Raw genomic sequence first — 72,089 nt, 5'->3', positions numbered from 1 at the left:
AGTGGCAAGGGGTGGTGGATTAGTTCTTTATTGGAAAGCATCAATTAATTAACGGTGGAAGGTTCAAATAGATACAATATAAATGCAGTGATTGATAAAAATACGAAGAATGAGTGGAGATTAACGGGTTTCTATGGTGAACCCGATACAGCAAGAAGACATGAAGTTTGGAATAAGCTAAGGGCTTTAAACTCGCAATCGAAGAAGCCATGGCTTTGTTACGGGGATTTTAATGAAATTATCAAAAAAGATGAGAAACTTGGGGGTGTAAGAAGGCCTCATAATCAGATGCAGCAATTTAGGGAGGTGATTGATGAATGTGGTTTCATGGACTTGGGATTCAAGGGCTCAAAATATACTTGGAGCAAGCACTTCGAAAATGGAATTTCAATTTGGGAGAGGCTTGATAGGTGCTTGGTCACAAACAACTAGTTCATGAAGTTTGCAGGTTCAAGAGTGTACCATTTGACATGTACTTCATCTGATCATGTTCCAGTTCTCATCTCACTCTCGGGTTTGATTCCACCTATTCAGAAAAAAAACAAATTTCGTTTCAAACAAATGTGGCTTTCAAATTCGAGCTGTGAGGAAGTGGTATATTCGACCTAGTGTGGTAGGAGTGGTGTCGGGGTTGAGGGAGATATTTTGAGTAAGGTGGAAATGTGTGGGAAGGAGTTAGGTCGATGGGAAAAAAAATGTTTTTGGTAATGTAAGGTTGGAATTGAATCATTTAAAAAAGGTTCTAGCTAAAGAAGAGAATGCAGCCATGGTTAGTGGGAAAAATTTTCTGGTTAGACAAATTAAAAAAGAGATTGAGGTTTTGCAGGATAAGGAAGCAACGATATGGGCTCAACGTTCGAGAGTACTATGGGCAAATCAAGGGGACAAAAATACAATATATTTCCATTGTTGTGCCACAAAAAGATTCAAGAAAAATTCAATGGAAGGAATTAGAGATGAGGATGGGGTATGGAGAACTAAACAAGATGAGATAGGTGAGGTCATGGTACACTATTACAAGTCTCTCTTTGCTTCAACAGAGGGTAATGTCTCCACAAGCATTTTAGATTGTGTGCCCACAGTGATAGATGAGAAGTTGAATGCAAGTCTATGCCGAAAGTTTTGAGGCATGTGAACTCAAGTACCAGCCTATGCTTTTTTATCAACATTTTTGGAGCACGGTAAATCATGATGTCACTTCATCCATATTGTCATGGTTGAACTCAAGTACCATAACAACTCCCTTAAACCATACTTTTATTACACTTATTTCAAAAATAAACTCTCCTGAATATGCACACCAATCTCGTCCCATCAGCCTATGTAATGTGCTTTACAAAATAACTCTAAAATCCTTGCAAATCGCCTTAAAAAATTACTTCCATCCATTATCACAGAACACCAATCAGCCTTCACTAAGGAAAGATTAATTAAGGACAATATTTTGGTGGCTTTTGAAACCTTACATAGTATACAAAAGTATAAGGTGGGTACTTATGGATATATGGCACTAAAATTGGATATGAGTAAAACTTATGACCAGGTGGAGTGGTATTATTTAGAGGGGATAATGAGGAAGATGAAATTTAGAGAGAGGTGGATAAATCTTGTAATGGGTTGTGTGAAAACAGTCTCATATTCTGTTTTGATAAATGGAGACCCACATGGGATGATTTTTCCTACAAGGGGGATTAGGCAAGGAGACCCACTTTCCCCTTTCCTTTTCCTTCTTTGTACTAAAAGGCTGAATGGTTTAATTAAAAAGGCTGAATTACAAGGTGATATCCATGGCTACTCCCTTTGTAGGAAGGCCCAAAACTAATGCATCTACTTTTTGCAGATGATAGTCTTATTTCTTGTAGGGCAACAATGGTTGAATGTGATAAGGTGATGGACATACTAAATAAGTATGAGGAAGCCTCAAGACAAAAAGTAAACAAGAGTAAAACCTCTTTGTTCTTTAGCAAGTCTATACCAGAGGAAGTAAAGCACGGGATCAAGGTGACCTTGGGTGTTCTAGAAATCATGCAATATGAAAAATATCTTGGGCTGCCCTCTCTAGTTGGGAAAGGAAAAAAAAAAGTTTTAACTACATAAAAGAGAACGTATGGTGGAAACTTCAAGGGTGGGAAGCTAAATTACTTTCCCAAGTCGAAAGGGAAGTGCTATTAAAGGCAGTTATACAAGCCATCCTAACTTACACTATGGGATGTTCAAATTACCATTGGGTTTGTGCAATGAGATTGAGGCCCTAATTAAGAAGTTTTGGTGGGGACAAAGAGGTGACTGGAGGAAAATCCATTAGGTTAAATGGGAGGAAATAACAAAATCAAAGACTATTGGAGGTATGGGTTTTTGAGATCTTGCCATGTTCAATGATTCTTTTTTAGCAAAGCAAGCCTGGTGACTCTTACATAATAAAACCTCACTCTTCTATAAAAGTGTTTAAAGCACGCTTTTTCCCAAATTCATCACTTATGGAGGTTGCCGATTCAACGATGGGGTCTTATGCTTGGAAGAGTATCCTTAGAGGGAGAGACATCATTCATAGGGGGGTAATATGGAGGATAGGAAGTAGAGAAAAAAATTAACATTTAGCAACAACACTGGCTGCCAAGAAAACACCCACCACAGCAGCCAACTAGTCCCTTAGAGAGTTTTGAAAATCATACCATGGATTCGCTTTTTGATCCAATCATAAGAAAATGGAATGAAGAGCTGGTTGACAGTCTATTTGTGGTAGAGGATGCTGAGTTGATCAAGAAAATTCCCCTTACCCAAAATGTGGCAGAGAACACCTTATATTGGCCTTATTCCACCTCCAGAAACTACTCTTGCAGGTCTGGTTACAGATTCCTTAAAGAGGAGTTGGAGATGCAAGCTAACCCGCAAGCACCTCCAATCCGTGACAAGAAGGTATGGAAAGAGATATGACAAATGCAAATTCCACCAAAAGTAAAAAATAAAATAAAATTTATTTGGCAAGCTTGCCATAATGCATTGCCAACAAAATAGGCGCTGATGCAAAGAAAATTATAACAGACCCAATTTGTGAAAGGTGTAAATATGTTGTGGAGGAAACGAAGCACGCATTATAGTCATGTCTAGAGTTGGATGTGATGTGGGCTGATAAGGAAGCATGGAGTTTCAGGTATGAGATTGAGTTCACGGGTGTGAAGGAGTTGCTGTCATGGATGATTGGGGAAGGAAAGTCCCTGGAGCTGTTTGCTTATACGACTTGGAATGTTTGGAATCAGAGAAACAAGGGCTAAATGAATCTTTAGGTTAATCCGCTTCATCAGGTTACAAAACAGTCAAAAGTAATGTTGGCACAATACCGAGCAAATATGCAGGTTACAAAGGTGCAGGTGAACAACAGTAATGGTGGAACGAGGTGGCGGTCTCGGACAGCTGGATTTGTGAAGATAAATTTCGATGGCGCCGTGTTCGGTGAATCAAACACATCAGGTATTAGAGTGATAATCAGGGACAACAATGGAGTTGTTTTGGAATCTCGCTCGAAAAAAATTACTCAAGCTTATAAGGCAGACAAGATAGAAGCTTTGGCAGTACTAAAAGCTTTGTTGTTTGCGTACGAACTGGGTTTTCGAAGTGCTATTCTCGAAGGAGACTCTCTTGGTCTGATTCAAGCATTGAAGTCAAAGGAGCATAATCTATCCCCATTGGGTCTACAGGTAGAGGATGTGAAGGTGTTTGCAAATAATTTTGTAAGATTGTTGTATTCTCACATTAAGATAAACAGCAATAGTGTAGCTCGTAGTCTGGCGAAACATGCTATATGCATACCAAATTTTCAAGTATGGATGGAAGATGTCCCATCACATATTGTTTCGATTTTACAATTGGATATAGTTGATTTATCTTAATAAAATTACACAAGTTCATTCTTTAAAAATAAATAAATAAATAAAATAAAATAAAATAAAAACATTACTCACATGTCAATAAATGTATTAAGGAATATTATATAAAATGTGTAACAATATATAAAGAGAGTAAGATATATAGTTTGTATCTCTAGCATTATTCATATAGAAACTATCTTGATTGTAAGCAACCCATTTTTCTTTATTGGCCGAAATAAATGTGAGGCATGTGCGAGAGGAGAAATTATTATTTACACCAGGAGGATTGTTGATGCAATCCTTCTTAACCAATGAGATAATGTCATCTATGCAAATGTATGTGTGAGCTTCCTAATCTGTACAAGGAATAAAAAAATAAAATTACCAGATGATGTCACATTTGCATAAATAATAGCATTTTATTAGTTGGGAAGTTAGGAAGAACCATGTCAGCAGCCCTCCTAATGGACCTAATAATTTCTCATGTGAAAGGTCAAATCTAAGGATTCACACTAGCAAGTGTGTGAAATTGTTGACCCAAACACAGTAAAATCTGCTTGTTAAAGGAAGAATCCTCATTTAAATTTACTGGAATCAAGGGTTACAACTGCCTTGCATTGTTGCTAATTAATCCTTGATTTATGGAAGAAATGGTGATTTTGAATGAAGTTAGTTCTAATACAATAGATATAAATTTTTATTTTGAACTCTTATAACACAAGGCATCAATCATGGGTCCAATGGTCTCACAAATGTTCTAAACTCATTTGTTAAACTTTGGGTGGACCCAAGTTGATGAAGAATGACCCTTTTCCCCTTTTTCGGCTGCCTCTCTCTTTAGTGAGCCTGGTTCACATGATAGATCGAAGCACTTGAATTCTAGGGTGCTTTGTTTTGGGTGTAAATGATTTTCGAAATTCATTTTACACCCAACAACATGTTTGGGTGTACACGTAAAATAAAATTTTCTGGAAAATGAATAACTTTGACCGTAAAATAAGGCCTTTAACCCGGAAAATGATTTACGTTTTTGTTTTACCTTCAAATCATTTCCGGAATCACACACCCAAAGAGAGAGAGAGAGAGAGAGAGCAAGAAGAGAGAGTAGAGAGAGTGAGCTAGATCAAACCAAACCCCAGACGTGCCGACCAGCGAGATTGCGCCTTCGAGATCACGCCATCGAGATCGTGCCTGCGAGATCGCGCCTTCCTCCTCTGGGTCAGATCATCGCCTTTGATATTGTCGTCGTCTCGATCGCGCCGCCCTCTCGATTGCGCCTTCAAGATCACGATGCCAAGTTCGTGCCTACGAGATCGCGTCGAGATCGCATCGTCCTTCTTTGGGTCAGATCATCACCTTCGATCTTCTCGTCGTCTCGATCGCGCCAAGATCGTGCCACCCTCTTTATCTCGTCGTCCTCCTCTGATTTTTTTTTTTTTTTTTTTTTGTGGTGGTGTGGGTGGTGGTGATTTGGTGGTTTTTGTGTTGTGTGGTGGGGTTTTGTGTGGATAGTGGTGGTTGATGTGTGGGTGGTGGTGGATTTTGTGATATAAAATTTGTTTGGAAGCTGAAAAAATGGCTGAGAAAATGTGAAAATTTTGTAGGAAAATAGCATTTTCAAATGTTACCAAACACTAAAAATTGTTTTCTAATATAATTTTTAAAATGCAACTAAACACTAGAAAATATTTCCTTTCCGAAATATTTCACCTGAAAATATTTTACACCCAGAAAATATTTTACCCTGAAAGAAACGCAGCCCTAGTTTGATGTTGTTCCAACCATGGGCTTTAGTTGGCTGCCACTCTTTCTTTATGGGCTGACATTGTGTGCCCAAATCAAACCAATTCCCATTGTTCATTTGGGCTTTGTGGCATAGGCTAAATTCATAGACTGTAGGCTTATTTGAATGGGCCTTGGACTGACTCTATGAGCTGTTCGTATGTTAATTTGTTGTCCAAACAATTGCCTCTAACAAACCGTTTAGAGTTCATTTTTCATGATATAACTGAAGAAAAAAATTATAAATAGATCCTCTTTTTTTTTTTTCAGTAAAATTATAAATAAATCGATATCTATGTACATTGCGAAATTTTTAACCAATCACAAAATTACCACGTTACATTTTCAAGTTCACATAGTACATTCAAAACAACCAAATATAACGTGCCAAGTTTAACACATATGATTGTGTTTTTTATAGTTCTTTTTTAGGCTTATTTCTAATATTGTTTAACATATATGATTGTGTTAGATGACAATTTAGAATGAAAGCTTTTAACTTCAAATGTTGAAGTGTAATTTTTTATTGGTTCATAACCGATCAGTTATCTAGCATGTGTTAAAAACATATATATATATATATATATGAATTTAAGTTCATCTGTTTTTTATGATTGAATATGGATTATATGTTCTTTAAAAAACATTATGCAGGTTGAGTTACTTTGAGAAGAAGTAAGCAGAGTTATGAAAGTTACATTTTCTTTTAGTAAATAAAACTTTTTGAAATTTGGATAATGGTTAGCTTTTTCTTTTGCTTATATACACTACTAGATAAGTATATGAATCCACTATTATATATATAATCATTATTATGGTTTTTAATGCATACCCAATTTTTCTATTGATGCAAATAGTAAAGATTAGAAGCTATAAAAACAAGTTTTATTTGCTTATTTTGAAACCAAAAAAAAAAATTATACATTTATACAAAGCCTTAACCTGTGCTTACGCACGGGCTGCGAGAGGGGGAAAAAGAATTTTGAGGAAGGAGGAAAAAAGATTAACATTATTGACTTAATGGATCAGGCTTATCCATACATTGAGCACAATCTAACCGACTCAATTTTAAGAGCAAATAGGCCTTATATATGTGTAATAGGGTCTGATTTAGGGTGGATTTCAAGGATAGTTCAAGAGACTATTGCTTACCAACTAGAAGAAGAAATGAGATTGAGGAGTGAGAAACAAAAGAATTAGAGAGAAAAACACTAAATCTAATCTTATTATTTTCATGCTTTGTACAAATTGATCTTATCCTTTTATATCTTCTATATTGATCAACTGATTACCAACTAATTACTAACTATTTAACCAACGCTGGTAGCTCATGTAATTGCTAACAGAAATAAATCAATAACGACTAAAAACTCACTAAGCACATGGCTGAATTGCAACAGACACGTGTCTAATTACAATGCTGACTAAATCTCATTATAATCATAGTACAATTCAAGCTACTGAATTAAACTACAGGTGTTGCACGACAATGCAGCAATTATTGCTACAATGCAAAAATGCTGTCTTGTTCTGCACTGCTGCTGCCAGGTTCTTATCAATGTGTTTCAAATTTAATTGCTAAAGTCCCTTACATAATCTTATAAGTATTTTCACACAATCTTACATAATCTTATAAGTATTACTTTAATACATGGATACTAGTTGATGATTCTACACACAAACAATTAATGTTTCACATTCCAGAATGTATACTACATATAATTTCTATACTTTTCATACCAAATGTCCACATTTTTCAACATACTCCACACTTTGTACATGATGTGAAAGAGTAAAGAATAAACACTATTGGATGTGAAACAATCAAAACACTAAACAAAGACGAGCAATATAATAAATTTTAGTAGCAAATATGACAGACATGTTTAACGACCCTCTTGAAGGCTTGTAGTTAGTACAGGTTCACTAGAGTTGACTACTGGTGGTATAGGTACATGATAAATTGGAGTAGGCATTTGCATCGGAAGATTTGGCACTTTTACCTCAAACTTAAGAACTTGAATTGCTTGTCTTATGGAGAGCCTCAAATTTCGATCAGGGTGAGCACACCAAAGTCCAACAATCATCAAACACCCTACCTGCTTTTCATCAAGATCTGCTTGTAACTTTCTATCTACCACCGAAAGAAGATCTCCTTTTCCATAAAGATTCCAAATCCACTCTACCAACCCCATGTCAGAACTTGGTCCCATTGGATCAATTGACTTTCTTCCGGTTGCAATTTCTAAGGCAACTACCCCAAAGTTGTACACGTCTGACTCTTTACTAGCACTTCCTGTGCTTATATACTCTGGAGCCAAGTATCCTAAAGTTCCAGCCAATCCAGTTGTCTGGGGACCTAGCTCAGGATCCATAAGCCAAACTAACCCAAAATCTCCAAGCTTTACATTGAAACTAGAATCTAGCATGATATTACTTGATTTGATATCCCGATGCACCACACATGGCTCCCATTCTTCATGAAGATAAAACAACGAAAAGGCCAACCCAAGAGATATCTTGTATCTCACTTTCCAAGAAAGAGGACTCATCTTTCCAAAGAGGTGAGAATCAAGACTACCATTTGGCATAAACTCATAAACAAGTAAGAACTCACCTCCATCATGGCACCATCCTATGAGTTGCACCAAGTTCCGGTGCCTCAATTGGCTAAAATTTTTTACCTCAGTCATATATTCTTTCTTCCCTAGCCTAGACCCCCTTGAGATTTTCTTCACAGCAATAAGCATGTCCAAGTCACTTAAGTAACCCTTGTAAAATGCACCAAATCCTCCTTGACCTCATTTCCTCTCATTTGAGAAGTTATTGGTAGCTGAAACAAGATCTCCGTAAGAAAATCTTCTTGGTCCTACCCCTCTCTCAAGGTCATCATTAAATGATGTGACGTTTACTCCTTCTGCAGTAATCTTTTTCTTTCCTTTCCACAACTACAACATTACAAATACTATAATAATCACCACCCCAGCTAATGCAACTGTCAGTCCCACTATTAAGCTTTCATTTTTCGCTACCTTTCCACTTGTTTCTTTTATATCCAAGCTTGAACTGAATTCCCAGGACTGAAGTAAATGAGGCTTTATTTGCAAACCAGTAGCAGCCGAAAATCCAACGGTGACCCACTCGGGCAGAACCTTCATTAGATCAATTTGATAGGAAAGACTAGTACTCTCTTCAGTATTAGTGGTCTTTCGATAGGTCCAAGAGACGCTCAAATTCTTAGTAGTAGCATTGTAGATAATCAATACATCTGCAGTATCTCCACTATGGAAGCTGGTATTCCAACGGGTGTACGTGACAAAAGCAATCGAATTGCTGTTAATCCCCACATGCGCAAATGGAGGATCCCATTCATTGTTCACATTAGAGTCGAACTCAACTAGAACAATTTGGTTCTGACCTGAAAAATAGTTTGTGCTGTTCAACAGGCCTAGACCTCCCCCTTCCGTATTTGGTGGGATAATGAATCTCGTAGGAGCCAGGAAGAATGCTAGCCCATCACCAAAATCAGAAGTGCCTGATCCAACGGTGCCGATAGTGAAGGAGAAATGTGTGGTAAAGTAGGAGAGCTTTCCTATATTAGGGTCCCAGAGTGGCACCTTCTTAGCATAGACAGCCCAACCAACACGATAGTATTCAACTCTGTTCATATCAACAAATCCCATAAAACTTACTGCATCACCCATATATAGTATGTCGGTGTCACTGGGATCAAAGTAAATTTTTTTGAATTGAACTGAATAAGCACTAGTGAGGAGAAGTAAAACAAAGAAGAAAAGAGGAAACATAGAGGTATCTAAATAGTAATATGTAAAGTTGGTGAACTAGTAATGCGTTGCTTGGAAGTGGTTACTGAATTTTTGGTTTATATCTTGATGATACTGAAGTTTCCTTTCAACTACCAACTACATATTTAAATAGTGAAAGAAGTTCATTGAAATGGTACTACATACTTCAAATAAAATATAATGATGGAGATACCTCGCCGGCAAAATTGCGTCAACCCACAGAAAGTGAAATACAAAATGGAAGAATCATATATATATATATAGTGCAATATAACCTTCAATGGAGCTTTACTGGTCCTAAAACCAAAAAAGATTATTGGCCCCCAAAAAAAAACGCTTTTGGCTGTGGAGTAGGTGTCGTCGGCAATGACCATCAATTGCAGGCTTCAACTAATTAGTGATTAGTAGCCCAACTCTGATGCAACAATTACTACAAGAAAATGTCTATTTTGCAGCATTAATAATATGAAGAGAAAGTTTCCTTGAGCTCGAGAAGGGGGGGTGGGGGGTGGGGGGTTACTTTATGTTAGGGAGATCACTAATTTACTCTTAAAAATATGTTTGCACACTATGATCACGTACTAGCTAGTACAATCTAAAGCCAAACATCAACACAGATCAACATATCCCAAAATTAACCAAACAAAGGCGCAGGATCACAAATATCTCTCTCTCTCTCTCTCTGTGATGTCTAGCCTAATTCTCATGAATCTCATCTCATCTCTCTTTTCTATCTAACTATCTCGGCATATCCAACTTCATGACTAAAAAGTAAGTATTTGTGAGTTGTGAGTGTCTTTCTTTATTATAAATTTATATTATACGTGTATAACTATATGTTTGATTGTATGCGTTATTTTCTTTTTATAATGTTATTTCTGTGAATTGTGATGTGTGTGTATACAATATAAATATAATATAATCATAGTTGTCAAATCGTGAATCGATTTTTTATTTTTTTTGTATCGTGTATCGTATCGAATCGTTTATCGTAAGATACACAAACACCTAATAAAATTATAAAATAATTATAGATATACATATATAAAAGGTATATTCATTATAAATTCGAAATATATTCAACTAATGACCAATTTAATTATTACTTTTGTAATAAAATTTAACAAAGTTAACTAAATAAATCAAATTAACTTATGTTTATAACATGTACATTCAAATTGATTAAACTCAAAAGTGATACATAATATATGAATCAGAATAATAATATATTTTCATCATCTTAGCTAATCAACTCCATCTAAGTCAATATTATCATAATGTTTAGCATCTTGCAAAATTATTAATAGATATTTTCTTCATTATTATCAATATTTAGGGGGTGTTTGGTACATGCACTTAAAAACTGAAAACATGTGTTTAAAAATATGAGTAAAAATACATGTGGATGAAAAAATATGTAGAAATACATTTAATGTTGTTTAAAAACTAAAAACATGTGTTTGAGTGGGCGTACCAAACGAGGCCTTAGTTTTTTCTTTTTTTTATTCTAATAATTTTTTCTTTATATTTTTTCTTGGCATTCTAACTTTTTAGACTCAAAATAATAATAACAAAACAAAAGATAATTATATTTTCATTTAATATATTACTAATAGCATAGAAAATAAATTTGCACATATGAAAGTGAGTGTTATAAGTATTGTTTAAATTTTGTAGGAGAAAGAGAAGGGAGGAAAAAAAAAACTCATGGACTTGCTATTTTATTAGACTCAATTAAGTTTCCCCATAATTTTTTGTTAAAAAAGTCTAACAACTTGCTTAAATCAAATAAAACCGCAAATTTTAACAAAAAAACCCATTTTAAACCCACATGTCTATGTATCATACGATACGTACGATTCACCAATACGACACAATTCATACGATACGCACCTATGTATCGGACGATTCATGAGTACTAATGATACATCTTTACGATACAAAATTTTTTGTACACGATACGATACTGACAACTATGAATATAACTTATATAATTTAATAGTTATGAAATATAGAGGGTTTATTACATGTATGTGTATTGTTATTATGTTATAATAACTTTTGGGCAAAGTTTAGCTACAAAATTAATTGTAGCCTTAGGTTACAAACTCACTCAATATCTTTTTATTGGAGGTGAATTTTGACAAATTCACCATTGGATTACATCTTCTTCTTATATCCTCCATGTTTGCAAAATTTCAAGAAAATTAAAGATCAATAGCTATATCATCAATAAATTTTTAAATTGCAAGTTTTTGTAATTTAAAATTATGCATAAAATATAAGATTATAGATGATATAGTAAATAATATCCGATTGACACAAAATTTGACATGTATATTAAGAATGTAAAGACATGTAATTCAACAGTTAGATTTTCAAAATATTCAGTAATATTTCTTTTATTAAGTGAGTTTGTAACCTAAGGTTGCAACCAATTTTGTAGCTAAACTTTGTCCATAACTTTTTTTCCATAAATTTAATGATTTAAGAAGAAGAAAAAAGTAAAATTAGTGATTGTTCAAGTATTTAATTGGTTAAGTAAAATTAGTATTAATTTGGAAACAGTTTATTTAGCTTTTTGCTAGAATTTTTTCATTAAAAATGTGCTAAAACATACTTGTACCTTAAAAAATTAGAAAAAGTGAGAAAATACAAAAAAAAAAAGCGAGGTTTTAAAAAACTATACATAAAAACAAAAAGCGAAAAGCTGATATCAAACTCACCCTTAGTGTGTTATTTATGTATGGATGAGTATAGATGTGCATGTGTGGGCCAATTTAGTATAGTGTCAGTGAGTTGGGTTTTGTCATCTAGTTTAAAATATTATGACAACTGCATAAAATAAGAATTTTAAACAAACTTAACAAAATAAAATTATCACACTTACCGACTTTGACAATAATGACAATTGATAATGAATTATCTTATAATAATTTTAAAATATGAAAACTTGTAGAGGGAAATTGTAAAACTTCATGTATTTGCGTGTGGGTTTTTTTTTTTTTTTGGTATCAATAACTTGATATATTCAAGTTCACTTTTTATTAGATTTTGTTTAAGTAATTAAGTTAAGTTTCTTAATAATCCCCGAACAAAAATTTTTGGAGCCGGCACTTATGCTAGCTTTCACTATAAATGTACTAGGTTTGAATGCATGCAATGATGAATTAATGACATATGTACTTTTCTTAAAGCTTATGAGAATGAATCATAATTAATTTTTTCCCGTAAATGTTGTAGGAAATCCAAGAATTGAAAAAAAAAAATTGTTAATAACACTAATGATAGGTTACAAATATTGTGTGTTTAATACTACTAAAAATAATAGTGTATTGGCTTGATAACCACTCCATAAATATAAATTCTTGTAGGGTGAAGGGCATGGGTCAAAATTCAAATCTACAGGAGAGGGTTTCACATGCACATACTTTTAAATTAGGTTATAGTAGATTTCTATCTCATATCAATATATATATATATATATATCAAACTGTATACACATGAATTATGAACCATTTTCCAAATTTCATTGTTAGCTTCTTTAAATTCTAAATTATTCCCATTTTCCCTAAACCAACCCAACAAGTAACTGATTTAAAAAAATAAAAAAATAAAGGATAAGCTCATTCACAACTAAGAACCTGCTAGTCTCCTATAAAAAAAAAATTAAAAAAAAAAAAAAAAAAACAAATTCATGATGTCCCAAACTAAACTAAAATTACAACTAAGAACCTGCTAGTCTCCTATAAAAAAAAAATTAAAAAAAAAAAAAAAAAAACAAATTCATGATGTCCCAAACTAAACTAAAATTTTTAAAGAGCCCAACCCAATAGTGACCAAACCACACTGCACAGTCTAAAACTGCACCACAATGATGAGGTGACCAATCAATTAAGGTGAGCTGTTGTGCAGTGATAATTATGGCCAAAATTGTGCTGCGCCACGTCATGTACATCCACTTAAACAAGTAATAATTAGGAGTGTCAATATTCAACCCAACTTGCAAAGATGACATGAACCTAACAAGGGTTTTTGCAGGTTAAGGTTGGGTCTTAGTGGTTTTGGGTCATAAACAGGTCAACTCGAAAACGACATGATAAGAAACGTGTCATAAGCGGGTCAATCTGCGTAACCCGTAATAGATACATTTGACACACTAATTTATTTGTCTCAATCCGAAATGACTCATTTAACACAACCCGTTTAACTCGTACAACAAACAAATAATCATTTTATTTTAGATTTGTCAAATACCTTTTATATCCAACCTATATTTTAAATTTAAAAAAAAAAAAAAAGTGAATAATTACAAAAACCTACAAGGGATATAGTTGGTAATTGAAACTTTACAAACCCTGAGAATATTATATTTTTGTTAAAGTGTATGCACTTCTTTTGAAGTGTAATGAACTTATTTTTAGATAGATGTTATAGTTTTGTTGAACTATATTATTTTGAATGTGGGTTGAAGACTTGAAGTGTATGCACTACTTTTGGGATTTTTAAAAAAAAAAAAAATTCTAGATGGATGTTATATTTAATATTATGCAGGTTGAAATGAGTTATATTACATTCATGTCAACCCAATATGACCCGTTTATTAAGCATGTCAAGTGAGTTGGGTCAAGTTAACCCGCCTTATTAATAGGTCGGGTTAAGGTTGAAAGATCATGACATGATTATTAAATGGGTCGGGTTCAGGTTAAGCCATTTAGTCGAATACCCCTACCTTGACACGACATGAACCCAATGCGCTAACCCGAATTGACACCCCTAGTATTCTAGCTAAATAATTTACTTGAAATAATCATTTGATCTTTTTTTATTACTATGGTAGGTTAGGCATAACATATGTGGTAAATCCGTGAAATATGGAACTACCTCTTTTTTTTTTCTTAGAAAAGAAATATGGAACTACCTAATAGTCTATGTTGCGACACTTATCTAAAATGTTGTTTTTTTTTTATGCAGCATTTATCTTCCTTCTTGGTTGCTTTTATGGGGAATTTTTGCTAAGTTTAATGGATTTTGATGATGCTAATGATGAGTAAAGTGCAATATTACAAAATAAAATAAAATAAAAAATTGAAAAAAAAGATAATTTTATTCTTGCATTCTTATATCTCTCTCTTGTGTTCTCATTCAATTCTCCATTTGGGTTTGTGTATGTTTATGAATCATAACCTTTAAGGTAGAACACTTCCCAAAAAAAAAAAAAATCAATGAGTATTGTTGGCACTTACCAGAACAAATTACTTTGTAATTAGAAAAATTTTCTTATAAAGAAAAACACAAGTAGGGAAAATGTGTCCTTAAAGGATTTTTTTTTTTTTTTTGAAAAAAACTATAAAAGCCAAACTATTTTATTAGTTAGCCAAGGTTTGAAACTAATTTGGTATCTAACAAATTGAGTCTAGAGGACTCGATTTTGGGGTTATAAATCGAGTATATTGCACTTGGTTTTCCCATTGCGACAGCAGCTGAGCTGGACAAACTGTCCATATAGGCCTGGAAATCGAGTTCATTGGACTCGGTTTTCGTACATGGAAATCGAGTCTGCTGGACTTAGTTTTCATTCATGGAAATCGAGTCCACTAAACTCGAGTTACTAGTCTTATTGAAATCAAAGCTAAGATCAAAGGATGGCAGAGTAAGTGAAAGATGAGCGGGGTCAGAAAATGTACATGGGGTTGGTGAAAGGATGTCGGGGTGAGAAGATGCATGAGCAGTGGGTAGAGGGATCTCTAGGTCAAGAACTGCATGAGCAATACATGGAGGGATCTTTGGGGAAGGAGATGCATGTGGAGGTGGAAGGAACTCTGGGGCAGGAGATGCATGTGGGGGTAGAGGGGATCCGGCCTACTGCCTGATGGGGTGCAGCATGCTGACCATGGCTATGCCTGGCAGGAGTTGAGCTCATGCTTGATCGTCCAATATCTTCTGGCGCTTCTGGATTTGCCCCATCGGTCTCTTCCAAGGGAAGTTGGGCAGTATACGGTGAAGGCATTCCACTGCCTTAAGTATAGCTATAATCTGCTTGTACTCAGGACTGCCTACTACATAACGTTTCAACATCTGCTTGTGACTGGCAACCTACAAGTAAATAAATACAATTAGTACATCTAACACAAAAATGGTGATATGCAACAAAATTTGAAAAGAAAGGTCAAAACAATTACCATAATAAGAAGTGTAGTGGTAGTGTGATCGATGAACCTCCAAGTCACCCTACCGTACGAATGGAAGTATGGATGAGCAGGCGACATATCACCCTCTAGTCGTGCTCCATGACATAGTAATTGTGCTTGACTATTCCATACTTGGATATGGACAACATGTTTGTCCCTCCAATTTACATTGGTCTTCCCCCTCAAGTCTATGGCATGAAGGGCATCGTCAGTATCAACATTTGGGGGATTTCCTGTACCATCCCAAACTGAAGAACAACATGATCTGGTGTATGTTTCTCTACTAGCCAAAAACATATAAGCAACACCCTCTCCATCCACACGCCCCTTCCTACGACACAAAACGTAGGCAGGTGGCCTAATTCAGCTTCATATGGTTGCCACACCACCCGAAGTAGCCAAATAAAAGGGTATCACATTATGCAATGTTCCATTATTTTCAACTATGAGCTATTTTACAGTTATAACAGTATACAATAGTTATAAACAATAGAAGAAACACAATTTGGGTACCTAGTTGGGATGCATAGAATCTAGAAGTTGACGATACTGGACTAGACAAATTTCGACAGGGCTATTTTTTGTGCTCACGACCCACACGGTCCTACAATTAAGAAAGAGGGAGTCAATACTTGGAATTGAGAATTTGAAGTAATCAATGACAATAAATGATGGGCAATTGTAAATTTACCATTACATACTGCTAAGTTTATACTAATAAATGATTATCTAAACATATGATTAGTGGTGGAGTTAGAAATTAATAACACTTATATTATACATCAATCATAACATATGATCTCAGTGGTTGTAAAACGATATATAAAAATAAATAAAAATCCTATTAATTTTCAAAATTTGAGGAATATCAAGGTTAAAATTTTATTTTCTATGTCTAACAATGTGTCATGTCATTTAAAATTATGGATCTATTTCCAATAGAGAGAATCGGTCAAGGAAGAGACTTACTTAATGGATAATGGAGAAGGTGCAAATGGTGGGCCATATGCATCATCTGGTGGGAGGTCCATCCTTGGGCACAAAAAAGGGAATCTGACCCATGCCCAATACTGAACCAGTATCAAGACCTCACCAATCTGACTGGCACCTCTATCAGTTGCCCTATATAACTCTCTGTACAACCATGCAAGGCAAGCGCTCCCCCAACTATACCAAGGTGGATTGCGAGGTCCATCAACATCTACAACCACATCGTATGCACCCTATCACCAAACTTGTTGGCAAAAATTGTGTCCCTAGGAGTGCTAGAATATAACACCCTGCAGATGCACAACCACCTTTGTTGCACCATCGAGCAACCCTTGGTCAACTTTTTCTAGTAGCCTATTAATTTGGATCCTTTGTCCTTTTAGCTCCACACAATTAGTAGCAATTCCAAGCATATTTTGACATTCATCAACCCATGTGAAGTCAGTTGTTCCAACAATTGCCTTACTATCGATTGGAATCCCCAAAAGAACCTTCACATCTTATAATGTGATTGTTGTCTCACCATGTGGCAAGTGGAAGGTGTGGGTTTCAAGCCGCCATCACTCAATGAAGGCTATTATCAAGTTATGATCAATCTCTCTAGATGGGGTCCTATGCAGCCCCTCTAATCCAACTCTCTTGACAATGTCGAGGACGCGATCATCCACCATCAGGCATCGTTTTCGAAACTCATCATTACAACCACGACATTTCAGTGCCCCCAAATCCTGCACATGATAAAACCATGGTGATGAGATGTAATATGCCATAACCTTTGTATATAGATTGTAGCTATTGATCCCAAAAAACAAAAATAAAGTGGTTATCAATGGAAATTAAAATATCATCCAAAAAAAAAAAAAAGGCAACAACTGTAGAAAAATAAAAGTATGCAATGCAGTTTATAAATTTGTTTTTTAGTTGTTTATCCTGCTACTTATGTCGTGCATGCTAGTGTAAACATTGCCATAATAGCAATCAAACCCATTACCCACCATGTTTACAACGAATACATACATCAAAATTTGATTCTCTTTGGCTCTCACAATTCAATTTGGTTATCTTAGTCAAATACTAAAAGATTGAAACAGTCAAACCTCTCTAAATCTTATCAATGGTAATGTCTTTAATTATCTAAGTGTAACCTTTATGTAAGGGTGTGCAATAGTCAACCAATCTAACTCAACCCAACTAATGGGGTTGACTATGCATTCAAAGCTAGCAATACCATTGACAAACTTAAAATTTTAGAAATGGAAAAAAAAAATCAACATAATGTAAAAGGATAAGAAGAGAATATTCAGCAAGTGGTTGGTTTTAATTTTACCTCGCCTTCTGAAACAGCGCACGATCGATATTCTTTTAGAAACCTTAACACCGAACCCTCCATGGGACCAGGACTGAACTCATCAGGGATCTCAGCAGCAATGACAGCCATACTGCATGAAGTTTAGGCAGTCAAGAGTAATATAAGCACATGTTGAAGATAAATTGGTAAGGATCTCAATGTATAGCCTAATTTCTTGGACAAATGATAAGTATGACAATCAACCACAGGGAATAAAGATACATATAAAAAAATTCAATATGCTGCCAAAAACTTAGTAAGAGCTAAATTAATTAAGCCTTCTACATTTCTCCATTTTCATTCAAATGTGTTCTGAGGAGTTAGAGCTGTGTTCTGAGGATTTAGAGCAATGCTCTGACAAATCAACAACGTTGCTTATTAAGCTTGCAGAAGCATTCAAAATCCTTTTTCATTTTCTTTACAATATTCTTGACACCCCACATGCTGTTGGGGTGTCATAAATAATAGTAGTTTGTGGTAACATTGTCATTAAATAAGCTGCTTTTTCATATGAGTAAATACTTGAATCAAGATGGAGTGGTCCTTGAAATCAGAGTATGACTACCATAAACAAAAAAAATAAAAATAAAAATAACAGCCTATTGGCTGTACATAACTTTGTACAAACTCTTTCGTGTGCAAATGATGAACCATAGTACAAGCATACCATTCAAACTAAACATAATGTATTAATACAATAAAAAAGATGACAACTTTTAATTTTATTGATAACTGATAAGTTACACAAATTCAGTGGGTCTTACTCTTAAACCCACAACCTTAACCTCCTTCATGATCTCACAAGGGGAGGAGGTGTCATTTGGGCTAGAGTTCATTAGGCCTAAAGAAAATATGACACCTACTTTAGTGCTAGAAAAAAAAAATTACTTTTTGAGAATAGTTGAAAGTTACAATAAAGAAAAAAAAATGTTGCGAGTGCCACTTTTTCTTGGTGAGGACCATTTAGATTTAGAGGAATGGAGGAAGTTGTGAAAGAGTTGAAATAGGGCAAAGCTTATTATCAGAACATTACAGTTTTTTGGTTTTCATAACAATTTGTTTAGGAAATTTCAACTATGATTTTAATATAGATGATCATAACAACAACAATAATAGGAAGACTATCACCATATGCAAACATATAGTTCTGTTCACTGTTTGTGTGACAAAATCTATCAAGTACAATGCATGCCAATAGAAAATCATCCATTACCAATAAACAAAAAATGTATTGATTATGAAAATATTATTTAAGATGAAGATTTCAGATTTAGTACATCATTTTGGACACCCTTTAATGGTTCAAAATTTTTTAAAAACTAATCAATATATGGTTAACTTTCTGAATTTGGTAGTATTTCATAATCACCCTCCTCTTTTCTTACAAAAATAGTGTGTAGAACCCTAAAATATTGTCCATATCAATTGTTACTAAACAATAACCCAATAAAGTGCATTACTTAAAGGTAACTACAATTATTCTATTTGAAATCCCATTCACCATATTATACAAGATTCTAAGCCACCTAAAAAGTATAGCTTTCAGAGAGAGAGAGTATATTGATATATGAATGCCCACCAACTTCCATTGTAGCATGATATTGATACTCCTCTCATCACATTCACACCTCCACAATAGGCTCATCACAATCAAAATGGTTTTGTTATGAATGTCTATCTACAATCACTGGGGACCACTTTCATTGGGTGGGTTTTTTCCATTTCCAATGAAACTTAATTAACACTACAAAATTTCAAGCCAAAGAAAAAGCTTGTAGTGTAACAAGAACACATATATGATGTATCTAAAGCAACCCTAGAAAAAAGAAATAAATCTGGAGCATTAATAAATAAATAAAAAAATTATTTTGATCTAATCAAAGCAAGTAGATTGAAAAGGGGTACCTACCTTCAGATTGAGGTTGAGTAGTGGCACGAGGTTTGAAGAGTGAGAGTAAGAGTTTGAAGAGTGATGAGGTTGAGCAGTTGGTGCTCGGTTTGAAGAGCGAGAGCCTGTGAGGACTTAGAGTGGCGCGAGGTTTGAAGAGTGAGAGTGAGGTTTTGAAGAGTGAGAGACTGTGAGGACTCGATGTGTTTGGGTTTGAGTGTATTTGAGTGATCTGTTGAGCGTGTTTGAGTTTGAGTGATGTTTTAAGTGATGTTGGTTGAACGAAAATCGAGTCTTTTGGGCTCAAGTTCCACGAACGACAATCGAGTACTTTGGGCTTGATTTCCATGAACGAAAACAAAGTCCATTAGACTTGATTTTTAGGCCTATGTGGACACTTTGTCCACCTCAACTGTTGGCGCAATAGGAAAACCGAGTGTAATATAATCGATTTATAACCCTAACATCGAGTCATTTGGACTCGATTTGTTAGATACCAAAATAGTTTCAAACATTGCCTAACTAATAATATAGTTTGGCTTTTATAGTTATTTTCAAAAAACATCCGTCCTTAAACAAACCGCAAGAGAGGTAAATGTCATTAAGTACAATACATGGTAGCTCAATGTTTGTGAGGGTGTTATTTGTAATTTGCTCTTAAATTTTAAAGTTATATATGAAAAAATATCTTATCATTCATATATATTTTTATTTTTATTTTAAAAAGCCAACTAAAGAGATTGATCTAATCGTTCCCAATGCCTTATAGGATTTATAAGGTATGGAATTCAAAACTACGAATTAATAATCAATATGTTGTTTGTCCTTATACTACTAGAAGAATAGCAGAGGTGTTCCAAAATCTCTTACAACAACAATTTCTTGAATTTTTTTTCCATTTAAAAATAAATATAAAAAAATTTAGATAGTTGTCACGTTTCAAAACAATGTTGAAAAGTAGCGTCTCAAGTGTCTAAAATTCGAGTTCCATGATAAAACTCGAGTTTTTAAGTCTCGCTTTGTAAGTGGAATGCTCCGAAGGGGAAAAAAATTCAAATAAAAATCAAGTTTTAAAGATTCGAGTTCCGAAAAACGCCACTATAGGGACTTAAAAACGTCACTATAAAGCTATAGGGCTCACTATATGACACTTAGAAAACAATTTTGCAGGAAAACGCCGCTATAGGGCTATAAGATGTCACTATAGAGCTTAAAACGCCACTATAGAGCTCCTTGAACCTAGCTAGCATGGGTACTTAAAATTTTTTTTGCAGAATAACGCTGTTATAGGGCTTTAAAACGTCACTATAGGACTTAAAAAGGCCACTGTAGGGGTGATCGCACTAAAAATTATTTTGCATAGAACTCAAGTTTTTAAAACTCGAGATTTGTGTGGCATTTTCACCAGCAAATATAGATCTCGATTTTTAATATAGATCTCGAGTTTCTAAAACTTGAGATGCTATTTTTCTTAATTCTTAAACATGTTGCCTAACTTACTATTTACTCCCCACACACAGAGCCATTCTGCCCATTCCCCCACAATTTCTTTTATTTGGTTTATGTGATGGAAGAGAAAAGGGAAGAAAGCCAATCACTCGAGCCCACATTCTACAATCCGCCCATTTTGGGCCGAAATTGGAGAGAAAGACTTCGACCAAAAATAGAGCCTAGCATAATTATCTTTTCATGTACTAGAAATTACATTTCTGCCCATTATTTATTTAATTTTTTATAATAACTCTCCCAATTTCATGTGGGCATTTAAGTAAAAATCTACATTCTTTTTATTATTATTATTTTTGATCTTTCCATTTCTTTTCCTTTTGCAAACCACACATAAGAAAGAAAAGAATTATTTATTTATTTATATATTTTTACTCTTTCCATCCCTATTTCCAAACATACATAAGAGAAATATGTGATTGTAGCCAAACACAGAGGTAATGGAAAATTAACAATAATATAATAGCCCACCGCTCCATAAGGATACAAAATTCAAACTTCACATGAGCGGGAAACAATACTGACCCCAAATAACCCCTGAAAGCCCCACAAGAATTACAACCCAAAACCCTGCCCCAACCTTTTCTCTCTCCCCCTATGGCTCTGTATATATAAGCAACACTCAGAAAATCCATTTTCAAAAAGAAGAAACAGAGATTTGCTTTATACCCATATTCCTTCTTTTCTCTTCTCTCTCTGCTTCAAAAATGGCGGACAGAAAGGGCAGCCGGAAGACACCAATGAGCCTCAACGATCGCCATTACCGTCTTCTCCAAGACCTCTCCGCTCCTCCTAAACCCTCCTCCAAGCACTCTTTCGGTACTCACTCCTTCATTTCCCTCTCGCTCTCTAAGAAATTATTCAGAATTTACACTGATTATTGAATATTGTGTCTCTCGCAGACGATGATGGTATTCCCCAATTCTCAGGGATCACCGATTTCGATTCTCCTCCACTCGGTACTCTCTTTTTCTCTCCTCATTTTTTTTTTTTCATGAAAATTTTTGAAATGTTTGAGAGTAATTGTTGATTAATGTACTGTGTAGAAGTAGGAGAAGCGAAGCCATCGATAGTCAATGAAGACGATGATAATATTCCCGATGATTCTGATTCTCAGCTCGGTATTTATTTATTTTCCCCTTTTTATATCTTGTACGCCATGTGTATGTATAAATTTCTGTATGAATAATGTATGAGTGAAAGTGTTTTTGTCGTTTTATTATATGGTTGATTTATTTATTTATTTTTTATTGAATGGGTCTGTAGAGAAAGAGGAGCCAACGAAGGTTAAGATCAAAGGTAGGCGGCGTCTATGTAAAGTTTCAACTCGAGACAATGATAGTGCTGATAAAAGAGCGGTGCTTGATGAGCCTAATTTTGCTGATTTTGATTCGCCAATGCCCAAAAATGTTGTTCAGGGTGGTGGTGAGAATGGGGGTGGGAATGAGATTAGGGATATTCTCAATGAATTAAGTGCTAAGTTTGATTTTATGTCCATTGAGAAGAAGCAGGCTCCGAAGCGGGTTGGACTGGGTGAGGAGGAGAAAGTTGGTTTGCCTGAATATGCGAGTGCTGGGTCTTCGTTTTCGTCTGCATCTGTCACGTTTGATTCCTCATTGGATGTGATTGAGAGGGATGGAGATGGGGTTGAAAATGTTGTAGAAGAGCATGAAGTGAAAAGTGATTTGGGGAAGGTTTATGAAGGAATTAGGGTACATGGAGTGAAGAATGATGGTCAAAGGCTAAATAGAAATGAACCCGAAAGGGTGGGTGAGAGATTAATGTCTAAGGGACAACCTTTTGTGTCTGAAGTTGAGGAAGAGGAGGTAAATTATTTGCATATTGATTTGGAGGGTGACAATTTTGTAGGTAGGGTACATGGGATAACGAAATGTAGTGTAGGGATTGAACCTCAACCTCAGAGGGTGGATAAGAAGTTAGCGCCTGTGGAACAATTTCTAGTGTCTAAAGTTGAAGTGGGAGAGGATGATGATGATGATGATTGTGTTGTTTTGAGTGGCAAGGGAATTGTTAAGGAGGTGAAGAGGCAAGGGAGTAAGTCCAAAGACAAGTATGATGATTTGGATGGTGTTGATGTGTTGGATGATTATGCAGATGATTCTGTTGTGGAGGATGATGGTTCTATAACTTTGAATGGCCCAAAATCTTGTTACAAGTTGCCTGGTAAGATTGCCAAAATGTTGTACCCGCATCAGTCTGATGGGTTAAGGTGGCTCTGGGCTTTGCATTGTCAGGGTAAGGGTGGAATCTTAGGGGATGACATGGGTTTGGGGAAGACAATGCAGGTAAAGAAATGGATATATTTTATTAGGAAATTTTGTTTTATATATATACACACACGTGCATATAATATTTGTAATTTGTTGATAGTACTTTTTTTCTTATTTCAGATTTGTGGCTTCTTAGCTGGATTATTTCATTCGCATTTGATTAAGAGAGCAATAATTGTGGCCCCAAAAACGCTACTCCCCCATTGGATCAAAGAATTATCGGTTGTGGGGCTCTCTAATAAGATAAGAGAGTAAGGCTACTTGGCTTGTACCTTTGATAAAGATAAAAAATATTTATTTATGTATGAATCATAAACCAATGAGCTCTACCTCAATCGGCACCTCCTCCCTATATAAGTCCTAGGTGGAGGGTGAGGCTGTGGGTTCAAAACCCATCTTGTACAATTGTAACATGCCAATAAAAAAAATGTAAGAATCATAATCACCAACTTGTCCATGCAGATACTATGGGACTTGTCCAAAAGCTCGACAGTACGAGCTCCAGTATGTACTTCAGGTATATATATATTGGTTGGCAACTTGGCATTTTAAAATATTTCTAGCAAATCAATACTACACACACAACAAGGTTTATACATTAGATTGAACTTGAAATTTGATGGAGGCTGAAAGAGTTTATGCCAGTCTGGAATATGTTAACCTGATTCACAATCTTCCTAAGTTCAAATTTGGTTAAATGCTGAACTTGGAAGTTCAAAATTTGTCATACCTTCCATGTAATGGTTGCTCTGCAATTTTTATAGTTATGGTTTCTAGAGCTGTGGTACCATGGGGCTGGTGTTCTTTTCTTGGTTTGCTAATTGTTGGGTGGGATGATAAGATTCTGTGTTTGCTACTTGCAGGACAAAGGTGTTCTACTCACAACTTATGATATTGTACGGAACAACTCAAAATCTTTACGGGGGGACTATGACTTTGAGGACGAGGACAGTGAAGATAGTGTCACATGGGATTATATGATACTTGATGAGGTATTTAGTTACATCCTTTCCCTGTAGTTTTGATTTTTAAATGGACTGCTAATTATTTTGAATGCCTGACTGCATTACTGTAACACATAGTATGTTTTGTCCCCCCCACCCACCCTACTCTAGTTGTACTCACATGCAATATGTTTGCATGTATTGTTTTTATTCTCAAATCTCAATGGAAGTATACAATTTTAAATATAAGAAACTTTGATCTGTTTTGCATGTCGTGCATTCAGCCAATCAGGGACTCATTATTTTGCCAATGCAAGGGCATTTGATTATACAGCAGTGCCTATATAAGTGAGATTCCCAGTACTAGTTATATATTATCAATTGCAAGAATGGGAGTGGTGTAACCCTTTAGCTTTTCAAGTTGGGATATGAGATACTTCCAAGCTGTCAACAACTAATTTAGAGTGATGTTTTTGCGATTAAAAATGTTCAAGAAAAACAAGGGAGTGAGCATTTGGAGCTTGGCAATCTTTTGTAGAAAACAAATAACCGTGAACTTGAGTGGGGTTAACATTCTCAGCTTAGTTGAATGTTTAGGCCTGCAAGGACTGCTTTGTGGACTGTACATGAGGTCTATGAATGTCATTTTAAGGTTTCAAATTTGAAGGCTTATACATGGCAGATTGATGGGGAATCTGCCACTCAGATAGAAGTTCTTCCTTGCCCTCACATTGTGCTTTTTCAAGTTGCAGGTTGGTTCAGGAAGAATATTTTTCTCACTCTGCAGGGTTGGGGAAGGGAGAGGCCAGTCTTGACCCTATTACATTGTGAATCTTATAATCATTTGTTATATTTAAAATTTCACTACTGTTCTCATATTATCACTGCGCATAATAATATATATATATATATATATATATATTTTTTTTGCATGAGCTAACGACCTTTCTGTTGTATTTTATGACTACTACATTATTATCTGACCAACCCATTTACAACCAGGGGCATCTTATAAAGAATCCAAGTACACAGAGAGCCAAAAGTTTGCTTGAGATACCAAGTGCTCATCGTATTATCATCAGTGGCACGCCATTACAAAACAATCTGAAGGTAACTTGTATGGCATTCGTTATGTGATCATTAGTTCTTTTCTAAAATTATACTCCTATTTCAATGCTATGTTTATAGATTTGAATCAAATTCAGATATGTGATCCTTGTATAGTTTTCTGTGTCTTTTTGTTTTTTTTTTTGGAACTAGGAGTTGTGGGCCTTGTTCAACTTCTGTTGTCCTGAGCTGCTGGGTGACAAGAAATGGTAATAATATTCATCTTGCTGCAGTTGTCTTGAGTTATGCTTGTGCTTCTTGTGGCACTAAAAATTGGAGTTTCCCAGGTTTAAGGAAAAATTTGAGTATGCCATTCTTCGCGGAAATGAAAAAAAGGCTACTGATAGGGAAAAGCGTATTGGTTCAGCAGTTGCAAAGGTAATGATATTTTACTATCTTAGTATGGTTAGATTATGGTTTGTGCTTCTTGAACCTGGGTTCTGGTTGATATAAATTGGATGTCTTTTTATCTTTTTGATATGTATGATGGTTTATTATAAGAAATGAAAGCTTGAAATTGTTAACTTCCTCAAAGAATTACAAACATACATTCATATGATTCAACCATAGAACTACTTGACACCACCCCAATAATGGTGCAATATTAAGATAAAGTTCTCAGAAAACTATTTATAATATCCTGTGTTGATTTCTCTTCATTGTCAAAATTCCTATGGTTATTTTTTCTCTCCAAATGGTTCACATGATGCAATGGGGGATCCATTGCCAAATAACCTGGCTTTGATGATGTCAAATCTGTTGGATCCTCCAAAAAGGGAGAAAAGAAGCTTTTATAACGTTCATTTTGTGTCGTTACTTATGGGTTTTAGTAGTTTGATATTAAACGCCATGTTGGTTTGGTTCCTTGTGTACATTGTATATCTTTAATTGCCCTCTTGGCGGTTAAAAACTTCAGTTATGCTGATGCTTAAGGTATCTTACATGTAAAAGGTTTTTAATTTTCTCATAACAATAATCTAAAAATTACTTTGGCAGATAATATTGTGCTTATATAATTTACAAGTAATGGAAATACGTTTGTTCACTAACTGGATATTTCCTTTTAGGGAGCTCTAGCTGGGAAGATCATTTTTACATGTTTTATATCTGCGCAGATACCTATAATATATTATTTACAAATCCAGATCCATTGATACTACTGTTCATTTAAGGTTATGGTACAAGTATCAACCAGTTATTTGTTTTATGCTTTTGGATTTTGCTTATTTCAATAATTTTTATCATACATTTTTCATTAGCCTACTAAGGAGCGGAGAAATTATTCTTACAAAATTCCTGGCTTAAATTAATATTTTCTGTAGGTTCCAGTCTCCTCTGCTTGTCTCTGCAGCCACTTAAATAAGATACCTGAAATATAATAATTATGTCCATATCTATCTGTATTTAGAAGTTAGAATGTTTAGCTTTAACTTTTGAATGACGTTTAGGTTTCCAGTGAGGTTCTAAAGTAATGCATTATATAATTGCCAATAAGTGTTAGTGATGAGCTGCAAGTATGGATGGCTATTTTTAAGAATCTGTTTTCCAAATTCTGTTTAAAAGGAATGGAAAGAAAAACCGTATCAATGTCATTTCCTGACTTTGATATTTATGGTGTGCTATATACTTGTAATTGCCCTATGTATATGCATCTGTTGTATGTCATAAGCTCTTGCACTTGCATCTTGTTTTTTCTTGCTTTCTAACTGGTAGCTGCCAACTTTTATTATTTGAACAGACAAGGACAATAATAGATTGTTAATATATATATATATATATATTTTTTCAGGAGCTAAGAGAACGTATTCAACCTTACTTTTTGCGTCGCTTAAAGAGTGAGGTATTTAATGAAGAAAATTCCAAAACAACTGCAAAACTTTCTAAGAAGAATGAGGTCATTGTGTGGCTAAGATTAACCAGTTGCCAGGTTTGATCTGCTTTTTCTCAGTCTACATTTCATTTCATCTCCCATTGTGGTTTTATTTTAACTGTCTTGTTGATCTCCTAGTTTTCTCAGTCTACATTTCGTTTCATCTCCCATTGTGGTTTCGTTTAAAATGTCATGTTGATCTCCTAGTTTGCACTTGTATTGTGTAGAGACAACTTTATGAAGCTTTTCTGAAAAGTGAGTTGGTTCTGTCAGCTTTTGATGGTTCACCACTGGCTGCATTAACGGTACTGTTCATGATCCTTAATCATGCTTCTGCTGTTTTTTTTTTGTTTTTTTTTTGTTTTGGTAGTTAAATCATTGTTTTTTTTTTTTTTTTTTTTGGTAGTTAAATCATTGTTTTTAAAATATTGTTTAATATCTACTTTTATGATCTAGTTGTGCCTCTACTAGATCATGCATCTGGGGATATCGTCATGGAATTCTTTGTTATTTTTTTTTTTTTTAAAAATAGCTGGTAATGATAATTGGCAAGAAACAAATTTTAAAGATTCATTTTTCTGTGCTACAGTTATAAAAATTCGGATTATTTATATTTTAAATTGTTGTGTTGATAAATTAGTCATAAGATAATTTACTCATAACATTTGTTGGGGACCACGCCTCATGAAGTGGAGGTCACTAGTTTGAATTTCCCTGTCCCCTCCTCTTGGGCCCAAAAATTGCATATAAAAAGCCTTAGGAGATGACAAATGATCCTGTTCTCTTAGTGTCTCATTTTTTAGTGTCTAAACTCTGTTTGCAAAGCAAGATACAACAAAATGCTGATCTTAGTCACAATTCATGACCAAGTGAAAAAACTTGAACTTTAAATTAGTTCCAATGTGCTCTTTAAATTTGTAATGAGATTCCAGTAACACATGAAATCTCATACCCTTGTATACTTTTTTGGGTATTTGTGCTTGTTATATTTGTGCTGAAAGAAGGTACCTAGTCTTTTTGAATAATTACATGATTTTGGCTCCTTTAATGCATACAAAGAATCTCTTTCTTTTCCTTTTTTGTTTTCAATGTTTGGATGGTGGGCATTGTTATATCACTAGCTTTGATAATAATATTTGATCCTCAAGGATGAAGATTTTTCTTAATGTTATGTCTGCCGTTCTTTTACAAAATAATGCATATTGGTTGCCAAATTCTGTCACCTCTATGTTACTTATGAGGAAAAAATACAAAAAATTGTGGGATCATCTAGTAAGCATAGGGATTAAAGATTGAATTTGTGGGAATTGACTTTTTAGGTAGCTATGATTAGACTTTGATGTATTACCTGGTAATTTGACTTCTTGATGTTGGAAAGCTTTCCACTATGGATGGATACAAAAGCTCCTGTAGATTGATATATTGGCCAATAGTAATGTTCTGAGATGCAGTCTGGTTCCGTTGAATAATTAACTTGGCCTGAACCCAGCCCAGCTACAGGATTGGGTTGTCCATTTAGCTGACTGATCCAAACTGGGTTCTGAACATGAAACTAATAATCTAGTTACAAGGAGATTATTGTATAAAATTCATAAATTTTTGAGTCCTTTAAAATGTATTATATGATTCATATGTTAATTACTGGCATGTGTAGACCTACCAATCAACAGAAAATGATTTGTCACTGGACAGGACCATGGATTTTCCATTATTCAATGTGTTCAAACCTTGCCGCTCATTTTTTTCTTTAATAATTCTTCAATGCTTTTCCCCATTGAGCCAGGTTGCAGGGACAAAATTGTCATGCACCTGTCGAAGCTATTCTATTCTTTAGCCCCAGAAATCAGTAAATTAAACTTTATTTTGCTATTTTTTTCCCAAAAAAAGATAACTATAAATATAATTTGATTCGAAACAGATTTTAAAGAAAATATGTGATCATCCACTTCTCTTGACAAAGAGAGCTGCTGAAGATGTATTGGAAGGAATGGAGTCAATGCTAAAACCGGAAGATGTTCATATGGCTGAAAAATTAGCAATGCACATAGCTGATGTCGCTGAGACAGATGACTTGGAAGAGAAGCATGACATTATCTCGTGCAAAATATATTTCATATTATCTTTGTTGGTGAGGAGTGCTGCACATTAATTAATTGATGCTCTAGATATTTAAGATGTTTGCTCAATATAATTTGTGCAATGAATTTTCTTAGGATAACTTGATACGAGAGGGCCATCGTGTTCTTATCTTTTCTCAAACCCGTAAGATGCTTGATCTTATTCAGGTTAGTCTTAACTTTGTTTCCTTTTCAAAATTTCTCTTAAATATAGTTGATAGTATGGGGATATTGGAATGTTTTTTTATTATTTAATTATTACTTTATTGTTTTTGCAAAGATGGATATCTTATTGCATGCATTAGTGTATATTTTAGGACACTTTTCTCTATCAAGGTATCTTTTTTATATTTATTGAATACGCCTGTTTTGTGTGGAATTTATTGCCTCTTCTCATGTATTCTTTCTCAATGATATACTTCATCAACTTGAACCTACAAACCTGCATTCATGTACGGTATAGTTGTTTATATATAGAGCCCACCCCATGCTTGTCATTGCCCTGTTTACATCTTTGGATGTGTGTATGGATGATTGTATTGTTCTAAGGCTCCATTTGGCATTGGATTATAAGCCAATTTTTTCGCTTTTAGCTTTTATGTATAGCTTTTTAAAAGTTCAATTTTTCTTACTTTTTCTCACTTTTTCAAAGTACAAGTATAATTTAGCACACTTTTAGCAAAAATTTTCAGCAAAACAAACAGTAGGTAAAACCTTTTGTCCTAAAACTATGTTCATTTACCAAAAAGAGGGGAAACCAATCTAAAATTATTATTTTGGTCTCCATCACCTTATGTCATTTGCCTTTTGATAGGTTCAACTTCACCCCCCTCTCTCCCCTTCTTCCTATTTCTCCTACATGCCTTCACATTGGGTGTTTACTAGGTAGATCGTGGGTTTATAAGTGATTACAAGGAGATTTAATTGTAACTTGACTACTCTTTTTGGAGTGCATATATGGCTAACGCTTTTCTCGGGAAATTATAAACGGTATCAATCCAACCTTGGTAATGCCATGTGGCTTGGGGGACATTGCAACAAAACGTGGGTCTTGATGAGAATGTCAGTAATTTAAGTGGGGGGAGATTGTGACATCCCAAATTGTGGGGATCCAATTAGATTGGATTGGTACTGTGTGTTGTGCAGGTGTGTGTTGCGTCCCGTATTGGGTGTTTACTAGGTGGATCTTGAGTTTAGAAGTGATTATGAGGAGCCCTAATTATAATTTGACTAGTCCTTTCGGGGTATAAATGCTGATATGACTAGCCCTTTCTTTGAGTTGTTACACTTAATGTGATTGAAGACCATTTCTTGTTCTTTATTTAACTTTTAAATGTCTTTCGTCAATTTTTGTCATCTTAGATTCTTGCTTTTCTTGCTTGTCCTTTCTCTCTCTCTCTCTCTCTCTCTCTCTCTATATATATATATATATACATATACATATATGTATGTATGTATGTATGTTCTTAGTTCTTACATGTTCCTTGTTTATTCTTTGATTTGTTCTAAACACCTAGTACTTGTCTTCGCTAAGAATTGCTTGTTCTGAACTGCCAATGCTGCATTTGCTGCACTTGTATATTTGGCTATATTTGCCACATAATGACTTGTCATAATCTGATCCTAGTTGACCTTCAACCCATCATTTGAGCTTGTTTAAGGGTAAATAAGTCTCACACTGATTGTTGAGGAGTAGAAGTTTAACCTGTGTTTGATTGACATCATGTGAGAAACAAGCAATGCCTTGTAACTATGCAACTGTGGTAGTCACTTTTATTCTCATTGAGGCATGTAGCTGCTTCTATTTTCATTTACATCCATAACATTTATCTGGACGCATTTGGACATTTTATCTATTAATGTTAGTATTATATGGTTATTTGGTATAACATAAGATTTTCCTTGTGTGGTAAGAATAATTTCTTCAGAGTTTTTATGCTGGAGCTAATCTCAAGGTAAATCTCATTAAGATTGATAGTCCTTATTTTAGGATAGTTTGCATAAGATCTCCCTGTATCTTAATAATTTTAGCATTAGATTTGTCATTGAAGTTTTGTCCTATGTGGTTATTCATCCATATTGTCATTTGATAAACTCATTAGATGTCAAATTTACATCCTTGGTTGTACGCTAGTTGTAGTCAATTCCAATAGAAGTTTTATTGATCAAGTCAAGCATAACAATATAGAAACTTGGGGATTTTAAATAAGATTACCAAAGCAAATAAAATAAATTCCCTAATCTATTAGGTTAACTAGGCCCAACTAGAGGTGAGGTTCCGTCATGCATCCAGAGCCACTGGATGGACCATCTTCTTGCATCAATGCCCATAAACACCCGTGATTGGAGGCCTATCTAGTGTCTTCACCATTGTGAAAATGAAATCTATCCTTGTTCACCTTAGATGCATGTTGGTGCTTGTTCTTTTGCGTCATCCTTTTTTTGAAATGAACTATATCGAAAGTGTGATGATTGAGCAGATTTAGAATTCAGACAAAGCTTTGGTATTTCTTTTAATCATCTAATAAATTTTAGTTTATGGATAATTAAATGCCAGTGATCTCTAATACAAGTGTCACCTTCTTCCCCTGTAAAAGCACAATGGCAAGTTAGGTTCTGGGTTTAAGAGCCATTGGCTACGTGTGTAATTACCAATAAAAAAATGTATCTGCAAGTTGAAATGATGAGTTATGATAGTACATTGATGGTTTGTTAAGTGGCATGTTTTCTTATTGACCTGTAATTTGTGCTACATCAGGCTTTCTTGCTAGTTTACATATTAGTGATTTGTTGTTTTGTAGAATTCAATAATATCCAAAGGATATGAATTCTTGCGCATTGATGGTACCACAAAAGCTGGTGACAGACTTAAGATTGTTAATGTAAGTGTTGTATATAATAAAAATGGTAAGATTTTTTTTTTTGGTAAAAATAAATTGATTCTCATGTTCCTATTATCTTTAGGATTTCCAAGAAGGTGTTGGAGCCCCCATATTTCTCTTGACATCTCAAGTTGGTGGTTTAGGCCTTACGCTAACTAAAGCAGATCGTGTGATTGTAGTTGATCCTGCTTGGAATCCCAGGTGCTCTTTATATCCATTTTTTTTTTTTCTTTAAAAAAATGGATGACTTTGACAAACCCACCTTGTAAGTTAGACAAAAAAATTAGCAAGAATTTCTTTGTAATATTTTTCACTTGTAACGAACATTGTTCGGGAAACTTCTTTGTCTTGTCTAGTAGTCATTGCCGCCATAAAGTTATTCTATTTTTGAGTGAATTAATATGACTGTATGAACTGTAATTCTTCACAGTTTTTGTTGGTTATTTGCATAATAAAGTTTTTTACAACCTTGCTCTCTCTCTCTCTCTCTCTCTCTCTCTCTCTCTCATATGTTTCATCATAGTTGCAAAAAAAGGGTTCATCATGCATCTGTCACATCATTTTACTGTTTCTATTCTAATTCTATTTACTTTACCTTTGCTTTATTTTTGTCCCATAAAATAGACGTTGTTTACTGTTTATCAGTTTTAGTTGTTTGTCAGGTTACCTATCATTTAAAAATTAAGTGTCTCTGCCTAGTGGGCAGCAGATTTTTTTGGTTTGGCCAAATATGAATCTAATCTTAAAGAAGTCAATGTAGTCTTGTTAATAATATCATACCATTGGTAATGGCAAAGTGGAGTGTGAAGAGAAGGGTTGGGGTGTTAGCAATCTGTGGAAGTAACAGAGGTCAAGGAAGTTGTTGAGGATCAGTTACAAAGTTGCGTTGCTGAATATTTCTTGTCTTCTCTTTCACTTCTTTATCTGACTCAAGTTGGCATTGAATAATATTTGCAAAAAACCATTTACGCATGGCTGCTTTGTTAATGTAACCTCGCTTGGTAGTCTCTTTGTTAAATTTTAAATTCCTCTGTTGGTTGTAGTGGTGTCCAAGTTATATGGTCTTTGAATTATTCACAATTTTCTTCTGTCTTCCTTGATTTCCAATTCACCTGTGGATCAAGATTTGTTAAACTGAATTTAAGTTTGTTTGTTTGTTTATCCCGCAGTACGGATAACCAAAGTGTTGATCGTGCTTATCGAATTGGGCAAACAAAGGATGTCATTGTATATAGATTAATGACATGTGGAACTGTTGAAGAAAAGATATATAGAAAGCAGGTGAAGTTTATTTCCCCTATATGCTCTATTCAGGCTGTACAGATGCAAATATTTGATCATGCCATGGTGCATGAAGCTTGCCATGGGAACCTCTTGTTTGCTTGAGGTTCAATATGTTGCTGCTAATACAGAAGCATTGCTGCCCTTTGCTTTAAGTCATATAAAGCTGCTTAAAGGAAATATCTAAGACAGTTCAGGTTTCAAAATGTTTAAAAGTAAAAAAACCCTTGAATGAGTCACATTGAATAAAGATAATATGAGGTCAACATGTTATATTGGACTGTTTTTCTTTCTTTGTGTATAAAATGCAAGCTTCCAGACTTATATGCAGGAGTTCTCTCTTTTTTGGTGTTTTGCAATTATATGGCATGAGATTTGCTTCCTAGCATATTTATTGGTTGAAAGTATGTTCCAACAATACTTTCTAAAGTTTGAGGCATTAAATATAATTGCGTTAATTTACTGCTTGAATGTATGATTTAGATATATAAAGGAGGATTGTTTAAAACTGCAACTGAGCATAAAGAGCAAATTCGGTACTTCAGCCAGCAGGTATGCACTCAGAAAAAAGTGTTTTGCTTTACTACCCAGATTTCAAGACCATTACTGACCCAAGGGTTTGATGTTCTGTACTAAACTTATGATAATTTTTTTATAGGATCTTCGGGAGCTTTTTAGTCTCCCAGCACAGGGGTTTGATGTCTCTGTTACCCAGCAGCAGTTACATGAAGAGCATGATTGCCAGCATATAATGTACTGATACTGAGTCTATGGAATTTAAGTTTATATTGTAAAATATATTTTTTTTAAAAGAATAAATTTAATAATGCTTGTCTTAGTAGTCTTTGTGTGCAGAGTTGTGCTTATGAACATGTTTTTGCATTCTATGTCTTCAGTGCTAGAACATGAGTCAATTTATATTTTGGGGTTTGTCATAAACCTGAAAACACTAGATCATAATCTACCCTGTAAAATTATAATCGAATGTTTCTTCGTATGCTAGAAACTCTCATTTTATTTGAATGTTGAGGTGGTATAAAGTTTCTGTCAACCTGTTTGGGTTTATTAGTTGCTGATGATTTTGAACAATGTCAACTTTGTATTGATCTAGGAAGAATTGAAGGAAGCAAAACGGAAATGCCAAAACTAAATTGTTTTCTTTGTTAAGCATTTTCTTAAGAAATTCTCCTTTCATTGTTCTCTCATGGATGCATATGGAAGCTAGAGTAATGGCGATACTCTGAAGATAATTTAGGTGTTTGTCTGTTGTAAGATTCTTCTATATGGAAATTTTATGACTCAAGCCCTTATTACCTTATTATTTACTTATAAAAAAAATCCTGATATTTTTACCTTGAGGAACAAATAAGTTGGATGACAATTTCCTTATTGGTTGTTGGTTAAACTAGTAAAATTTGAGCTGTTGTGTCTTGGCCATAACTAACTTTTTTTTCCCTTCTAGGTAAAGAACTTGTACTTTCATTTTGACAGTTTCAATCATAAGAGGAACAGTTATACAATACTAAAGAGCCTGAAATGGGCACAAGTGATGTGCATGCACATTACATGCCAATAAATTTGGATGGAGTTGAAGGGATCATGCACATAAGACTATGCTGATTGCAAGTCAACTTTTTCTTGAAACTAGGATCGAAATGTCTTAGGGTGACTGGGTGTGTGTGTGTGAGAGAGAGAGAGAGAGACAGACAGAGAGAGGTGTCTTAGGGTGATTGGAGTTCTGGCGTCTGAAAGTTTGAAACAAATATTGAGATGGTGTCTATGCATAAGTGGGAGACTATTAAGGAAATATCTGTCAAAAGGCCTGTTTTGTGTTTATGTTCTATTCTTGTTATGTTCGTGAAATATTATTATTATTAAATAACGGACACCAATAGTGGTGATTTCCTTTCTACATTATAATTGATGAAGATGAAATATAGAAGTCCATAAAGTTAAGGTTTTGTAGAAGTTTCTAGATATATGAATAGCAGTCTTGCTTAACACCTTTATATAATAAGATTTAGGCCACTGAGGCAATATGAAACTTTTATTATGCTGTTCACATGCATGACATTTTCAGATTTTGTGCGCTTGTTTGGCTTTAGGATCTGTAGTATGATCATGAAATTCACTTCTCTTCTATTTTAATTTCAATAATTTTTCTTGTTTGTCATAGGGATGACTATTTGAAAGCTCACATAGAGTTCTTGCAAACTCAAGGTATAGCAGGAGTTAGTCACCACAGTTTACTCTTCTCCAAGACAGCACCTGTACAAGTTGTACAAGAAGAAGATGAAGAGATTAGGTGATTCCCTCTCTTGGCTTGTCACTTTCAATTTTTGCACTCCATTCATTTTAATTTTAAATTTTTGGTGCCTTCATTTGGACCATTATAGGGCAAAGGAATTTACATAAAATCTGTTCCCTATTTTTGCATGGTGCTGTGTCTATGTTTAATTAATAGATTTACGAATCCTAAATTGTCATATAACTAATTCTCTGGACTGGTGCTTTTGCCCCCTCCCCTCTCCATTTTGTCTATGTTTTGTTTAATTCCCTTATTTAGCTTTTCTATTGGGTTACATGTGTAACCTAACAAGCTTTGGCAAACTATCCAAATGGTTCAGTTAGTTTTGAACCAATCTTAAAATAAAGTTGATGAACTCTAGCTTAAATGACATCTCCTTACTGCGTAAGAACATGGTAGAGCATATGGTTGCAGGTTGAAGACTTAATCTCGAAACAAAAACTAGTTCAACTTTTAACTAGCTCCAAATTAACCCCAAATAATGAAGATACCAAATTTTAGCATACGAAAAAACCCAAATTATAGAAATAAAAAAAGAAATAGAAAGAGCAGCTTCACAAATTAACCAACAACCAAACATAGAGTAGAAATTGCAACAAAGCACTCCAAAATTTCAAGGCTGGCTAAACTTCTTCAATATGAAACTTTTATTATGCTGTTCACATGCATGACATTTTCAGATTTTGTGCGCTTGTTTGGCTTTAGGATCTGTAGTATGATCATGAAATTCACTTCTCTTCTATTTTAATTTCAATAATTTTTCTTGTTTGTCATAGGGATGACTATTTGAAAGCTCACATAGAGTTCTTGCAAACTCAAGGTATAGCAGGAGTTAGTCACCACAGTTTACTCTTCTCCAAGACAGCACCTGTACAAGTTGTACAAGAAGAAGATGAAGAGATTAGGTGATTCCCTCTCTTGGCTTGTCACTTTCAACTTTTGCACTCCATTCATTTTAATTTTAAATTTTTGGTGCCCTCATTTGGACCATTATAGGGCAAAGGAATTTACATAAAATCTGTTCCCTATTTTTGCATGGTGCTGTGTCTATGTTTAATTAATAGATTTACGAATCTTAAATTGTCATATAACTAATGGACAAAGTTTAGCTACAAAATTGGTTGTAGCCTTAGGCTACAAAATCACTTAATAAAATAAATATTACTGCATATTTTGAAAATCTAACCGTTGAATTACATGTTCTTTACGCTCTTAATGCACATGTCAATTTTTGTGTCAATCGGATATCATTTATTATATAATCTATAATTTTATATTTTATGCATAATTTTAAATTAAAAAAACTTGCAATTTAAAAATTTATTGATGACATAGCTATTGATTTTTAAATTTCTTGAAATTTTGCAAACATGGAGGACATAAGAAGAAGATGCAATCCAATGGTGGATATGTCAAAATTCACCTCTAATAAAAAGATATTGAATGAGTTTGTAGCCTAAGGCTACAATCAATTTTGTAGCTAAACTTTGTCTATAACTAATTCTCTGGACTGGTGCTTTTGCCCCCTCCCCTCTCCATTTTGTCTATGTTTTGTTTAATTCCCTTATTTAGCTTTTCTAGTGGGTTACATGTGTAACCTGACAAGCTTTGGCAAACTATCCAAATGGTTCAGTTAGTTTTGAACCAATCTTAAAATAAAGTTGATGAACTCTAGCTTAAATGACATCTCCTTCCTGCGTAAGAACATGGTAGAGCATATGGTTGAGGTTGAAGACTTAATCTCGAAACAAAAACTAGCCCAACTTTTAACTAGCTCCAAATTAACCCCAAATAATGAAGATACCAAATTTTAGCATACGAAAAAACCCAAATTATAGAAATAAAAAAAGAAATAGAAAGAGCAGCTTCACAAATTAACCAACAACCAAACATAGAGTAGAAATTGCAACAAAGCACTCCAAAATTTCAAGGCTGGCTAAACTTCTCAAGCCATAAAATAAATCAACAACAAACAGCTCCTCATGAATCCACAAAACTAGGTACAAAACATTACAAAGTAGCAAATAGCCCTCACCCAAGTCCTCGTAAGTCCTATTTGGCAGCTATGGAAGTAAACCCAATTGACAAAAACTGCAAGAAAACTCCAGAATTGCATTTTGAAAAAATGGAGCATCCATGCTTATAGATTTCCTTTTTGGGTGCAGCAAAAAAGCAACTACATTTGTTGGATGTTCATCATCAAGTTCTTCACTTGAACGTACTGTTGACGGGTGTGGTCTAAAAGCAACTATCATAGTGAATTTATTTTTTAAAGTTACAAATCTATTTGTTCTTGTAGTGAGAACTTGCCTTATATTTTGGTAGCGCTGCATATGCTTTCAAACCAAAGGATGTAAACATGACCAAGAAAAGTTCTTCCCCTGACAGTGGGGGTAAATTGACGGAATCTGACATTAAAGAGAAAATCAAGCATCTATCTCAAATGCTTGCAAATAAGGTACGTATTCTCTCTCTTTATAGCTAGGTAAATAATTTTGATCTTGTTGAAACCATGCTAGTGTTGGTAAAAGCGTGGGTTGCACTTAAGCCCAAAGGCTTCATGGAGTTTAGGTGCAAAATGCAAGTGTGCTCCTAGTTGAAGAGTAACAAAATTTTTAAAAATAATTTAGTAAATTTGAAAATAATTATTAATGGACAATATAACAATTAAGTGGTCAATTGATCATATAAAATTGAAATATAGTATTTTATATGATTCTCTTGTGCTTTACAAAATATACATAACCATGATATTTGATAGTAATGATTAAAATGAAGACATGAAGTACATGGTTGCATCAAATAATACCCCCAAAGCAAAGGCTGAAAAGCACTAGAATGTTAAGTAATAATTTCTATGCCTAACAAAAGCAATGCAATGCAACCCTAAAGTATTTAATCATCATCCTTATTAAACATAGGACCATCAAAATTGTCATCAAAAGATTTGTAATCTTCATCATATTCTCCACCTACTTTTTCTAAATTAATAGCCTCTCCTTAAGAGGGGGGGGGGGGGGGGGGGGGGGGGAAGGAAGAAGAGAAGGTGGTCATGTCTGTTGTGTCTGTGAAGAAAGGAGAATTTAAAAAAGAAGCCAAAGGGGAGAGAGAGAGAGAGAGAGAGAGAGAGGTAAAAGGTAAAATTTGTCTTGCTTGAGTCTCCTTTGGTGAGATCAATGTTTGGTGTGACTGAGTGGTTTGTGGAATGAGGTCTCAAATCAACTTTTACATATAGAATTGTAACGGAGTGGACAGGTGGGCTTAGGGGTATTATCATAACATAAAATTGACTTTTGTATAGTAAATCAACATTATATATCAACAGCATTAAGATCTAACTGGTGAATTTCACATTTAGTTTATATATTATAAAAGGAAATTAAAAAAGCTCCAAAAAGCGTGCCGAAGGTGCTCTTTTGCAAATGTGCCTTGCTTTAGAGGTGAAAAGAATTGAGCTTCTAGTGCTTTGTACTTAAGCGTGATTTTACCAACCATTGGCCTCGCACAAGATTTGGATCAAATTAGTCCTCTTTTGGAGGGTCTTTTTCAGCTTTATGGAACAGTGGCTATCATATTGGCCTGTTTGGTGACCAATGGTGCTGTAGTTTGCCATTTTTGTGAAGTTGGCTACAGACTATTTTTATTTTTTATTTTTTGGAGAAGCAGTCGAAGGATAGCTTTTAATAGCAGCTGCAGCTTCTCATATTCTGAAAATTGACAGGTCTGCTATACTGAACCTTGATTAGTTAATAAAAGCTTCAATAGGAGATAATTCAGCTGGACGTCTAGTGAAGGTTGCTAGTTGCACTTTAGTTGGAGATGTTCACATAACTGGGTTAATTTAGGATTGCTAACCATGTCAAACATTCTGAATATCTCACCCTTTTTCTTGCAATATTCTATATTTACGTTGACGTCTTAGGCCAATAATATGGGATTTAGCTCAAACTATCCAAATTGTAGAACTGAGCAGAATACAGTTAAAGTTCTATAATTCCTTCAAGGGCCTAAGTAACTGCACTTCCAAGTAACATCCCTGAGATTAAATAGACAAATCTTGACCACTGTATAGCTATCCAACATTCATTATGTGTGTTTTATATTAAACTGCATTGAATTGAGTTTGTTTTGTCATATTTCAGTTATATTTTGTCTTGATTAAAATATAATCTTATTCAGGTTTCTTCTGTTTGACTTTCATTATTCTCTTTTTTAGGCTATGGTTTCCAGGTTACCTGATAAGGGAGAAAAATTACAAAAGCAGATTGCTCAACTGAATTCTGAGCTCTATAAAATGAGGAAAGAAGAAAGAACTGAAAACCAAGTTATTGATTTGGATGATTTGAGTGGGGAGATTCAAAGGGTTTTGAATGTATAGATTGTTGATGCTGATTAAACAAACGTAATCTTTCGAACAAGAAATACTATGTTTATTTGTAGGGTTGATTGATCATATGTTTCTATGATTTGGAGTATACTGCCTCTGTTTTGTGTACTTATCCACACAGAAAAAAGCCTCTGTTTTGTGTCAGAAATTCTTGCGCAATGTAAGTGTCACCATGCATTGATATCATGTGACAGGATTTACGTTCTTTGGAGTATTTATTTAGATTAAATCTGTATTTTTTTTTTTGTCTGGCTGCTATATATTGGCCTGTGCTTGTTGCTGCCTTGTGATAAATGAGAATTATGTTTCATTGAGAGTGCCAATGAACTTGAAAATCCAGTCTCAAATAAGCGCTAGTAGGAGTTTGCAAGTGCCAAAAGGGTACTATAGCGATGGCATTTGTTCTGCATCCAACTTCTTTCTTCCCTGCAAATTTGTTAGGTCATGTTCTAGAGCCCATATGGGATTTTATGTTAATCTTTCTAGTCATAGTGCACCTAGATTTGGCCATTCAGAACTTTAATTTTTGCCCATGATTATGGTTCTCAAAATTTCGATTTGGATTTTATGATTTTACAATTTTATGATCTCACCTGAATCTTTCAAGGATCTTGGCGATCGTTCAAAATTGTATGATTTTGACGATTTTAAACGATCCTACTTTCTTTCAATCTTTTTTAACTTGACAAAAGGTTCAGTTGCGCTCAAATGAAAAATAACACTCCAATAGATCAAATTTTGCTATTTTAATGTAGAGAGATGTGTTAGTTGAATTAAACGAAAAATAACATCCCTATAGAGTGTCACGTTTTGAGATTTTTGGCCTCTTTAAATGATTGTTTTTCTTAAATAATGTAGAATTTTACGATTCACGATCTGATTTAGAATCTTACCTACCTCTCACGATCTTATGTAGAATCTCAATTTTAACAACATTTTGTGATCCTTGAAATATGGAGTGTACCTGACATGAGACCAAGAAGTTGAGTTGTTTCAGATGCTTGGAATTCAACACTAAACTCTTGGCATGAGGCAATGGAAGGGAGAGATGTATAATGCTCGGTCCAATTGCTCAAGCTACTAAAGCTTTAATGATAATGGTATTAGAGGAAAGATTCCAAAATAGTTTTCAAATTGCAAATGATAGACTAGGCAATTATCCTCGTCCAAAAGAGCCAGCTTGGACGAGGATAGGGCGCCATAAAGACGGCTACTTAATGCCCCGACAGTTACATGTCAAGGATGAGACCGTTGGGGCCTCCATTAAGGCCAAATTAAATAGGCCTGAGACGTTACCAAATGAGCCTTCAAGTCACCAATTAAGGACTACGGCTAGTAAGAAGAGCCTATTTATAGGACCTACAAAATCTCAGACAAGGTACATACACACTAATCATTTTACTCATTTTACTGAATTCCCTCTTTTTTAAGCTCCATTTGCTGACTTTATCATCAGAGACTTTGTGGTCGGCACTACACTGGTGACCACTTGAGAGAATCCCCCTTCTTTCATTAACCTTGCAGGAATCTGGACGAACTTGTATTGGAAGCCTTCTGGACAAACCTAACCACCGACGATCTCAGCATCATCAGTTTGGCGTCGTCTATGGGGACGAGAAATTCAGACTTTCGTTTGAAATCGCAGTCTCAATTGGTTTTGACATCTGGATGGAGTCTAATACCCCACAAGATTCTGTAGCATTAGCTTTGCAAATTCAGACACTTACAGCTAGTGTGGAAGAACTCACCAGGAAAAACTAAGAGATGAGGCTACAACTACAACATGAAGAAAATTGTTCACCCACGAAGGTTGGGACTAATAGGAATAATGATGAAGATAGCCACAGGAGAGATGACTACTGACAACCGAACTCTTCAAACGAAGCAAATTCAGACCTCTTCAGAGATATGAGGAAGGAAATGGACGAGTTGAGAATGCGATGAGGGAAAAGACTGACCGGAATTTGGACAGGATGGTCAGAAGGACAAACTCACCCTTCACTGCAAAAGTCCTGGAGTGTCCCTTGCCCTTGAAGTTTCTTCTGCCACAGCTTGAATCATTTGATGGTCTGAAGGACCCGTTGGACCATATCATTACCTTTAAAACAACTTTGAGTCTACAGCAACCCCCAGACAAGATATTGTGTTGCTCCTTTCCTACCACCCTTAAAGAAACAGCGTGAGTGTGGTTCAGTAAACTAACAACATCGTTCATTGACAACTTCAAGCAGCTGGGCAATTCATTTGTACGCCATTTCGTAGGTGGGCAACATCAGAAAAGACCAGCGAACCATTTGCTCACCATCAGGCAAGGAGAGAATAAGGCCCTAAGGTCATATGTGAAACGTTTTACCAGAAAAGTCCTAGAAGTTGACAAAGTGGATGACAAGGTGCAGTTAACCACTTTTAAAGAAAGTTTAAAATCTAGGGAGTTCGTAGTTGCCTTCGCGAAGAGCCTGCCGAAGACAATGGCCGAGATGCTGCTGAAAGCCCAGAAGTACATGAATGCAAAAGATGCCTTAGCTGTGATAGGGGAAGAAAGCAAGCCTAAAGGGAAGGAAAGTGTCAGGGAAGACCGAAAGGGACATAAGAGGGAAAGGAACGATCGTTAGACTAGCTCCGATGGAAATAAGCGAAGAGATGACAAAATTTCACAGATGGTAAAATTCACTTCTCTAGTGATGCCTGTCAGCAAAATTTTAGCGCAAATTAAGGACGATCATCACCTTAAGTGGCCAAAACCACTTCATTCCTTGCCGAATGTACAAGACAAGAGGAAATATTGTCGTTTCCATAAAGACCACGGCCATTACACCGAGGATTGTGGAGACTTGAAGGAGTAAAGAGAAGAAATGATCCAGAAAGGTAAGTTGCAAAAGTTTGTAAAAAAAGGTGAGTCCAGCCGAACTAAGCACGATCGTAGAGAAAAATTTGACAACCTGCCCATAGACAAAGACAAGTCATACAACCGTCCGCAGAACGCGATCAAAGAGATAAAGACGATTGCTGGAGGACCATCCATCGGTGGATTTTTAAGAAGTTCCAATAGAGACTCGTGAACAACGTTCACGGAATGCATCCTTTGAAGCAGAGAAGGTGAACAAGTATGGACATCCTATTCTCGGAGGAAGATGGTAGAGGCGTGAAGCAACCACATGACGACCCCCTGGTTATCATGCTTATGATATAGGGATTCAACACTAGACGAATTCTCGTTGACAATGGTATCTCTGCTAACATTATTTACCTTTCGGCTTTCCAACAACTAAAGGTGGATCCCAAGAGGTTGTGACCATTTGAATCTTCCCTCATTAGCTTCAGCGAAGACCGGGTGTACCCTAGAGGAATAGTGATACTAATGGTCATAACGAGATCCTATCCCCTATAAATCACCAAACAGCTTGACTTCCTAGTGGTGGATTGCCCATCATCATACAACGTGATCATCGGAAGACCCATGCTCAATCGTTGGAAAGTAGCAACGTCTACGTACTACCTGAAGGTAAAATTCCTAACTGAACACGGTATAGGCGAAGTCAAAGGAGACTAGGTGTTAGCCAGAGAATGCTACTAAGCTATTCTAGCCGCAAAGGAGAACCACACCTGGATGATTGAGGAGGAAGAGAAAGAAAAGGTGGAAGCAGTAGAAACGGTAGAGTTGGTAGACAGAGAACCAATGAAGACAACGAAAATAGGGATGAACCTAAATGATCAAATGAAGATAGAACTGGTGCAATTTCTTAAGGAAAACTTGGACATTTTTGCATAGAGTCACAAAGACATGCCCCGTATAGCGGTAGAGGTTATTCAGCATCGTCTGAATGTCGATCTAGAAAAGAAACCCGTCCAACAAAGACAACGAGTCTTAGCCCCTGAATGTAACAGGGCCATCATGGACGAGGTAGACAAGCTGCTCTCAATTGGCTTCATCTGAGATAGGGCTATCCACGGGTCGGTCTGGGTCAGGTTTGTGCCCAACTCGGAACCAACTCGCCAGAATCGGGTGGAAAAAAAATAGACCCACTGCCGACCTACCGAAGTAATCGGGTCAGGCGGTTCACACCATCAACGAGTGTCGAGTGGGTCGGTCAGAGTCAAAGATCTGAGAAGACGGCAGAAAGCAGTGAAAAAAACAAAAAAAAAACCGACGAAGAAACCCAGATTTTGACGATAATTTTTCCAGATTCCGGTGATTTTTCACTTAGATTCGGTGAGATTTTGCCAGATCTGATGAAAATATCACCGGATTTGATGAAATTTCGCCAGATCCGGTCAAAATCTCACTGGATCTAAGGGAAATATTGTCGGAATCTGGGTTTTTTCGCTGGATTCTGGAAATTTATCGCCGGATTCTAGAAAACCATCGCCGAATTCTAGAAATTTTGTTCGAGAACTGGAAATTGTTTAGTCGGATAGGGTTTTTTGGGTTTTAGGGGAGGAAAACCAAAATCGACTCGCCGGAATTGGTTTTCTCGTGTGAAGACCTGCCGGAGCAGTCGGGTCGGCCGGATTCAGGTTGGTTCTTCGGGTGGGTTGGGTTACCGGATCAATCTGGACAGCCCTAATCCGAGAGGTTTACTACCCCGACTGGGTAGCCAACGTTGTCTTAGTAAAAAAAGCAAATGGGAAGTGGAGGATGTGTGTGTGGATTTCACCGACCTGAACAGTGTCTACCCTAAAGACAACTTCCCATTGCCAAGGATTGACCAACTGGTAAATTCCACCATCAGGCATAAGCTCCTCACTTTCATGCATGCCTTTTCAGGCTATAACCAAATCAAGGTGTCAGAAGAAGACAAGGAGAAGACTGCCTTCATCACTAGTCAAGGGATTTACTGTTACAAAGTAATGCCCTTCAAGTTGAAGAATGCAGGAGCCACTTACTAGAGGTTGGTCATCAGGATGTTTAGTTGACAGATCGGAAGGAACATGGAGGTATATGTTGACAATATGCTCGTCAAAAAATAAGGAAGAGAACACACACTTGGACGACCTTAAAGAGACCTTCGTGACCCTTCGTTAGTACCAAATGAGGTTGAACCTTGGCAAATGCACCTTTAGGGTGTCATCAAGAAAATTTCTCGGGTTTATGGTATCCTAACAAGGAATAGAAGCCAACTCGGAGAAGATACAGGCCACAATGGAAATGAACTCTCCGAAGATAGTAAAGGTGGTATAAACGCTAACAGGAAGAATCACCGCCTTCAATAGGTTCATCTCCAAAGCTACAGACAGATGTCTGCCTTTCTTCAAAACCTTGAAACAGGCTTTTGCCTGGATGAGTGAATGCAAAGAGGCCTTCCAAGAGCCAAAACATTATTTGAGCAGTCCTCCCCTCCTAAGCCCATCAAAGCAAGGGGAAGATTTGTTCTTATACATCGCAGTGTCAACCACGACCGTGAGTGCAACTTCGATTCAAGAAGAGAATAGGGTATGACTCCCCATTTACTACGTGAGTCAAGTGTTCCAAGGAGCCAAGGCCAGATGTCCATGCATGGAAAAGATTATTTTCGCCTTAACTGTAGCCTCGTGAAAGCTTCGTCCCTACTTCCAAGCTAACCCCATTTTGGTGATGACAGACCAACCCATAAAGAAAGCAATGAACAAGCCCGAAGCAGCAGGGAGGTTATTACAATGGTTGATTGAGCTAAGTCAATTCGATGTTGAATATCGTCCCAGAACAGCCATCAAAGCTCAGGTATTGGCTGACTTCATCGCAGAGTTCACCCTATCAGAAAACGAAAAAGCACAGGACGAATTAGAAAGCTAGACGATATTTACAAATGGATCATTAGTTCAAAAAAGAGGAGGGGTCGGGGTTATCATCAATACTCACGAGGGGGAAACCCTCAAATATGAAGTACGACATCAATTCCCTGCCATCAACAATGAAGTAGAGTACAAAGTCATACTGACAGGAATCAGGATTGGGAGAGCCTTGGAAGCCAAAAACGTACTCCTCAAAAGCAATTCTAAGCTAGTGATAGGGCAGATAAAAGAAGAATACGAAGCAAAAGAAAGCAGGATGCAAAGTGGACTTCATGCAAGTCCCCTGAAGCTGGAACTCAGAAGCAGATGAAGTGGCAAGGCAAGCATCGTCAAAGGAAGGAACGAGTTTGCCCAATTTGAAAGTGGAAGTGCAAAGGCATCCAAGTATTAAAGAACTCCACACTTTCGTGATCCAGAGCCAGAATAGTTGGATGAACCCAATCCTTTCTTTCCTACGAGATGGACGCCTTCCAGCAAGCTAGACAAAGCAAGGAAGGTCAAGAAGTGAGTGGCTAGGTTCACAATCCTGAATGACACTCTGTATAAAATGGGCTTTTCCATGCCCTACCTGAGGTACGTTGAGGAAGATGAAGCCAAATACATCCTGGAGGAGGTCCATGAAGAAATCTATAGAGACCACGCAGGGCCGAAATCCCTGGTTAGCAAAATCATCAAAACAGGCTATTATTGGCCAACCATGTAGAAAGATGCAAAGGAATATGTGGAGAAATGTGATAAATGCCAGAGGTTCGAGAATGTTCAACATGTCGTCGGAGAAAAGATGACGTCCATAACCTCCCCATGGCCTTTTGCTCAATGGGGGATCGACATCATGGGCCCCCTACCCCAAGGTAAAAAGCAAGTAAAATTTCTGTTAATTGCAATAGATTATTTCACTAAATAGGTAGAAGCAGAAACTTTGTCAACAATCACGGGAGCGAAGGTCCAGAGTTTTATGTGGAAAACTATAGTCTGCAGGTTTTGCATATCAAGGACGATCATATTAGATACTGGTCGTCAGTTCGACAGCCAGGAATTTAAGAGCTTTTGTTCAAAACTTGAAATCAAGAACCAATTTTCTTCACCAGAACACCCACATACCAACGGACATACGAAAGTGACAAATTGAACGTTTTTGAAGATCATCAAAGTTTGCCTAGAGGGGGCAAAGGATACATGGCCAGAAGAGTTACCAAATGTCTTATGGGCCTACAGAACCACAGCCAGAACCCCAACTGGAGAAACACCATTCAAGGTCACCTGTGCTAAAGTAGTAATATAAGTTGAAGTATGAATCACCAACATAAGAAGAGAATTCTTTTAAGGAGGTAGCAATGACAATCATTTAAAGGTCAACCTGGATTGCCTGGATGAGACAAGAGAGGAAGCATCCAAAAGAATGACAAAGTACTAGCAAAAGATGACCGAGTACTACAACAGAAGAGTAAAGCTCAAAAGACTAAACATAGGAGATCTCATTTTATGTAGAATCACACCAGCAACAAAGGACTCAGCACAAGGAAAGTTCGGACCAACTTGTGAAGGACCCTACAAGATCGTCCACTACTCAAGACAAGGAAGCTATCACCTGGAATTGATGGATGGGAAGAGATTGCCACGATCATGGAACATCGAGCATTTGAAGAGGTATCATCATTAGAGACAAACCATTGTTGTAATCATAAAAGAAATCCTTTATTGAAGGAAATAAAGCAATAAAAGTATTATTCAGCAAATATTCTCAAAAGTTGCATACAAACAAACCATGGATGATCTTATTATCAAGATAGTAAACCAAAAAAAAAAAAAAAGAAGAAGAAGAAAAAAAAAAAAAACCAAGTGATAAAATTCGTAAATTACTAAAAATGGCTAAGTGCTAAAATTCCTTAAATGGATGTAAATCACTGATGAAACCAAGTGCTAAAATTCCTTAAACGAATGCAGATCACCTAAAAATGGCTAAGTGATAAGATTCCTTAAATGGATGTAAATCATCGACGAAGCCAAGTGATAAGATTCCTTAAATGGATGTAATTCACCTAGAAATGGCTAAGTGATAAGATCCCTTAAATGGATGTAAATCATCGACGAAGCCAAGTGATAAGATTCCTTAAATGGATGTATATCACTAACGAAGTCAAGTGATATGATTCCTTAAACGGATGTAAATCACCTAGAAATGGCTAAGTGATAAGATCCCTTAAACGAATGTAAATCACCGACGAAACCAAGTGATAAAATTCCTTAAATGGATGTAAATCACTAACGAAGCTAAGTGATAAAATTCCTTAAACGGATTTAAATCACCTAAAAATTGCTAAGTGGTAAGATTTCCTAGACGGGTGTATATCACTAACGACGCCATGTGAGACGTAAACCGCTAGAGAAGAAAAACAAACATTGCAACCCCGAGCGAAGACAAAAGTCATCCAAACAAGGCTAAAAGATTGCCACCTCACGGCAAAAGCCAAAAAAAAAAAAAAAGTTCACTCAACAAGAAAATAACATACTGGGCACCACCACAAAAAATATGTATATAACAGGAGCAAATAAAAGAAAAAATGTTTTAGGTCGTGGCCTCACCTACAGGAGCTTCCTCAGGTTCAGGATCATTGCTTTCTATAGCGTTCTCTTCAAGAGCAGCAGCAGCTTAGGCAGCCTCATCAGCCTCCATCTCCTTTGTCCACATCCTCAAAGTCTAATTCCTCCAAGTTGACTCCAAAGGGGTTCTTTACCATATACCGCCTAAGGAGTTCAAAGGCTTTATAATACCAACTAAAGAGCAGTGTTGTACTCTTCAGTCAGTTAGAAAGCCTGAATAGCCTTGGCAGCCATAGATTTAACCTTTTTGTTCGCGGCTTGGAGCTATTCCTTATTTTGCATTGTTAACTGCTTCTCGACCCTAAGCTCGTAAGCCAACACCTTTGCCTTCTCCTTAGCTGTGTTGGCATTGTCTATGGCAGTAATGAGGTCTCTCCTCAGCTTTGTGACCGCAGCCTCCAAAGCCCCCACTTTGGACCCAGTCACCATGGCCTTCTCCTCCTGGCCAAGGTACTCAGCAAATATGTGGATTACCTCTCCTAGTGCCTAAAAACCATATGGGGGGAAGAGTTATAAAGCAACAAGAACCATTCAACACTGTAAGTTATGCAAAGTGAAAAGAAGTTTACCTGGACAAGCTTATGGATATGGCAATTCACAAGCTCATAAGAAGGAACGCCAGAAAGCGCCTTGAGGTCTTCAGTAGTAACAGCAGAATGGGCCTTTTCCAGGGCAATTCCAGCATCGTCCTAAACATTGGACGCTTGGGAGCCCACTTTTTCCTTCCCTTTTGCCAGAGTCCTCTACCTCTTTGGATGAGGAGTGAGCTTTTCTAGGGAAGTTGTAAGAGAGGCCATTCTCGTGGCTTCAGGGACGAAGATAGTCGGGGTGATCTCTGCATGACAAAAAGGAGATATATATATATATATAAAGGAAAAACTCAAAACTGAACTCACTTTTTTCTTCGATCTCGATAGTGTGTAGGACGAATGGGAAAGGCTTCAGACCAAGGAAATGACGAGCCAAAGTTCGGGGACCGACAAGGTCGTCAAAGCCCTCAATCGTCTTTGCGCATTCAATGGCCACCAAGACGCGCTCCTTATATCTACTCTTAAGCCTAGGGCGCTCCTTAACTGCGAATGCACAATCAAAGGTCAATGAAGAATCAAATTGAAATGAGAAAGAACTGTCATTATATATATATATATATAAGTAAAGGATGATGCACTTAGCTTTGAGGACCTCCACCGACAAAGCAATCTAGGAACCTCACCCCAGAAGTCATCAGAAAGGGTTTCCCATCCATCTCTAGACATGAAGAAGTATTTGGACTTCCAACATCGGAAAGACGAAGGAAGGTCCGTGATGATCCTCGCCTTCCTGACCTAGGGTACAAGTTCATAGTACCCATACTCCTTGGACTCCTTCAAACGATATAGGTGAACAAACTCGTCCAACTTGATCATGTCACCTTTATTGACGACCATCCAAATCTCCATACAACTAATCACTATCCTCCATGAGTTTGGCATAAGTTGCTCTGGAGCGATGCTGAAGTGGTTTACGAGTTCCATGATGAATGGATGGACGAGGGACCTAAGACCATACTAGAAAGCACCTATAGAAGCACGCTTCTCCAGGCGAGAAATGACAAGCTTTTTCCCTTTCAAGAGGAAGCCGAACCCTGACCTCCTTAGGGAATTGAAACATATCTCTAAACCTAAAAAGGGTATCAGCGTCCAAGGCACACTCCTCCCTAAAGGCATGAAAGGGCCTAATCTTCCTCTGTCCAAATGACGAAAGGCCAAACGCAGCTCCCTCTGCCTTGACGGGGTCATCACTAAATGACAAACCCATCTCAAGCTCACTGGACCTCACATCAGACACTACTTCCCTCTCACCCACCATTTCCTTAAACCAACTGAGAGATTGATGTAGCAAAGGGTGCAAATCAACCACCACAAAACCTAAACTACTACCACTAGGTACAAAACCCTCATTTGGGGGGCAATGATTGCTAAAGGAACCTAGGTGCCCCTAAATGAGCAAAGAAAAATGAAATAGAGGGACAGAGTTGCCTAACCTTGGAACTATCAACCATGGAAATCAAAAGAAAAGGTGTGAATTTCTATCCCTACGCCAAAAAGGAAAGGAAGACAAAATTTTGCTATAAAAGGAAAAAAGAAAAAGAAGAGAAACTGTACCTTCAAAAACCAAGCTTAGAAGAGAAAAAGTTAATGGAATTCAAAAAAGCTCGAAGAGGAAAATGCAAAGCAACAATGGCGAGAGAAAGAAGAAAAGTAAAGAAAGTGAAAAGAAGCTATGTGGTTTAAAAAGCTAGACTTGGACAATTGAAAATCGACAGGAAACCCAATAGTCCCTTGAACAAAGCGTTGCAATCCACCACATAAAGAGCGCCACATGGCCATGACAAGTATAGCACCGCCACTCCGCATTAAATACGAACACAACAGAAATCTCAAGAGTCACATTTGACCAAATGACCTTTCATATTCTTGAGATTGTCGTCACAATTAAGGACGAACTCAGAATAGGGAGGCAACTGATAGACCAGACAATTATCCTCGTCCAGAAGAACCAGCTTGGACGAGGATAAAGCATTATAAAGACAGGTACTTAATGCCCCAACGGTTACATGTGAGGGATGAGACCGTTGGGGCATCCATTAAGACCAAATTAAATAGGCCTGAGACGTTATCAAATGAGCCTTCAAGTCACCAGTTAAGAAGGACAACAGCTAGTAAGAAGAGCCTATTTATAGGACCTACCAAATCCCAAACAAGGTGCATACACACTAATCAATTTACTTTCATTACTAAATTCCCTTTTCTTTGTGCTCCATTTGCTGACTTTATCATCGAAGACTCTATGGCCAGCACCACACTAGTGACCACCTAAGAGGATCCCCCTTCTTTCACTAACCTTGCAGGAATCTGGACAAACTTGTATTGGAAGCCTTTTGGACGAACCCAACCACTAACAATCTCAGCATCATTAGCAAGCATCTAATAAGCCACTTGTATCTATGTGGGAAGAATTTTTCAAGCAATCTTTTTTAGGCTCTCTATTTGTTTAAAGGGATTGAAAGAAATTGACATTTCCAACAATGACTTATGTGACAATTGTCTGGTTTTTCCCAGATGCTAGGGCTAAATTATTTCCATATGCTCAAAACACTGGGCTTAGTGGCAAAAAATACTGCAATTGAATTTCACCAACCTATTTCAATTCAAGGCTCATTTGTTACATGTGTTTAAACAGTAGTTTTCAGTGTTTAAACAACATTACACGTATTTTCACATACTTTTTTACCCACATGTATTTCCAAAAAATATAAACAACATTACTAGAACAACATTACCAAACAGGCCTATATGTCTCTAATAACAAAGGTTTTGGAGGTCCAATCCTTGACGTCAATGGCTGTTTCAATGCAAAAAGCTTCATTGGGGAATCCCCCAAATTGCTACATCCTGATACATAGGATTGCACACTTTTCGTTCTTAATGAAATCGTGTTTTGTAAAATGGTGAAATTGTATTTTGAAAATACAATTTTTGCTAACGTGGCATTGTGTCTCTTATACATATGGTGTATAAAGGAAAATGTTTGGATTCAAACATGTTTGGAGTCTTGGGTTTTAAAAGCACTCACATCAGCTGGTGTATTATAGAAAAATGTGTAGAAGTTACACAGTTTGCCTAAAAATAAGACATATTAGTGAGTGAAATTTACAAGTTTTGCCTAAATTTATAACTGTGGTATATTACACAGTTGTAAATTTACATTGACACTATTTATTTTGAATTTAATTTTTTATTATTTCTTTATATATCTCAATGATGAAGAAAGAGAGTAAATAGTGGTTGTGTGTGAAAAAAGATGAACAATTAAAAAAAAATCAAAAAAATTTGATATTTTAATATATTGTTGTGTAAAATAAAAAATTTAATGTATGATGGTTTGAAAAGTATGTAAAATAGAAAAAAAAAATGTTCTTATGCTAAAATAAACATAAATTTCATGAATGCTTTAACCATCATTAGGAAGATGACATGTATCCTATCATGTGCAATGTGCATAACTCATTTAATCCAACTAACCAAGTGAGTTATATGTGGCATATGACAAAGACTAATATTATCTTACAATTGGTGGTTAGAGCCCAAGGCTGAAGACATGTTCGGAGCCAAAATCTTTCCATGTGTAAATAACTAAATACCACTACTCATTTCAAATTATGTGGGAAGCAACTCCAAACTTCTGCCTTCTATCTACGCATGTTATGTGTCTAGTGTACAAAATACCTACTTTTCCAAGGTTTGAGAGAAATAAAAAAATATGCATCCTCTAATATGTTACACAACAATTTATAAAATCATGAGCATGGATTATTTAAAAAAGTCATATTACTTATAAAATATATCATTTAATTTTTTAAATAATACTCAAATAATTTTATCAATAACTGCCTAGTATGTTAGAGGAACTAGGAAATGTCCTTCAAAGTTTAAAATTAAACATTTTTTCCTTAATGTTTTGTTTGAATTGCATCTATTTTATCGTTTGCACTTTGCACAATGCAAAATGAAATAACATTATTTTAAAATTTTAAATGAAATAACATTTTATTGATAATTAAATCCAAGAATAAAATTCCATTGTACTTTCTCCTCTTGGAATTTCAATGTATGATTGCACCGGTCGTTCGGTTCATATACATGAGATGAGAGAGTGAGAGAGAGAGAGAGAGAGAGAGAATCAATGGCGTTAAGAAAACTCCCAACTCATTTCTTCCCTTCCCTCCAACACCAACTCCGACCCTTCTCTTCACTCAACCTCCCGACCTTAGAGCCATCAAACGATGCCGAACTAGTATCCCAAATGCTCCTCCACCACCACAACCCATTCCACGCCATGGAGTCCTCACTCCAACTCCATGGCATCACACTCACTCCTCACCTTCTCCACCAAACTCTCCTCCGCCTCAAACACTCTTCCAAAATCGCCCTCGCACTTTTCAACTATTCCAAATCTCTCCCTTCCCCTCCTCTCACCTCCACTTCCTTTCACATCCTCATTGACCTCTTAGCCAAAGTTCGCCAATTCGACCTCGCTTGGCAACTCATTGTCGAAATGGACCAACTTTCACTCTCTCCCACACCCACCACTTTCTTCATATTGATCCGTAGGCTCATCTCTGCTGGTCTTACTCGCCAAGCTATTCGAGCTTTTGATGATATTCAAGGTTATACTCAGACTAAGACTAATAGTGATGATTTTTGTTTTTTGTTGGATACCCTTTGTAAGTATGGCTATGTTAAGGTTGCAACCGAGGTTTTTAACAAAAAGAGAGATGGGCTTTTGCCGGATGCGAAAATGTTTACCGTTTTGATATATGGGTGGTGTAAGATTGGTAGGATTGATATGGGGGAGAGGTTTTTGAATGACATGATAGGGAGAGGGATTGAGCCAAATGTGGTTACGTATAATGTTTTGTTGAATGGGATATGTAGGCGGGCGAGTTTGCATCCAGAAGGGAGGTTTGAGAGGACGATAAGGAATGCAGAGAAGGTGTTCGATGAAATGAGGGAGAGAGGGATTGAGCCGGATGTGACTAGTTTTTCGATCGTGCTTCATGTGTATAGTCGGGCACATAAGCCCGAGTTGTCGCTTGATAAGTTGAGGTTGATGAAGGAGAAGGGGATTTGTCCGAGTGTGGCAACGTATACTTCGGTTGTTAAGTGTCTGTGTTCGTGTGGGAGCCTTGAGGACGCAGAGGAGTTACTCAGTGAAATGGTGAGGAATGGGGTTACTCCATGTGCAGCAACTTATAATTGTTTTTTTAAGGAGTATAGGGGGAGAAAGGATGCTGATAGTGCTTTAAAGTTGTATAAAAAGATGAAGGAGGAGGGTTTGTTTGTGCCTAGCATGCACACATATAACATATTGGTGGGGATGTTTTTGAAGTTAAACCGTTTGGGGATTGTGAAGGAGATATGGGATGATATGAAAGAGAGTGGAGTGGGACCTGATTTGGATTCGTATACAATGTTGATTCATGGTTTATGCGAGAAACAGAAGTGGAGAGAGGCTTGCCAGTTTTTTGTGGAGATGATAGAGAAGGGGTTTCTTCCTCAGAAGGTTACTTTCGAGACGCTTTACAAGGGCCTAATACAATCTGATATGTTGAGAACGTGGAGAAGATTAAAGAAGAAACTTGATGAAGAGTCTATAACATTTGGTTCAGAGTTTCAAAATTATCATTTGAAGCCGTATAGGAGATGATACACCATTGATCTGCAGCTGTAATGTGTTCTTCAGTAGGTACTTCTGAACTTTTTGGCTTATTTGTTATTCGAAATTTGGTTTTGACTGGTTGTGGAGTGTGATTTATTTTCTGAAATGGATTAGAGATGTAAAAATGATTCTCGACAAGTGCGTTGTTGGCTATTTGAAAATTTATCTGTCCCATATTTTCCATGATTTCAACGAGAATAATTGCATTAAGTCTTCAATCATCAGTCATCACACTTAGTTCAGAGTTGATGTCATTTCCATTGCTGTAAATTTATAGTAGAATTAGGAAACTGAGATCCACGAGTTGGCCAAATCAGCGATACTATCCATGACAAACTAATATTTCTTTTAAATGAAGTTTTAACTTTTGACAAATTGAAAAGGGGGAAGGGAGAAGAAAAAAGAAACACATGCACAGACAATTTGTATAACTTAGCGAAAAATTGCAGTGAGGTAATCATAAATTCCCTACTATTTGACAAACAGAATAGATATCCCTTTTTCTGGTTCATTGTTTTGTTGGCTCCCACATACTTGGACTACTGCTTCTTTATATTCTCTTTTTCCCTTTTCTCTTTTTTTTTTTTTTTTTTTTTTTTTTTTTTTGGGGTGGGGGGGGAGGAGAGCAAATTATTTTTGAAACTGAGAACTGTTTTCTTTTCAGAAAGTTCTCATCAATTTCACTTTTACTGGTGAGTGGAATGGAAGCTGGAAATGGAAGATTTTCATATTTCTGTTGCCTACAAATAGGTTTCATACGTGCAGAGCTCAAGGTTTTTATAATAGATGGAGGTATTTTGAATTTATCTTTTCTGTTTTGCTTAATTGTTGCTTATAGCAGAAATTTTGGTGTGTCACCACTTATTATATGCTTATCATGTGAATTTGTTTGCGAAGGTTGAGTTTTTTTTTCCCCTCTTTTCTATTTTTAAGACAAATTGTAAGCTTAATTTGTCATGATTATGACAGGATGATGCTTACTTGGCCAAAACTTCAGCTTTTTAATCCACAGTGTCAGTAATTGGGTGGCCTTGCCCTTGGATCGTACTTTTGTCCGAGGATTGGACCCCAAAGAAAGAGATCCTAATGGTAGTGGAATCATAACCACATAGATTGTGCAGGGTGACAATCTAGGTAGAGATTGCAGATCTACTAAAAGAATTCTTTTAGTACGTTCTTATTTCAGTTTATTCACTTGCAGAAAAGATTGCAACTCATGTAAAGATAAGGATCGTTTCAATTGAAATAGATAAGACGATATGTGACAGGACGTCGGCGTTGGTATCAGATCATAACATAAACAAGTTTCAAGTAGAAGTCCTTGCATGGCCAACTTATCATGACTGACTTACACCATCAAGAGTACTTGATTTAATTGAAAAGTACAGGAGGAGCGGGGGAGGGCTAAAATGATATGCTGAGAGAGAAGTCGCTAACCTTGGTTCAGCAACTGAAAGGCCTTAGATGAAGTTTAATAACAAAAGAATGTTCATGTAAGCAACTGTGAATACTATAGATTTAGTAAATGTATTTTTGTAATTTAAAAAATAGGCCTATAGGTTTGGCAGTGGATTTTGGTTTATAGTTTTAACTTCACTATACATTTATGTACTAACATTTGTCATCATTGGATATTTATTTAGAATCACTAACCTCCAAAATTAACTAGCTCAATTTTATATACACGCGCACTGCACGTGGATAAATGTTAACATTTATGATTTAATAACGATACAAATCACCATGAAGCCTTGGGTAATGTCTTCTCCATTTTTATTAATTTGTTTGTTTAATCATTGGTCTACACAGTGGAGGTTAACCCTTTGTCTTATAGCCCTAGATTGTCACAAATACAAATTTATTACACTTATAATACTTGGTGAAATAGTGCAAGTACCTACCTAATTATGAAATTAATAAATATTTATGCTCATAAACCACCTTAGAGAAAATTATAGTTATTTTGATGTCAAACACCTGATTTGAAAACCAATTACCTACAGCTTGAGTTTGCAAAGTTCGTTCATGCATCTTAAGTGGGACTTTGATTCTCGGTTCCATCTAACTTTTTCTTGAGAGGCATCTTAAATTTACATGATGTTTGAGCATTAAGGAAATTGGACATTCTAGACTTTTGATTGTAACATCCCATAATTTATCATTTTAATAATTTATGTCATATTGACTTGTGCACGTTATAAGGAGAGATTAAAATTTTATGAAAGTGGGAGTCTAAGTGCACAATGACAAAAAAGAAGGGGATTCATGTGTGTGTCTCTATATATATATATATATATATATATAAAGGGAGGTCCATTGCTTGGGTGAAATTTTGAGTTCAAGGAGTTTAGATGAAGTAGTTAGTTTCTTCTATATAAAAAAAATGAAGTAATTAGTTTTCGGACAAGTGAAAGTAAATAACTAATTGAGCCTCAATAGAATAGAAACCCTAGCCCATAATCTAATTAAACAAAAAAATTTATGCAATTCTCCCCTATTTAGGCTGCATTTGTTTCGATTGAAATTGATAGCAAGAAAATATTTTTCGCAATTGTGGATGTTTGGGGTGGCTAAAATTGCTGGTCAACCAAAAATTATTTTCAAATTGACCTTAAAATAGAGACTTTGGGCTCAAAAAGTTTTATGCTTTTATCTGTGGCATGACGTAAGTAGTATTGTGTTCTCTTTTATATGTTTGGTAATACCACAAACTCTAATTTCAACTTTTTTTATAACTGTTTTAACTTTTTTAGGAGGAGTTCGGGATTTGTGGCTTGATGTAAGTTGGATTATCTCGAGATGGGATTGTGAAACCAAAGACTTAGCGGTGAAATTGGAGTCCAATTAATAGTTTGGCTTTGACAGAGGAATTGGGATCAAAGGAAAGTTGTAGGGATCAGGTTAAGATATAATCTTGATTTTTGTTTATGACTGAAAAATCAGCACAATGGTGCTTAGTTACTAGCAAACAATACTTAATAGTATAGAAAACCTACATTTGACATTGAGAGTCTTGTTACTGCAAATCTAAAAGGCTAAAAGAGTATAGAAAATTTCACCTACCGCATCTCATTATGATATATTTATCAACTCAATTGTGCACAATAGAGGACGAAAGACAATTCAATCTTATACAAACTATATACTACTCTGAACAGATTCTCTGACTGGTTTGTAATTTAATAATCTCATTAATTGTTTAACTTGTTTTTTCAATGGAGCATGAGATCTCACCATGTGGACATAAGAAAGTTCATATGCAACTTCATGAAAGACAATAAAGAGAAGAAGGGGCTATGTATTTGGGGTCTAGATGCCCATATAATAGAAAATGGAGCATCTATATAGTGCTATCATGTGATGTGATATGTACATCAAACCAAAACTGGGGTGTTTAGGTGAACTACAATATGTAGAGGCCAGTAATATTTAGTCATGATCCCCATATTGACAATAAAATGATGAAAATAAACATCATTTATGATAAATGATAATCCTGACATAACTTGTTTATGCAGTTGTATAAGAAAAAAAAAAATACACATTTCAACATGCATGATACATATAAACTTTTAATCATTATGAAAACAAAGTGGAATTGTTTAGCTAAGTTGCATATAGATGCAATCAAAATAAACCAGATACAACAAAACCAAAGAAATGCCACCTGCAATTAATACACCAGCAAGTTGATAAAGGCTAATTACCATTTGTATTATTAGTAAGATAATGATAAGGCAGAAACTTTCTAAGTAATAAATTTCTTCATAAAAATTCAAACAAAATTTTACATTTACTTCCTAATCATTCAGAACCAGTTTTTACAATGACTATTTGAATCTGTTGACAGTATAAAGAAATAGAGAAATTGACATATACATAAATCAAGAAGGTTGGCCAGTTGGATTCAGACAGTGTTTCTATTCAGTGTGGCATCTTACTCTGTTTAGAAACATGTTCCTCCAAAATTTAAGGTGAAAAGCTTGGTTACAACAGCCATTAACCTGTAGGAAGTTCTTTGGAGGTGCAATCACCTGATCTGCTCAGTTATTAAGAAAGATATATGTAATTGAATTGAAGTGATGAGGTTGCAAAGGGACATACATACAACATTGACACAAGTTAAGAACCAAACATTAGCATTTATGTATTCTTAATGTTGGCAGTCCTGCTCAGTACAAATGGTTCAGCCACTAAGGAAAAATGGTCATAAAATGAGGGTAGATATGGAGTGGGTATAAAGGAAAGACAGAATTAATTTAATGTTTCTTCTTTTATCATCATTATTTTGAGAATAGAAGATAGCATTGCCAACATAGGAGACTTTTGATCCAAGTTGAGAGTGGAAATGGGCAAGAGCAACGCCAAAACAAAATTTGAAGTAGCAAGGGAAGACAGCAAAGCCTACAAGTTAACAAAGCTTATGTCACTAGATACAGTTGACTGTAGAAGAAGGTATTTTGTAGCAGAACTCAACCATTTTGGACAAAATGCTGCAGAACTGATAACCATGTATTTAGATAGGACAAACGAAAGCATAACTCCATACAGCCTCATCACAACACTTAGACTTGGCTACATAAACCCTAATCCATTATTAAACTCAAGTTAAGGTGTTTTCCAATGTCAAACATAGGCCATCATGTCTTTCCCACAACCTCAATAACAAGTTTTCATTCGGTTTGACATGCCCTCCTACTGCTAGTGCCCCTAACTTGAATCAAACACTCATTTTTCCTAATGCAGTCCTACACCCTTGCTGCACATGGCAATCAAATTGTCCTTTGAAACGATTCTGGGATTAAAAATTAAGATGTCTTTGTATTACATTGTACTATCATAAAGAAAATGCCTAAATAACTTTGAGGAAAAGTTTTCAATATAAGAAACTAATTTAAATACCAATCACACCCAAAAAATGCCAAAAATGTAAGCACGTCATGGGTAGTTCAATTTTCTTATCAAATATAGAGTTTTAATGGCTTTTTGACTTGAAAAAATGAATTACAAAATAAAAATGAGTACGTGATTGTGGGGTGCAGTAACATTCTTCACAATACAAATTGCATAATTTTTTTTTTTAAAATCTAAAATATTCAAATAAGCTTGCATATTCACATTTGCATTAACTCAGTATGCTGAAAAAAATATTGGAGACAAAAGCCAAAATAAAATTAGAGACGGACCTAAATTAAATATAACTCATAGGTATGGGAGTGGGACTTTAAGAACACAAAATTGATGCTTAAAACAAAAATGCAACTCTCCCCATTCCCCTCAACAATAGTGAAGCAAGATAGAACAGAGCATAAAATGCATAGCTTAACTGTAAGGCAGAAAGCACAGTTTGCTGATGTTGATCTATCATGACAAAAAATAAACAAAGCACAAACTTTGACTGTCCAACATAATGGATAATTGATAATAGGGGATAAGAATACATCATTGAAAGAGAAGAAGTATTAAAAAAGAACAATATATTTTTTACAATCATTCAAAGCCTCAGGGAGAGCAATTGAGAAAAAATTAAGGTCCATGACCCACTGACCTGAGGAAAGTTTACAGTATAAACCTTGATTATTATTTTTTTTAATATCAATAGTTTTATTTTAAAAGAAGGATGGTGAACACATGGAAAGTATATAAGAGTACCACCAAAGAATTAACATCTAAAATTACAAATATATAATTAATTAATTATAGGCTTAATCCCAATATCTTTTTGAAAAGTAGGCTAAATCCCCAATATCCATTAACTATTGAAACAAAGATCTTATGAATAAAAGTTTCATACAAAGCAAGGAGTCCTCAACCATATCAAATGTTCTAGCATTATGCTCCTTCCAGATACACCACATCAAATACAATGGAATAGTATGCCACAAATCTGAACTTTGATGTTTCATAGTGCCACTGCTCCAACACGCTGAAACCTTCACTGCTCTAATTAATGCAAAAACACTATAGCACAACACAAGAAAAGATGATTTATTGTCTCCCCAGTCTCTGCACATGCAACACCAATCAATAATGACTATGGTTTGCACACACACGCAGTTGATGATTTTACCATGAGCTGCTGTTCAAAAATAAAGGCTACTTTCTTATGAGATTTTGTGTTCCAAATTGCTTTCCAAGGGAATCCATTCTAGAGTCTTTTCATAAATCCAGGTAGTAAGATCTCACATCAAATTTCCCATTCTTAGATAAAGACCAACTCATCCTATCCAAGTCTCTCCCAGTGCTTTGAATCTTATAGAGAAAATCAAAACAGATTTGAGTTCCCAATCATTCAGAGCCCAAGAAAAAACTTGACACCTTTGAAGAACATTATTGACTCTTGACTCTTTCACAGTAACCACTTTTGCATCCACATGTTCACACTATATGTCATGCCAAAAGCGAACACAAGGTCCACAACTTCCATCCCCAACAAAATATCTAACATACTTCAAAAACCTTGACCAACAACTCCTACATGTTTCCACATGCTCACAACATGGACGCCCCAAACCTAAACAAGACACCATTGACCCCTATCTCACCAAATTTACTCCCCACAACCCTAATCCATAAAAGGTTCCTTTCTGTGGCGTAATGCCATAGCTATTTCCCCAAGAGAGCTTGATTGAAAAATCCAAGCTTCCGAAGCCTAACACCCCCTCAACCCCATGTTCATTAAATTGAGTTGTAGAGCTAACTGTGTCTCAATTCACCTAATGAAATTACCTTTCATCCCCTAGGCCACTCAACAAGAAGTCTCTTCAAAACCCCTCCTAACATTATACAAGAAAAACAAACGCGAAAAGAAAGTGAATTTATAAAATCCACAATAGATCACTAGATGCAAAAGTACAAGACCACTCGGACAAAGATCATAAAACATGGAGTTGTTCAGTTCATCTTCAACAATAATAAAAACATCAGTCTAAAAACCCTCTTAGGCATCATGCATTGGACCCGAAAATAATAAAAGCTAAAGACCACGGGACCTTTTGGTTAAGCACTTTAGGAGCTTAAAAGAGCATTTTTAAAACCCAAAACTCTGTTTTACAACCACAGCTCCTCGTACCTTGTATACAAACACTCACTTTAAACCCAAAACACAGCTTATACAAACGCAACCCATAACTCATAAGCAATAGCACAATTGAATAACAAAAGCAGTTCATGGTAAAATCATACCTCTTCTATTACAAATCTGGATATAGTTATTTTCTGTTGACAGTTTTTTAGCAATCATAATAATAGCAAAAGCAGTTAAAAGTAAAAATCTCTATCACATCTCGTAGAAATGGAAATAATAATGTTGATAGTAGTGGAGAAAAGAAGTTATATATAATTACTGATTATTTATTGGGTATTGGGTTTTGGGTTTTGGCTTTGGCTTCAGCTTCTTGGGGTGTGTTAGCGACAATAGAAAGAGCGTGTAGACCAGAGTGAAGCTCGTCGGCAAGAGCATCATAGACCAAACGATGGCGTTTGAGGAGGCTCTGTCCGTCGAACTTGGGGAGACGATCTTGACGTTGAAGTGAGTCTCGCTCTGGCCTTCTGCACTGCTGGCTCTGACGGCGGCATGCCCAGCGTGCTGGTACGACACGTCGTCGATCTCCAAAGCGGTGGCTTCCAGTGCCGATTGCAACTTTGCCTTTATTCTATTCGCCCTTGTTACCACTACTCGAGAACCCATTCCTTCCTTTCTTTTTTTTTAATATCAATTCAATTTTCAAACCCTCCCTTTTAATTTTGGTTTTGCTATATATCACAGAGAGATGAGGGAGAATGAGATACTGAGACGAGAGAGATTTGGAATATAAGAATAAAGAATAAAGAATAAAATAAATAATAAATACAGCTAGTAGCAGTTCACTGCATCAACTCTCAAGGTGGTAAATTGCTTTCTTTCTTTTTTTTTTTTCTTTTTTTTTCAATTAGTTTGGTAAAATAACTTATGGTTGAATAAGATATATAGATTTGATTTTCGTTTATACTAAAAATTTATTGGTATTTTAATATAATGAAAAAGAATTATCATCAATAGTGGATACCATTATTAAAATTCTCTATAAAAAAAAAGTGGTAAATTGTTTTAAATATAGCTTTACCAATGTAGTAAGTTTTTTGTGACTTTGGTTGCCAAAATAACTTTTAACTTGTTTTACAATCATCAATGTGAATAATCTAAAACCACCAGGTAAAGTGTGACAAACTTGGGGAAATTTTGGAATTAAACCTACTCTAATCTTTATTTGTTGACCTTGCAACTCAACCCCTCCTTCTTAAGAAATTAATCAATCCTCTTGGAGGACCATTAGGTAATAGTGGCATAGTCTTTAGGGAGAATTGAATAATTCCCCATGCCCTCCTTGAGCATAATTTGAAGAGAAACATTGTTTGTAAGTAAGAAAATATTTCTTTTCAAACTAGTTTGAAGATAAACCCATTAAACTTCTCTTATTTCTTTTTATTAGATGTGAATTTTAAAAATCTAACAGTTAGATTCACCTCTAATAAAAAGATATTGAGTAAGGTTGTAGTCTTAAACTACAACCAATTTTGTAACTAAACTTTGTCATTTTCTTATTATATTCTCCAAGCTTGCAAAATTTCAAAAAGATAAAGAATCAATAATTATATTATCAATCGAATACTTAAATTTCAAGTTTTTGTGGTTTAAAATTATACATAAAAATAAATTTATTACTTGAATAGTAAAAAACATCCTATTTGAATGAAATTTTACATTTATGTTAAGAACATAAAGAACACGCAATAAACCGGTTAAATTTCCAAAATTCACATCTAATAAAAAAATAGGCGAAAAGCACATTTTAGTCCCTACATTTTCAGGCGATTTCCATTTTAGTCCCTAAATTTTATTTTTACCGCTTTTAGTCCCTATCCTGAAAAACGCTTCCATTTTTGTCCCTGCCGTTACTCATTTAACAGAAATATCATACGTGGCAAACGGTCCAACAGTAAATGCTGACGTGTCTATTAAAATAATATTAAAAAAAGCTACATCAGATAAAAATAATATTTCAAAATGCCACGTCAGCAATTTAATTTTTGAAAAAAAGCCACCTCAAATAAAAATAATATATGAAGTACAGGCTGACGGCTGAAAGGCTGACGGTTCCATGAAGACCATAACTTGGTCATCACGCATGGGTCTTAGGGAAATTGCTTGTATTCCACGCCCAGTATCAAAGTCCTATAAGGAAAGGATTCCGCAATCTACGCGCATAAGGATTCCTATAAGGAAAAGACTTCTGCTCCAAGGAGGAAAGGTCCACCCTCTACTACTATAAAAGCCCCAATACCCTCATAAGCTGAGGTACGCATAATTAACCCCTCTCTAGCACCCTAGAGTTGAAAAGAAGTTCTAACTTGACCTTCGGAGGGTATTTGGCCGGCACCACACCGGTGCTCTCTGTGAGGTCCTTTCCTTTTTGTTGTGCAGGTGTTGTTTTGAGCGTACAAGCGTCGTGCAACTCACTGGTGAGATTTACGGCATCATCAATAGTCAAAATATTCTATATCGTAAATGTGTATTAGTAGGGCTTATAAATCATACATATATAAGTGTGTATCACATGAGTTTAAGTTGAGTATTTTCCATTAAAATTGAGGCTTTGGATTGTCCAAAAGCTGTTCTACTTGTTTTTAAACAAGATTTTGGGTTAGTATGGTTTAATATAGCAAAGTGACTTATAAAAAAAAATAGTTATATATATATATATATGTGTGTGTGTGTGTGTGTGTGTTATTTTAATATTAATATAATGGTTCTTAGAAAATTTCTCTCATTTGTGTGATTATAGAAATGATAAAGTTTGGCAACAAACTTAGTTATAATCTAAGACTACAATTTCACTCAATATCTTTTTATTAGATGTGAATTGTGACAAATCCACCATTGAATTGCATTTTCTTCTTATGTCTTCCATGCTGACAAAATTTACAAAAATTAAAAATTAATAACCATGTCATCAATCAAATATTTAAATTTCATGTTTTTGTGGTTCAAAATTATACATAAAAAATAAGTTATGTATCGAATAGTAAATAGCATTTGATTGGCACAAAATTTGACATATTTATTAAGAACATGCAATCTAACGATTATATTTTCAAAATGAAAAAGTTTGGCTACAAATATGGTTGTCGCCTAAGACTACAACCTTACTCAATATCTTTTTATTATATGTAAATTTTGATAAATTCACCGTTAAATTACATTTTCTTCTTATATTCTCTATGCTTACAAAATTTTCAGAAGATAAAAAATCAATAGCTATATCATTAGTTGTTTAAATTGCAAGTTTTTGTAGTTTAAAATTATTGGGGGATCACAATTTGACTCCCTACAACTACTTTAAAAATAGGTCCGCATGGCGTGATGTCAAATGCCGTAAAAGATTTGAGTGTGTCTTCCTCATCACTAATTGGTTTTGAGGTGGAATGGCACAGATCACAATCTGACAAAAGTTATTCATAAAAAATAAGTTTATGGATCATATAGTAAATAACATTTGATTGACACAAAATTTGACATGTGTTTTAAATCATAAAGAACATGCAATCCAATAATTAGATTTTCAAAATATGTAACAATGTTAATTTTTTTAAAGGAAGTTGTAATCAAAGGCTATAATTAAGTTTCTAGTCAAACTCTGTCTTTTTTAAAATATGCAGTCATGTTAATTATTTTAGTGGGAGTTGTAGCCTTAGGGTATAACCAAGTTTTTAGCCAAACTTTGTCCTAGCTTTCCTAATTTTCTAGGTACATAGATTGATTATATAAATTCATGTGTTCCTATATGTTTTTTGATGCCTAAAAAAAAAGTGATAAGAGAAAATGAATTAGGGAAAAGGATTCCACTTGGAATCATTGTATCTGTATTACTGATAGACAAGTAGGCTAAAACTTAAATGTAATTTTTTGTGAAACAAATATTTGAACAGCGTTATATGAATGAGAAACCGCCTGGCAAAAACTTATAAGGATGTTAAATCATGATTGAAGGTGTCAAAATGATGTTAAAAATTAATTTTCCAAACTTTTGTAAAAAATTAAGAGGAGAAATGAGTAGCTTGATGGTGATTTTGATGTTGAATGTCTTCAAAAAAGAAGTACAAAATATTAATGGTGATAATTAAATTTGTCATTAATTGATTATGTATCATGTTTATAATAATAAATAAATAAACCATTTCATATATGTATATTTATAAAAAAATTTCATCAGTTTTATAAAATTTTTGTGTATCTTATAATACACGATACATAAAAATGAAATTAAGAAACAATTCAGAATGCAATTCACGTTCTGATACTTACAAGAGCGGATGACACTCTAATCTAATCTAAAGAAAGTAGACGTGCATGTTTGGCATCATAAAAGGACTTCATTTTCTTCTCTTCTTTTGATTATTGCAAGCAGTATTTAGAGGGTGAGGGGGAAGAGTTTTTCTACAAGCACAACAAAAATTAACAAGTTTAAGTGTCAACCCATCATATGTCAAAATAAAATAAAATAAGATTATACTCAAATCCACCACAACTCAAAACAAGTGTTGTAAAAATGTTGTGAGATATTATTGTGTTTGACACTTTCTAAAAAATAATTGTTAGTTAAAAATTTCTTAATTAGTTATAATTGTTTTTAGTTTGATTTTTTTTTTAAATCATTTAATATTGTACTAGTTATATTTGTTTTAAAAATAATCATTTTTGTTCTTTTGTAATTCACCTTCTTGTGTTTTTAATGGAAACATTCAGCGTTCAAATCTCCCACTCTCCAACTATCGAATTATAACTTAAAAAAAAACTTGTTAATTTCAAATTTACTCTATCTAAAATCTTTTATTTTATTTTTATTTTTAGTATTTTCATTTTTCACATGAGTTGAATAGGCTTCTTGTTGGCTTACAAGTTTAATCTAAATAATATGTTAGTGTAGAAATTTCAGTTATGTTTTTTTTATGAACAGAAATTTCAGTTATGTTGCTTGGTAAGACCAAAGCTTCATGTATGCAAAACTTGGTTTATGGGTTTTACTGTGTATGCTCAAATAGTGTGAAAACACTATAGTTTGTTTAGACTCCCAAATAAAACTTACGGCTGGATTGCTTTTACCATACTTAACTAAATGCAAAATAAAAGTAAGAGTAACGCAATGAAACCAGAACAACTCTCTAAAGCATAAGTATATACAATAAATAATAAATGTAAAGCTCAAAGAGAATGGAAGAGAGATGCAAACACAAGATAACACTAAAATGTGTTATCAAAAAAGAAACCAAAGTACTTGACGAAAATCTCTTCACGGCCCTCCAAGCCAAATCGATCCACTAGTGAATAAAGTTGGAGTACAAGGATATCAAAAAGACCCTCCAAGTTCCAGCTACCAACGAGCTTCACCAAACTATGTCTTCACTAGTTATCTGGATCCCGCAATTAGCTCTAAATTGCATCCATCAATTTATGGCTTCTTCCAATGTTTCCCACATGCACCAAAACTTCTCACAACTCTCCAATTTGTTGAGGAAAGTGTTTGGGCTAAGGACCTCTCAAGGATCTGTAATTGGAGAGGTAGGAGTAGAGGAAAACTAGAGAAATTGTGTAGATGACTGTGAATTTACAATCTATAACTCTCAAGTGTATTGCTAGGGTTTTCTCTCTAAAATGCTCCTTACAATTTTGTAGGTAATGAGAGTATATATAGTATGGGTAAAGGATATAAGAGTCACATTTAAAATATCCAGGCAGAGAGTTTCGCAGGTCACTCGCGGGTTAGCCAAGTCGCAAAGTGACTTGTGAAATACAGTCTGGCACTTAACTCTTTAGCTTCCAGCATGTGCTTCTCATGTGACATTTCGCAGGTTGTCCACTTGTGATTCAATCGCAAGCAAGTCGCGAACTTCACTGTCTTGAGCAATTCTCACTAACTTAATACTAAACTCATTACAATTAAATCCCACAAAATATAAGGAAATAAATTAGTGCAATTACAACACTTTTTGTCATGAAATAAAGCCAACATAAATGTTATGTGAAAAAATCGTAACTTAACATACTGTAATGTTGCAGCTCATGCTTCTGATAAGCTAGTGGGTAGTCTTAGAAGGTCATTTTCTTGTAATAAGTTCAACCTCCCTGCTTCTATTGCTGATATTTACAGGACTGATTGTTCTACTTTTGTTCTTTAGTTTTTTTTCCCTTAATGAAGTCTAAACTGTCCAGTTTATCAACAACAACAAAAATCGACAAAGTATTGATTAATTGGAAAATTTTACAAGAACTAATCTATATATATAGAGGTAAAGTTAAGAGAAAGTTCAATTAGAATCCAATTTTGCGTTATGTGTTTAAGTTTATGTGGGTACCACACCATAATTATCTACTTAAATTTGTGTCATGTATCCACTAAGTTTTTTTAATTTTTGTGCCAAGTGAATTAACGAGTGCAAAATACTAAAAATCTAATATTAAAGACTTATAAAATTTATAAATAAATAAAAAAATTAATCACATATGCTCAATAAAAATCACCACACAAGAAAGATCACCACACGTTCTATCTTATTAAAAATTAGGAAAAAAAATAATAATAAGTAGTATTAAATTTAGGTAAGAATTTTAATATGTGACTAATTATGTTTACTTTTTCAAAAAAATAATTTGACTAATTATTTTTATTTTTATGATAAAAATTGTGTTTAATTTTAAATGTATCCATACTTATGCATATATTACATGCTATTTTTTTAAAATAATTTGACTAATTATTTATATATTTATAAAAAAATTTGTGTTTAATTTTAAATGTATCCGTGCGTTTACATGAGTTACATGCTAGTGTCATTAATTAAGGAATAAACTATGTGTCAGCTACCATACTTTCAATTGCAATCTAACAATAATTTATTAAAAAAAAAAAGGACTTATGTGTCACTATAACCTAAATACTACTAGACACTACGGCTGATTTTGAGTGTGTCATAGAAAGGGACTTACCTTTGGAAGGATTAGGATCTAGTGTAATACCCTAGGTATCGCACCGGGTGCAATTCACCCAAATCTTTCACAATTTTTTTTTTTCACTTTTCACCTTTTTAACTTTTACTTTTTACTTCTTTTAATTTTTTTTCTTAACTTTTTTGAATCAATGGTTGAGATTGAAAGTTGCTTTTTACAACTATCAATCTCAACTATTCATAGAAATTGCATAAGATGCAATACCCTAGGTATGGTATTACACCTGATCTCAATCCCCTTTGGAATAGTACTATTTGACATGAATTTTACTTGATTGAACTTTATCATGCTCAAAGAAAAGATAGGAATCTTGTCATCTCTGTGTTTTATATTGCTTTGTTAAATGCATGCTTCTTGTAAACATGCACTTAAACATATGATGAATGTATGTATGTTGCTATTGGAACCCTTTGAGATGGGATTAAGGTTTTCTTAAGTTTGAGAGTTAGAATGCAAGTTTATATACTTGAAATGCTGTATTGTTATGCTTTGAGAAACTTTTGTAACGTTATAAGTAATGAATGACATATTTTAAGTTAAATTTTTTTATATTATATTATATTTTATATATATATATATATATATATCACACCATAATTATCTACTTAAATTTGTGTCATGTATCCACTAAGTTTTTTTAATTTTTGTGCCAAGTGAATTAACGAGTGCAAAATACTAAAAATCTAATATTAAAGACTTATAAAATTTATAAATAAATAAAAAAATTAATCACATATGCTCAATAAAAATCACCACACAAGAAAGATCACCACATGTTCTATCTTATTAAAAATTAGGAAAAAAATAATAATAAGTGGTATTAAATTTAGGTAAGAATTTTAATATGTGACTAATTATGTTTACTTTTTCAAAAAAATAATTTGACTAATTATTTTTATTTTTATGATAAAAATTGTGTTTAATTTTAAATGTATCCATACGTATGCATATATTACATGCTATTTTTTTAAAATAATTTGACTAATTATTTATATATTTATAAAAAAAAAATTTGTGTTTAATTTTAAATGTATCCGTGCATTTACATGAGTTACATGCTAGTGTTATTAATTAAGGAATAAACTACGTGTCAGCTACTATACTTACAATTGCAATCTAACAATAATTTATTAAAAAAAAAATTGACTTATGTGTCACTATAACCTAAATACTACTAGACACTACGGCTGATTTTGAGTGTGTCATAGAAAGGGACTTACTTTTGGAAGGATTAGGATCTGGTGTAATACCCTAGGTATCGCATCGGGTGCAATTCACCCAAATCCTTTACAAATTTTTTTTTCACTTTTCACCTTTTTAACTTTAACTTTTTTCTTCTTTTAATTTTTTTATTAACTTTTTTGAATCAATGGTTGAGATTGAAAGTTGCTTTTTACAACTATCAATCTCAACCATTCATAGAAATTGCATAAGGTGCAATACCCTAGGTATGGTATTGCACCTGATCTCAATCCCCTTTGGAATAGTACTATTTGACATGAATTTTACTTGATTGAACTTTATCATGCTCAAAGAAAAGATAGGAATCTTGTCATCTCTGTGTTTTATATTGCTTTGTTAAATGCATGCTTCATGTAAACATGCACTTAAACATATGATGAATGTATGTATGTTGCTATTGGAACCCTTTGAGATGGGATTAAGGTTTTCTTAAGTTTGAGAGTTAGAATGCAAGTTTATATACTTGAAATGTTGTATTGTTATGCTTTGAGAAACTTTTGTAACGTTATAAGTAATGAATGACATATTTTAAGTTAAATTTTTTTTATATTATATTATATTATATATTTATATAAATATATATATATATATATATATAATATATATACACACATAAATACATTTGATAGGCAGGTACTCATGACTCATAAGTACCCACTAAAGCAAGGGTGGGGAAAGAATCCCCCCAAGCGAGAGTGGGGCAGGGCGGGGAATAGAAACCCCCATTACCATCCCTAATGGGGGAGCATTCACTCAAAACTATTTTTTATTTCATTTATATTTTATATTTACTAATATTCGTTTGTTAATATTAATATGCTTTATTTAATATTTAGCATCAATATCAATACTATTTCTTATTTCAAGGTGAAATGCCTATAAAAAAAATTTGGTGCAATAGGTTTCCGAATCGAAAAAATAAAACAAAGCACCTAACAATGTATTTTTTTTACAGGCTAAGAACTATGAGATTGCCCATTTTATTCAGAAAAAATATATAATAGGTCTCAGATTCTTTCATAAAGTGTGTAAAATAAAGTGTTAAAAAAGATTATCCATGTGGCATAAAAGGGGGGAGGGAAAAATAGGAGACTCATTTGACACAATTGTAGTACATAGAATGTAACTTTAATAATGTGTGTAGGACGAAACTAAACATACCCAAGAAGAGAATAGTCAAATGCTAGAAAAATTTTAGTCATTCACTTTAACAAGGGAAAAAAGAAGAAGCAAATTTAATAATATAGTATATGATATAAAAAATTCCCCCTATATATATATATGGGTTCAAGTTACATCTAATGTAACTCTAACTAATATTACACCACTCAATATTTTTTAATTAGATGCAAATTTTGACAAATCTACTATTATATTACATTATCTTCGTATATTTTCCATGCTTGCAAAATTTCAAGATGATCAAAGATTAATAGCAATGTCATCAATCAATTTTTTTTAAATTCAAGTTTTTGTTGTTTAAAATAATGCATAAAAGATGAGTTTATAGATCAAATGGTAAATAACATTCAATTGGCATTAAAATTGGCATGATTGCTAAGAACATATAGAACATGCAATTCAACAGTGAGATTTTCAAAATATGAA

General features: G+C 35.0%; 2 protein-coding genes and 1 pseudogene across 7 annotated transcripts; 2 read left to right on the top strand and 1 right to left on the bottom strand.

The window, feature by feature from the left end:
• Nucleotides 1-7,404: 7,404 nt before the first annotated feature.
• On the bottom strand, nucleotides 7,405-9,454 carry LOC112008964 (L-type lectin-domain containing receptor kinase IX.1-like; annotated as a pseudogene).
• Nucleotides 9,455-21,864: 12,410 nt separating this feature from the next.
• Nucleotides 21,865-40,769, top strand: LOC112008966 (protein CHROMATIN REMODELING 24). 2 transcript variants are annotated; one of them, XM_065762667.1, is made up of 23 exons: nucleotides 21,871-22,196; nucleotides 22,280-22,336; nucleotides 22,424-22,498; nucleotides 22,644-23,683; nucleotides 23,789-23,919; nucleotides 24,131-24,185; nucleotides 24,532-24,660; nucleotides 25,615-25,722; nucleotides 25,873-25,928; nucleotides 26,007-26,097; nucleotides 27,509-27,646; nucleotides 27,817-27,894; nucleotides 29,508-29,717; nucleotides 29,803-29,874; nucleotides 32,508-32,588; nucleotides 32,671-32,789; nucleotides 33,758-33,869; nucleotides 34,353-34,421; nucleotides 34,528-34,622; nucleotides 36,046-36,174; nucleotides 38,343-38,408; nucleotides 38,503-38,635; nucleotides 40,394-40,769. In XM_065762667.1, the coding sequence occupies exons 1-23, from the start codon at nucleotides 22,085-22,087 to the stop codon at nucleotides 40,553-40,555; spliced, it is 3,318 nt and encodes a 1,105-aa protein (XP_065618739.1). In that variant the 5' UTR covers nucleotides 21,871-22,084; the 3' UTR covers nucleotides 40,556-40,769. The 2 variants fall into 2 exon arrangements, with proteins under 2 accessions (XP_065618738.1, XP_065618739.1); XM_065762666.1 differs by lacking the exons at nucleotides 38,343-38,408; nucleotides 38,503-38,635; nucleotides 40,394-40,769 and having other exon boundaries at nucleotides 21,865-22,196; nucleotides 22,430-22,498; nucleotides 36,046-36,193.
• Nucleotides 40,770-53,581: 12,812 nt separating this feature from the next.
• Nucleotides 53,582-56,933, top strand: LOC112028708 (pentatricopeptide repeat-containing protein At2g13420, mitochondrial). Of its 5 annotated transcripts, XR_010624669.1 has the most exons (4): nucleotides 53,582-55,222; nucleotides 55,860-55,987; nucleotides 56,165-56,329; nucleotides 56,445-56,933. XR_010624669.1 is itself a non-coding variant. In XM_065762680.1 (2 exons), exon 1 carries the CDS (start codon nucleotides 53,660-53,662, stop codon nucleotides 55,181-55,183), a length of 1,524 nt encoding a protein of 507 aa, XP_065618752.1. In that variant the 5' UTR covers nucleotides 53,582-53,659; the 3' UTR covers nucleotides 55,184-55,218; nucleotides 56,165-56,933. The 5 variants fall into 5 exon arrangements, 2 of the variants coding, with proteins under 2 accessions (XP_065618752.1, XP_065618751.1); XR_010624668.1 differs by having other exon boundaries at nucleotides 53,582-55,218; nucleotides 56,165-56,933; XR_010624667.1 differs by having other exon boundaries at nucleotides 56,165-56,933.
• The last annotated feature ends 15,156 nt before the right edge of the window (nucleotides 56,934-72,089 follow it).

The sequence above is a fragment of the Quercus suber genome, unplaced genomic scaffold, assembly GCF_002906115.3.
Source record: "Quercus suber isolate HL8 unplaced genomic scaffold, Cork oak 2.0 scaffold_468, whole genome shotgun sequence".
NCBI lineage: Eukaryota > Viridiplantae > Streptophyta > Magnoliopsida > Fagales > Fagaceae > Quercus > Quercus suber.
Note: the sequence above shows the minus strand (reverse complement) of the source record. Positions and strands in the feature narration are given on the sequence as shown.

What these genes read in the sequence shown, in the direction of transcription:
- LOC112008966 (XM_065762667.1), top strand. Translation starts at nt 22,085, where the DNA reads ATGGCGGACAGAAAGGGCAGCCGGAAGACACCAATGAGCCTCAACGAT. An exon ending in GTTTGGGGAAGACAATGCAG is followed by an intron (nt 23,684 to 23,788) that starts GTAAAGAAATGG and finishes TTCTTATTTCAG; the next exon opens with ATTTGTGGCTTCTTAGCTGG. An exon ending in TTGGTTCAGCAGTTGCAAAG is followed by an intron (nt 26,098 to 27,508) that starts GTAATGATATTT and finishes ATATTTTTTCAG; the next exon opens with GAGCTAAGAGAACGTATTCA.
- LOC112028708 (XM_065762680.1), top strand. Translation starts at nt 53,660, where the DNA reads ATGGCGTTAAGAAAACTCCCAACTCATTTCTTCCCTTCCCTCCAACAC.